This window comes from Ceratotherium simum, chromosome 27 (genome assembly GCF_057802395.1).
Source record: "Ceratotherium simum simum isolate JZ-2026a chromosome 27, ASM5780239v1, whole genome shotgun sequence".
Lineage (NCBI taxonomy): Eukaryota > Metazoa > Chordata > Mammalia > Perissodactyla > Rhinocerotidae > Ceratotherium > Ceratotherium simum.
Window position 1 is genome coordinate 40,189,573 of NC_141926.1, and position 72,089 is coordinate 40,261,661.

Here is a 72,089-nt window from a genome sequence, read left to right on the forward strand (position 1 = left end):
TGGATGAGAGTGATATTGTGATTTATAAGAAATATATATTTGGTCTTTGTCCCTGTTTCTGGCACAGAACTCCTAAAACCTTTGGAATTTCTTAAGTGATAAGAGCCATCAAGGTGTCTTAATACTCATAACAAACCCCTTTCAACCACACCTGAGTTTATGTTACTGAGGTGACTTTTGGGAAGCACCTAAGGATGGGGGCTGGTCACCAGAGGAGCCAACCACGTGATCAGAGGGCTGGAACTTTAGTTCCATCCCTCCAACCTCCGGGGAGGGGAGAGGGGCTGGAGATGGAGTTCAGTCACCACTGACCAATGATGTAATCAATCATGCCGACATAATGAAGCCTCCATAAAAACCCTAAATGACGGAGTTTGGGGAGCTGCCACATCGGCGAACTAGAACGCATCCACATGCTGCCGTGCCTGCCCCAAACTCCAAGTGGACAGAAGCTTCTGCATTCAGAAGCTTGCCCTGGGCCGGCCCCGGCCCCATGGCTTAGCGGTTGAGTGCCAGCGCTCTGCTGCTGACAGCCCGAGTTCGGATCCCGGGCGCGCACCTACGCACCGCTTCTCCGGCCATTCTGAGGCCGCGTCCCACATACAGCAACTAGAAGGATGTGCAGCTATGACATGCAGCTATCTACCGGGGCTTTGGGGGGAAAATAAATAAATAAATAAAATTTAAAGGATTAAAAAAAAAAAAAAAAACCTTGCCCCGTGTATCTCTTCTTCTGGCTGTTGATTCGCATTTTTAATATCTCTTGTAATAAACCAATCTAGTGAGTAAACAGGTTTCCTGAGCTCTGGGAGCCCATCTAATAAATTAATGGAAGCCAGAGGTGGGATTTTGGGAACCTCTGATTTATAGCAGCTCAGTCAGAAGCACAGGTAATCACCTGGACTTGCAACTGGCACCTGAAGTGAGGGCAGCCTTGTGAGACCGAACCTTGAACCTGTGGGATCTGATGCTGTCTCCAGGTAGATAGTGTCGGAATTCAGCTGAATTATAGAACACCCAGCTGGTGTCAGAGAATTGCTTGGTGTGGGAGAAAAGAACCACACATTTGAACTGGTGTCAGAATTGTAACAAGCGAATGAGCAAAGATGAAAACCATGGTAGCAATGTGGGCAACAGAAAAGGGGGCAGGAACCATATGTGTTTCTTCACTGGTACGTCCCCAGCACATAGTGTGGTATGTGTCATTAGATATATAATAAATAGTTTTCACTGTCTGAGCAATTTAGAAAAAGAGTATTGGGTCATAATGATGTGACCATAGGATATTAGTTCATTATTTCTTAAGGAGATTTAAAAAGAATAAAATTAAGACGTTTTCTCTATCCACTATGCATATGTGTCTTTTGTTGATTCAGTGAGTTTGTATGTGATGATGGTGGTTTTAAACAAGTGAATACCATTGTATTCTAGTTTATGGCTTCTGAGTGTCCTAAATCTCAGCTACATTTAACTTTTCATGCCCTTCAAATAACAGTAATAGACAAAATATGAACTGGTACAGTTGGGCCACCAACTAATCAGAATGGGTGCCAGCTAGCCTGGTGCATGCCAGCCTGCTTCCGACTATGAGAGAATCACGCTATTAGCCTGCTGAGCTGAAATTCTACATATTTCACTTTCGTCTTTATTGTAATGAACAAGCCCTGTCTTTAGCTCCTGCTGTGCACTTTCGGAGGGTCTTCCATATGGTTGCTGCTAAGTATTTTGGCATTTTCCCAACTGTTACAATTGGGTCAGTGGGGGGGATCGTGTAGGAGTAATAACACAGGAGTGACTGCAGCAGGGAGGAGCACGGTTACCCCTCACATCACAGCTTATCTCCTCTCACGCGTTCAAGCACAGCTCAGCGCCGTTCCTTACAGCAGGCCGCCCCGGCGAACCGCCTTCTCACCATGGAGTTTACTCCAGAAAAGGCCAAACTTAGGGTGCAGAGACTAGGTCTCCTCGTTGACGTTTTTTCCTGTTTCTTTACTTCTTCACCTTCCCATAATATCCAGAATAACTTGAGGAGGAGTAAGACAATTATACCTTGCAGATTACTACAGCATTCTGAGAAAGTTTTCATGAGCAGACTCAGCTAAATTTTAGCAGCAACAGCAGGATTATCGGTGGCGCTGAAAGCTTTGATATCTTATGAGGAGAAAAAGATGGGAACGGGAAGTCTGACTACCACAAATACTTAAAACTCCTTGAGATATGATTCATAAAGCCAGAGATGACTAATAAAATATTGACACTATTGGAGCGTCTTTCCTATCAGAAATCACATCTATGTAAAAAAAAAGGCTCCTATTCTTTTTATCCTGTGGAGGTGCTTAAAGCACTAATTGGGAGGAAAAAGTTCAAAGCAAAACTAAGATTCTAAATAGCGAAATAATATGTTAAACTGAGATACGAGTGTACACACACACACCCACACACAATGAAGTAAAACGATGAACTTAAGGTCTTGATCCAAAGATTGTATTTTCCATATTTATGCTTACACACACAGGATTCTTTAAATAATTCATTATGCTTTTCCTTTAACATGATATGGGGCTTTTTTTTCACATTAAACACCAATATACAGCTATGTAGTATTCTAACAGGGTCACAGTAGAGTCATGATTTTTTCTTGAGCCATTACAAGAAATCGAATTTTAAAGAAATAGAGTTGGATTCATTTAAACCGGTGTACAAATACGTGTGGATTTTTTTCACGTTTCCAGCCAAGAACATTAAATAAAGAGCGTTGCATTAAGGAAGCTGCTCCCCACTCCCTTCCCCCTCCGCCATCCCCGAGCCCAGACGAGCCCAGACGCCGGCTCCCCAGAGCCCCACGGCGGCGGTCGGGGCCCCGGGCCGCGGCGGCAGGCGGTCGCCGGGGTCCCGCAGGGGCGCGCGGGGCGGCGGGGACAGCGCCGAGCGAGGCAGGGCGGAAGAGGGCGTGCGCTCCGGGGACAAGCGCCCGGGCTCGGACCTCACAACTCCAGCCCCGCACTTAGGACAGTACCCACACTGACAGCAACCGGGGGGTCGTAAATCAACTGGTTCCGGGACCACCCACACTCGTCCTCGGTCTCCGGGGACCCCTGCTTCCAGCCTCCCCCGGGGCAAGGAGGAAAGGGCTAAACAAGGCTCACCTCCGTCACACTCAGCACGCAACCCGCACGCGGAAGCCCCCGCCTGCCCCCGCCCGCCCCGCGACCCTCTGGCAGGAAGAGCGGGCAACTGCCGAGGTGAGGGCGGCAGCGGCGGCTTCAGGCGCCGCACTGCGCAGGCGCACGCACAGCGCGCAGGCACCGCCCAGAAGTGACTTCTCCAAAAAGTGTCTTACTTCGCGGTCACCTGAGCTTCGGGCGACTCGGCTGCGGCAGGCTTCGCGGATCCCCGCCCTCCGCGGGTCCTGCCCGGACACCTCGCCTTCCTCTGCGGCCCGTCGCTCCGCCGCCCGCAGCCCTCCAGGGGCCTGCTTTTCCCTCCGGTCCTCTCCAGGTGCGGGCCGGACCGCGCCGAGCTGCCGGGCGCCGTCCCCCACCATGGCGTCCCTCTTCAAGAAGAAAACCGTGGATGGTGAGTGCCAGGCCGGGCGAGGCCCCGCTCTGCGTTCCCCGGGCGTCTCTGGGGGCTTCCGGCCGCGGTTCTCGCTGCTGTCCCTGGGGGCGGGGCTGGACCAAGTGGCCCCACAGGTGACCGCCCTCTGCGTCACTTCTCTGCTTCCCCATCTCTTCTGACGCGCCCCGCCTCAGCCTCACCTGGGCGATCTGGCTTCTTCCGTCTGACACCCCCCCCCACCCCCCCGTTTTTTCCTTCGCGAGGTCTTGAGCATTCCGAGGAGGCAGGATGCTGCTGGCCCCCGAGTGTCAGTGCCGGGCGATGTGACAGTGCCTTCTTGGTTTCGTCTGCTGGGTTTGTTGCTCCTTTAGTCTGGAGCTGTGCTACTTATAGGCATGTGTGGGGGAGGGTTACAAAATGAACTTGGGCCTGGGTGGGTCTTGCCCTCAGAACACCCCATCAGCAGAGATGTGAAACAAATGCTTCTCGACTGACTCCAGTAGACAAATAAAAGAAACCCAGGGAAAGTGCCTGCGTTTAGTTTTCATAATAGATTTTTCTCCCTTAGGATTATGTTTTGCTGTCTAAAGTAGATGTGGAATGTGTTATCTGCAAAGAAGTTTACATTTTAAATACTTGAATTATTTCAGATATTTAACTCAATGTCATCTTAAGAGGAAAAAAGTGAATGTACAGGAATATACAAATTGGTGTTTATAAGCAATGCCTCTGATGTATGTTTATATGACGTCGATTAATTTGTCTTGATATTTTCATTGACACCTCCCAGGGATCAGATTCATTCACGTTATTTAAAAATCGTGTTTCCCATTACATATTGAGTCTGGGTTGCTGCTGGTTTAACCAAAGAATCGCTTCTTTGTAAGGGTCTAACTGCCACAAAAGGAGCCGTGGTGGCTAGACAGTGATTGGTACAGGCGGGGTGCTCCTCAGTCCAGACCTGGCTAACTCCTCCATGCCCTTGTATTGACTGTTTCAATGCCAGCAAAATTATTTTGGGGAGGATAACAAAGCCATCGTCTTTGCCACTGTACCCTTCATTTCAGCACATAATGTCATTTTACCACTAATTTATCACACAGTCTAATACATTTTTGCTTACTCTGAGTGGGTGAAAAAAAGATTTTTTGATTTATTGACTTTTTATTAACCATTTACAGTACTTGGAATAACTGCCAAATTGGCTTAGGATGTAATGCAATTATGTGAAATGGGTTTTATGCGTGTTCTTTTCTGAGATTGCTGTTTAATCTTTAACATGGCACTTTATTTTTTCAGTGTTTCGGTACCAATATTGTGATTTTCAGTTATTGTTATGGTACTCTGGGGGAAAAGGTTTATTTTTTTTTTTTCAATTTTAGATAGTGAAAATTTACTGGAACAGGAGAAAAGCGTATCTTATTATGATATTACAAATTAAATTAGAAAAAATTTTAATATTAAAAGCCAAACATCCTAGCTTTAATTGCTTATTATCTGTCAACTATTTTCAGAGACATAAATATCAGTTTTATATTTTCATTGCTGCGCTTCCTGGTGCTTTTGGCAATCTGGTGACTATTGCACTTGAAGTATAGGGCAAAATAAGAAAAAGACAGTGAGGATGTGCAGTGAGAGTGTTTAACTGTATACTCATTTGCAGTTGGGTTAATTCACCCCAGAAGTTATCTTTTTTTTGCTAAATAGACTTATTTGTGAAAAAAAAGTTTTAAGGACTTTTGCTAGGAATTGTGCTACTAATTTAAAGATCTGTGAATGAAATTTCTGAATATAAGTTTGACCACCAGGTACATTTGTTATAACTATCAAACTGCATACTTGATGTTTTCTTAAATTATCATGTCAATTCAAATCACTTAATGACATCTTAATTATAGATCTATACTTTCATTATTTTGATATAGAGCTTTACTGATGTTTTTACTCTTTGTTTTATTAAAAAGAAGGTGTTTTGTTTGAAAGGTGACAGCATTCTTCTTAGCAGTAATGAGGCTATATATTATGAAATGTAATGTATTTTTATGCATTTCTACCAGATCCTTGGACTCGATTATTGATCATAAAGTCTTTTACTGTATGCTGTCTTTTTATCTGTTTCAGCAGTAATGAAATTCTGATATATAAGGGAAATATGTAACTGCTTATAGATCTGGAGAATAATTGAATCTTTTTGTCTCTTTGGATTGGCTGGAAGAGTTGCATACTATATCATTAAAGGCTGCTGCACATGTAAATTAAAAAGGGAGACAACATTACAGCACTTATTACTATTCAGAGTTATGTTTAATTCATTTTTGACACAAAAATGAGAAAGTCTCTGCAGTGTATACTTTGTTACAAAAATTAATGAGAATTGTACCTCAATGCCATAGAAGAGAAAGATTCTTTTGAATTTGAAATTACAATTGAGTACTTGGTTTTCTTTTTACTGATTTAGAAGATGCATACATATATAGGGTAATGTGTTTACCTACAGTGTTTTTTTCCTCTTAGTGGATTAATGGTGACCTGTTTATTGAAGCTAGTTATGAACTTGTAAATCAGGATGCCATGAAGACTTGTCATAAATGCACAACTAAATATGCCTGTTAAAAAGTGAAGTTCTTGGGGACCGGACCGTGGCTTAGCGGTTAAGTGCATGGGCTCCGCTACTGGCGGCCCGGGTTCGGATCGCGGGCGCACACCAACGCACCACTTGTCCAGCCATGCTGAGGCGGTGTCCCACATACAGCAACTAGCAGGATGTGCAACTATGACATACAACTATCTACTGGGGCTTTGGGGAGAAAAAGGGAAAAAAAGGAGGATTCGCAATAGATGTTAGCTCAGGGCTGATCTTCCTCGCAAAAAAAACAAAAAAAAAAAAGTGAAGTTCTTGCGGCTGGCCTAGTGGGGTGGGGGTTAAGTTCGTGTACTCCACTTCGGCGGGCTGGGGTTAGTAGGTTCAAATTTCGGGTGCAGACCTGTGCACCGCTCATCAAGCCATGTGTGGCAGTGTCCCATATACAAAATAGAGGAAGATGGGCACAGATGTTAACTCAGGGCTAATCTTCCTCAGCAAAAAGAGGAGGATTGGCAACAGATTGTTAGCTCAGAGCCAATCTTCCTCACCAGAAAAAAAAAAAGTGAAGTTCTTTAAGCACTATATAATTTTTGTCTGTTATCCTCAATATAGATACATTTGAGGTCCTACTCTAAGCCAGCATTGTGTTAGCATTTTGTATGCAGTATCTTATTTAATTCTCACAAAACCTATAAGGTAAGTGCTATTATTATACCCACTTTATAGATGACGTAATTGAGAGGCAGTGGACTGAGTAACTTGCCCAGGATCACACAGCCACTAAGTGGCAGAGCCAGGACCTCATCCTTTTGGGTATTATCATTGTTATTTTTTTCTTGTTAGAGATTCTATGCATTGGTTTAATTTTGCTGTTCTTGCTAAGTACATGAGATTCTTAACTTTTGCTAGGTACCATGTAATGTTAACCTTTTGTGTGTGAACCAGACTCATTTCTCTCAGTATTAGTGGTAGAATTTTAATTTCTAGTGGTGGTAGAACTGGAAACAACCCTCCTTTTCCTGACTCTCCCTTGACTCAGCATTTCTTAGACAGTATTATCCAGTCTCTTTTTGCTCTTCTAAACCTTTTGAAGGAGTAATGATGTCTCCTATCTCCACTTCTTTACTTCTCAGATGCTCCCCATTCTACAGCAGTTTGCTCTACATCTCATGTAATGAGATCTTGCTAAGATCATCAGTGAATTCTAGATTGTCAAATCTGATGGCAGTTTTTAGTGATCATCTCTGGGACCTATGTATTTGCATTTGATCCTGATAATAATTTCTTCCTTGAAATTCTCTTTTAGCTTCTATGACGTAACACTCTCTTAATTTTCCTCAAATTCCTCTGACCACTCTTTTTCGTTCTCCTTTCAGGTTTTTCTTTTCTTTTTTCCTTCCTCTCTCCCTCCCTCCCTCCTTTTCTTCCTTCCTTTTTTTTTATTTTAACCTACCCCTTAAATGTTAGTGTTCTTCTTGGTTCCATCTTGGGCTACCACTATTCTAACTGTACATTCTCTCCTTGCATGATCTTATCCAAACTCTTATTATGTTAGTTATAACCTGAGTGCTAATGGATCCCAAATTTGTATCTCTAGATATATTTTTCTGAGTTTCAGACCAATATATCCAAGTTTGCTGAATGTTTCCACCTAGACGTCCCAGAGTACCTCAGATTAAAGAGGTCCAAACGGAATTCATCCCCGCTCCTCTAAGTCAGTTCCTTTCCTGAGTTCTCTTCTTCCAGTCTTGGCAGTTCTTGGTTTTGCCCTGTACCTTCAGTTCGTTACCAAGTCCTGCTCCTTTTGCCCCCTAAATATTGGACACACACGATCTTCTCTGTGTGCCTTCAACTCCTTCCTCTAGTTCAGATCCCATTTATCTTGCACTTGGCTACATCTGCTTTTCTTTCCTGTAGCTTCATGGCCCTTAAGTCGTTCATCTGCATAGTTGCCTGTGTAATTGATATACCTGAAACCCAAATCTCACTATGCTACTCCTCCATGTAAACCCGTTTCTTGAATCTCTGATGCCAATAGGATCAGGTGGGAGCTCTTTAATAAGGCATCTGTGGCCCTCCTTGGTCTGGTCCTTGTCTTTCTTTCTGGCCATGTCTCTGGACATTTTACTGTGCAGCAGCACTGTTCTTGTATTCATCTGTATGTATGAAAATACCCTGACGTATTTTTGTTTATGATACCCTTATGCGTAGACTTCTCTTTTTCTCTTCCTCTAGCTAACCTGAACTATCTCAGTTTTTTTCCCTCTGTAGGAATTCTTCTTTGATGCCGCCTCAAACTATGTTAAATACCTCACTCCTTGTGTTCTTTTGTTTTTTAGCATCTGCTTCCTAACTTGCATTCGCTGGAACCAAAGTAGATCCTTGTGCACTTCCAAAATTGGGTTATGCTTATTCTGAGTTTTTCCTACATTCCATGTTTGTAAGTTGCAAAGAGTCTTCAGCATACATGAAAATATCTCTGTAGTACTTCGTAATTTAGAGACTAAATTCCAAAATAATAGTATTTACTAACCAAGAGTAGTGTTTCCAGTATTTAGAGCTTACTGTGGTCTACATATTATCACTACCCACCTTGAACCTTAGTACAAGTTGAGAGATAATTTGAGGAATGCCTCTGACAGAAGAGGAACAGAGCTTCTTAGGTTTTGCCTCATTGGGGTAGTATCCATGTATGCCAGTTGTCCAGAGTTCTGATCAGTGAGGTTTTGACTAAGTTGGGATAAATCTCCTGTTGAGAGGTCAGTTGTGAGGCCACATTTCCAATATCTTAAGAGGGATTAAAATCCACCATCTATATAAACCGAATCCCCTCCAGAAACATTTCTGCTTTTTTGCAAATACAATACAACATTCTCATGGTGCTAACTACAGTACCCAGATCTTTCCTAGGATGCCGTGTGTGTTCCCTTAGTGCTTATTATTCTGAATATTTAAAAACTCAAATTTTACTTTCTATTTGGCCCCTGCATTCTTGTCACACCGAAGAAAAATAATTGAATGTGGGATTCAGGAACTCAGTACTCTCTTCTGAGCATTTTTCTGAGCAAAAATTCTCCATACTTTTGGGACAGATATTTCTGCAGGAAAATGTCTTCCCTGCGTATTTCTCCATCCCTAGCATGACAGAAGAGACTGGTATTTCTTTTCATGCTGCCGTTTCCTGCTTTCAAGTCCATGTGTCTGTGAGTCTGTCCTTCAGAGGAGCTTTCCTTCTCACTTCCTTACTTATCTAAGCTGCAGAAAGCCCTTTGACAGTTTTCTGAACTGAAGCTGTTGATGGTGGCGCCAAAGCCTGTGTCTTTGAGGACAGAGTGAGACCAAAGATCTGCTGACACGTGGCCCATCTCAAAACCTTCCTTCAGCTCCTGAAAACACTGATATCTTAATAATAATAAATTCATTTCAATGACTTCCTCAGGGCTTGAGTGATTTTTGAGACTTTACTGGTAGGGATAAAAAAGCATTCCTTTTTACTTCCTTTTATGCTCCCATAGGGCTAGACTCTCCTATTTTCTCTTCAGTATTCCACCTCTCCCTTCCAAGCAGGTCCAGGATTTTTCACCTTCATCCTAGTTCTTAGGTTGATCCTTGGCTCCCTGAACCATATGTAGAGTGCAGCTGTTGGCATGACCTTCCACTGTCCTTTCTGTTTCCCTTCCTGTTGTTTTTTTGTTTTTGTTTTAATTTTTTCCTTACCATGTATCAAAACTGATGAATTAAGCTGATCCCATCCTCCCTGATTGCTGATATACCATTTCCAAAGCCTGAGAAACACATTTGCTTTATGTATCACATTCTCATTGCTCCTCATTGTCCTTTTCCTTCTGACCCTGAGTATGTTTGGTTCCTAGAGCTGGCATTTTCTAGGTACAGACCTTTAATGTTTCTCTTACGCCTGTGCCGTTGAGTTTGTAGCATTTCTACAGTTTTTTCTCCTGATCTACCCAAGGTGATGGTACATCCCCACATAGCCAGAACCTCTTTCTGCTTTACTGTTGGTTGGTGAGCTCCACCTCACCTGCTCTAGCTGAACTCGCAGTCGGGGTTCTTGTATTCATAGTCACGATCTGGGCTTATCTAATACCCATTATCATCCCACTCTACCAGTGCCATCATATCCTGTTTCCACCGATACCAACTGCTACAGAGCTTGCAGGTGAAATCTAAAGTGGAAGGTGGAAGCTCTCTCTCGTGTTGGGATCTTGATCCCCAAAAGCCAGTTAGTGGAGATGGTAAAGCAGGATGTGGGACCATTTTGTGCTCCTATGTGAATTCCTGTGATGGTTAGATTCAGGACAACCAATAGACAATGAAATTGCATGGAACAAAGTGGCTTTTTTTCTCTAAAGAAATATACTTAAAAGCAGAAAACATAGTATATTAGATTAAAAAGTCCCTTATGACCTTATAGTAAAGCACACAAGTACAGTAAAGCTCTCTACCAGTATATGGTGGAGTGGATGCTGTCTGTTGGACCAGCTTGAATGCTACTGAGTGGTAGGATCTGTGTGTTATGCCTCAGCGCTCCTAGGGCTGTAATAGTGAACTGCCCTGCAAGCTTGCAACAGGTCTCCTCCCTTCTCTCAAAAGATGGGCATTCTAAACAGTAGTACTCACAAATTAATAAATGTTCATATTTATAGTTGATAATTACTTTTTGCTTCTCAGAAGTGCAAATGAGCATGTATGTAATGAGTATGTAAATGAGCAGGATCTGGAAGGACAGCCATGATTCAAGTTGGGGCTTGGCCTCAAACCCCAGTAGAAGATTCTACTGAGCTGAGCTGGATCACATGGGAGGCTCTTTTTGTTTTCCTTTTATTTTTTGGCTTTCTTTTTGTTTTTTTCTGTAAGTTGATAGACCCTATTGACTGGAAACCAAAGAGAGGAGAAAGACTTTTTCTGTCTATATCTTCCTAAGTCCAAAATTTAAGTCTGTGATCTTATCACTCTGGGGCAAGCATGTATTATTTTGTTCAGTAAGAAGAGCCTAAGAGGCTTGAGACCAGCTTTTAATGCCCAAAAGGGAGCTAGCCCCGGTGCCTTCTCTTAAGCGCTGTGCTGGGTATGGGCGAGGAGAGACGGGTGGGGAGCCTCCAGACCCTTTTGACCTCACCGAAGGGTAACAGAGAGAGCATACCATAGGCACATCCATGTACCTTTGACATTTCACAGTTTGAAAGTTTCTATTACCACCTATTAGGAAATGCTTGACAACAGCCCCACGAGGTAGATGAAGTGCTGGAGTCTAAAAATTCAGGGTATGCGCTTTGCTTAGAGAAGGAGGCGGAGGAGGGACGGGGAAACAGAAGATGGACAGGAGCCAAGCTCACCGTCTCTCCTAAATGTCAGCAGTACCCTGTGCGTGTTTCTGTCATTGTCTGAACTCAGAATGGAAAAAGGGGACAGCAGAAGATTATAAAGCAAATATCTGATTATTTCGGGGCTCCGTTTTTCCATTGTAGGAAGATATTTATCAGTTCATATTTACTGTTAAGTTATCAACAGCCCTTCTTTATAACCAATAGATTTTATTATACATTTTAAAAAAATGTATTAATTATGCCTGTAAGACATATCTTTTTACGTTTCAATATATATGTTTGTACTCCCTTAGATCACTGCTATTTATCCTATATTGGGATAGTATTTGGCATGAAGTAAGCTGGGAATAGCAAATAGATAAATAAAATACGTGTATTCCTTGCTCTTAAAGAGGTTGTAATGGGAAGAAATCAGACCTACTAGGAAATAAATATAACGGAAAATAAACTGGGCCTTAAAAACATTAAAAGTGTCTCAGAAACATTCTCATGTCATTCCTTCTGAATTATCTAGAAGACCAAATCATTAAATGTGGGTTTAGTGTGGGAATTGTTTAAAAAAAAATTAAAGAGTAATTTGTTTGTTTTATGGGATATGCCTATCATCGCATATGAAAAAATATTTTACTTTCTTTTCCTACTTACCATAATATGTTTTAAAGTGTTATGACTATGCTTTAGTATGTAACAATTGATACTCTCAGTTTATAGCTTAGAACTGTTTAAATATTAATAGGTCTATTAGCAACTGTGAGGCTGTGGAATATGCAGTAGTCAATTTTCTTTATTTTTCCTCCTCTAATATACAGTGACAGTTATGGTACATATAGTTACATAAAATTAAGGAAAGTGAAGTAAAACTATTTTGATTAAATTATGTTTTGTTAAAATTTCGTGTCAGACAGCTGTATCTGTTTTCTGCTCTCCGATTCTCTGACACCACATGGCTGTCTCCAGCAGTTCAGTCATCCTGACCCTAACTGTCTGCAGTGAGCGCAGACCCCACAGGTGAAGGGCTCAGTCTCACAAGACTGTCCTCACTTCAGACGCCAGTCACAAGTCCCAGACTGTCACCAATACTTCTAACCGACCAGCTGTCAATTCAGGGGTCCCCACAACTCCCTTCTCAGGTTTGATAATTTGCTGGAACAACTCTTAGAACTCAGGAAAATGCTTTACTTCCATTAGCAGTTTATTTTGAGAATACAACTCTGGAACAGCCAAATGGAAGCAAGGTATTGGGGATGCATGGCACAGAGCTTCCATGCCCTTTCTGGGAATACTGCCTTCCCAGTTTGTCAGTTCGTTCACCAGCCTAGCAGACCTCCTAATCTCTTTGTTCAAGAGTTTTTGTAACCCAATCTTCAGCCCCACCACCCTCCCCTGAGGTCAAGGGGTGGAGCTGAAAGTTCCCACCCTCTAATCGTTTGGTCTCCCACCCTCTAAGTATTTGGTCTTTTTGGAAACCAGCCCCATCCTGAAGCTATCTAGAGGTTCCCCCTCTCTGAATCAAAAGACATTCCTGTCATTCAGGAAACCCCAAGGCTTTTAGGAGCTCTGTGCCAGGAACTCAGGACAAAGACCAAATATATATTTTTCATTATACCACCTTAGTAATGAAAAAGTGTATATTGATGGAACTCTAGATCTTATCAGTCAAGGCTTTCAGCAGTTGCTTTGCACCTGTGTCAATTATCTGGCCACAGTTTAGCTTATCAATATGGTGGCTTCTCCTTAGCTCAGTACTCTTGTAGCTTTAGAAGACCCTCATCACTATGTGAATACCACTTCATTTTATACTAGTTGAGTTTAGGGTGTTTTGGTACATAAAGGGGTTATACTCCAAAAGTTCATGTGTAATTTCATAGTTTTAAATTTAGAACATATTTTCTATTGAAGTAGTCGGTAAGTGGTGAATGGTTTCATACCAATCCGTTGGCTTTGGCAAGATAAGGAACTAAGTCCAAAGGAAGAAAATTGGGAGTGTTTGAGTGTTGATGATGTAAGGGCTGATGATTGCTTTGAAAGATAGGAAAATGAGAGCTTTGCTGTTTGTTCAGTGTGAGTCTATAGATGTCAGAGGAAAGGTATCATGTGCTGTGGACTGAATTGTGTCCCCCCAGATTCATATGTTAAAGCCTTACCCCCTAATGTGACTGTATTTGGAGATAGAGTCTTTAAAGAGGTAATTGAGGTTAAATGAGGTCACAAGAGTGTGGCCCTAATCCAGTAGGACTGGTGGCCTTGTGAGAAGAGACACCAGGGCTGGGCACACACAGAGAAAAGGCCATGTGAGGACACAGCAAGAAGGCGACTGTCTGCAAGTCAGAGAGAGACCCCAGGAGAAATCACACCTGTCAACACCTTAATCTTGCAGTTCCAGGCTCCAGAACCATGAGAGAACAAATTTCTGTTGTTTAAGCCACCCAATCTGTGGTATTTGTTATGGTAGCCCTAGCAAACTAATAAATCGTGTTATTTTGGAATAGGATCCCAATCAATGCTCCATGGAACATTAGTATCTAGGAAAGGGTTTTTTTTTTTTTTTTGTGAGGAAGATCGGCCCTGAGCTGACAATCATGCTAATCCTCCTCTTTTTGCTGAGGAAGACTGGCTCTGAGCTAACATCTACTGCCAGTCCTCCTTTTTTTTTTTTTTCCGCAAAGCCCCAGTAGATAGCTGTATGTCATAGTTGCACATCCTTCTAGTTGCTGTATGTGGGACTCGGCCTCAACATGGCCAGAGAAGCAGTGTGTTGGTGTGCGCCCAGGATCCGAACCCAGGCTGCCAGTAGCGGAGCGCGTGCGCTTAACCGCTAAGCCACGGGGCCAGCCCATAGGAAATGTTAATAGAGATGTCTTAAAAGGGATCTTTGCCTTAATAAATTTGGGAAATAATCCATAATACATTCTCCCCTTAAGGGTTGACACTGCATATTCATATATTAAACGTTCTTAGAAGCCTTGAAGCAAACAAATGTTTAATTTTTTTCCAACTTCAACATTTCTCAAGAAACATATTTGTCTATAGAACATCTCCTTCCCCTTTTTTTCTTGTTTGCCTGCAAAGCTTCACAGCATAATAAAGTAGTTAAAATCAGAGCCCTTGGAATCAGACCACCTGTATCTGAATCCTAGCACTGTTTCTCCCTTGGGCGAATACCTCACCAAGAATCAGTTCCCTTCTTTGAAAAAAGTGAGATAATATTACTTACCATTTGGGGTTGTTGTATAACACTTAGTATAGTGCCTTTTACTCAGTATAATTAGTTATTTTTATTCTGAGTAAAGTTATCTTATACACAGAAACGTCTAGAACATAAGTTGCGATGCTCTGTCACTAAAAGGATAATGGGTACTGGCTTTGTTGTTGTTTTAATTGAGGTGAAATTCACATAGCCTTAACCATTTTAAAGTGAACAGTTCAGTGGCATTTAATACATATACCATGGTGTGTAACCAACACTTCTAGTTCCAAAACATTTTTATCACCTCAAAATAAAGCCCTGTACCTACTAAGCAGTGACTCACCATTCCTCCCTCTCCCTAACCCCTGGCAACTACCAGTCTGCTTTCTGTCTTTACCTATTCTGGATATTTCGTATGAGTGTAATCATAAAATGTGACCATTTGTATCTGGCTTCTTTCAGTTAGCGTAATATTTTTGAGGTTTATCCATGTTGTAGTATATATCAGTACTTCATTTCTTTTTATAGCTGAATAATATTCCATTATATGTATATATCACAATCTGTTTATCCATTCGTCTGTTCATGGACATTTGGGTTGTTTCTTCCTTTTGGCTATTTGTAAATAGTGCTGCTATGAACATTTGTGTACATGTATTTGTTTGAGCATGTTTCAGTTCTTTTAGGTATATACCTAGGAGTGGAATTGCTGGGTCACGTGGTAATTTTATATTTAACTTTTTTTTTCTTTTGTGAGGAAGACCAACCCTGAGCCAACATCCAAAGCCAATCCTCCTCTTTTTGCTGAGGAAGATTGGCCCTGGGCCAACATCCGTGCCTCTCCTCCTCTACTTTTATATGGGACTTGAACACAGCATGGCTTGATGAGTGGTGCGTTGGTGCGTGCCTGTGACCCAAACCTGCGAACCTCAGGCTGCCGAAGTGGAGTGGGCGCTCTTAACTGCTACGCCACAGGGCCAGCCCCAATATATTTAACTTTTTGAGGAACCACCAAACTGTTATCCACGGTGGCTGAAACAATTTACATTCCTACCAGCAATAGACAAGGGTACCAGTCTCCACATCCTCACTAACACTTGTTGTTTTCCTTTTTTGTTTTTGATTACAGCCGTTCTGGTGGATGTCAAGTGATATCTCGTTTCCCTAATGACTAATAATGTTGAACATCTTTTCCATGTGTTTATTGGCCATGTGTCTATGGTCATGAGTCAACGATGGGGATACGTTCTGAGAGATGCGTTGTTAGGCGATTTTATCGTAGTGTGAACATTATAGAGTGTACTTAACACAGACCTAGATTATTATATAGCCCACTGCACCCCTAGACTATATGGTACTAATCTTATGGGACCACCATTGTATATGCAGTCCATTGTTGACCAAAATGTCGTTATGTGGCACATGACTGTATTGTCTTTGGAGAAATGTCTGTTCAAGTGCTTCACCCATTTTTTAATTTGGTTATATGTCTTCGGTTTTTGAGTTATAAGAGTTCTTTATATATTCTGGATACTAGCCTCTTATCATAAATATAATTTGCATGTATTTTCTCCCATTCTGCAGGTTGTCTTCTTCTCACTTGATAATGTCCTTTGATGCACAGTTTTTAATTTTTACAAAGTCCAATTTGTCTGTTCTGTTCTTTTCTTTAGTTGCTCGTGCTTTTAGTGTCATATCTAAGAATTCATTGCCAAATCCCAGGTCATGCAGATTTACTCTTGTGTATTCTTCTAAAAATTTTATGATTTCGCTCTTATATTTGGGTATTAATCTTTTTCGAGTTAATTTTTATAATACAGTATGAGGTACGGATCTAATTTCCTTCTTTTTCGTGTGGATATCCAGTTGTCCCAGCGCCATTTGATGAAGAGACTATTCTTTCTGTTGCTGTTGTTTTTTTAAATCACCCCTTTACTAAAAAAGGTAATCTAGCAAAGTGCTTAAGATTCAGGAGAGAGAATGTGTGGATCCAAATCGGGCATCACTGCTTACCACCTTGTGACCTTGGGCAGGTTATTGAAACTTCCCAACACTCAGTTTTCTTATAAAATAATAGAAAAATCAACTCCATAACATTATTATGAACATTATATTGTGTAATGTATGTAAAGCACCTATTTGTGTCAGATGTAAAGCACCTGACAATGAGAGATCAGTGTTGGCAAGAATTACCATTCATGTCTGTGATGTTTTGAAGAAATCACTATTTAGTAACAACTAACCCAAATTATAGTCCATCAGGCCTAGGCAGTATTAACTAGTAATTAGGCCTAGACTAGTATTAACTGTAATTCTTCAAAAGGCAGGACTGATGGATCCAAATGATTTGAGGTAAATTAGACGTTAAGATTGAATAGACGTTTAACAGTACATCAGGGCATTGTGTATGTTATTTACTCCTTAGCAATAATCTCTATTTTATGAATAAGAAACCTGAGGTTTAGAGTGTTAACTAATTTTTCCAAGATTTCACCACATCATGATCAGGTGGCAGAGGTGGAATTCGAATCCAGATCTGCTTCACTGGAAGGACTGCTGCTTCGTTCTTATGATGACTTAGTAGAGAAAAAAAGATGTAATAAACACGTAACCTGTCTTCCCTCCTGGAGTTTCATATAATACTGGAGTAAGGAGAGATGAAAAGGATTTGTGTGTGACATATATATGTGCCACATAAAACATTGTATACTATCAGTTCTCTAAGGGAATGTTTTATTGTGATTTATATATACTTTTGGCTAAACCTCAGACTATAGCATATTTGCAGTCATCTTCTGTAATTCTTTATATAATCAGTATTTATAATCCAAGTTTTAATATTTGATTAATTTTTTAGTGTATTGAACTGAAAGAAAAAATTTTAACATCTAGTAAATCAAGGTTTTTTTTTATTGAGGTCTCTGAGTCCAATATTTTAAATGATATTGAAGAAAATTTTACAATCCCTACATTTAGGTTTCTTTTGTGGTTCTCTTAGATGTAATAAAGGAACAGAATCGGGAGTTACGAGGTACACAGAGGGCTATAATCAGAGATCGAGCAGCTTTAGAGAAACAAGAAAAACAGCTGGTAAGTAGAACATTAAATCTCAGTTTAACTTTTCAAACAAATTTGGAAATTAGTGTTGGAATAATTAACTAACTAGGAAAAAGACACATGGCAGGTGCTAAGTGATTTACTGTACTAAGAAATGGCATTTAACGCTTTCCTGCATTTCCTGCTTACCTTTGTTTATTGTGTCATTCTCTGACTTTTATCAGGTTTCTGTGTATTCTGCTGATTATAAAATCAAATTATTCTTCAGTTTGTGAAAGTCATGAATACCTAGGAAGAAATATTGCTTAAAACAGAGCCACCTTCTCAGTTAACAGCAGAGATAAAATAGTCCTGGAAAACAGGAGAGTTACAAGAAAATAATTATGTTAACTCGTAGGTGTCTTATTTGATATTTTAGCAGTCGTTGTGTCTGTGATATGAATGTACCTTTTTTTTTGAATGTACTTTTTTTGATAGACTTCTCATCTTTAAATATTTTTATGCTGTGTTTTTAAATGTATGTTGCCTAAAATCTTTTAAAAAAAGCGTGATTGAGATATAATTGATATGCGATAAACTATACATATTTAAAGTGTACAGTTTGATACATTTTGACATATGTATAAGCTCACAAACCTAGATGGTATTGCCTACTACATTACTACTTTACTACAGTCAAGAAACCATTGCTACAGTCAAGATAATGAACATATCCATTATCCTGAAAAGTTTCCTCATTCCAGTTGTAATCCCTCCTACCCATCTCTCCCTGTCTTCCTCCTCCTCATTCAGGCAAACACTGAGCTGTCAATGTAGATTAATTTACATTTTCTAGATTTTTATATAAATGGAATCATATAATATGAATTCTTTTTTTATATGGCTTCTTTCACTCATCATAATTATTTGAGATTAATCAATGTTGTTACATGTATCAGTATTAATTCCTTTTTATTAATGAATGTTACTCTATTGTATGGATGTTCCACAATTTGTTTATCCATGCACTAGCCAGTGGACATTTGGGATATTTCCAGGTTTTGGTTATTTTGAATCAAGTTGCTATAAATGTTCAGTTGAAGTCTTCGTGTGAACGTGTTTTCATTCTCTTGGGTATATTCTTAGAAGTGGGATTGCTGGGTCATAGGGTAAATGTGTGTTTACTGTGTAAGAAACTACTAAACAGTTCTGCAAGATGGCTGTCTTCTGTTCTCACCAGCTGTATATGAGAGTAAAGTTGTTCCACATCCTGACCAATACTTGGAGTTGACAGTCTTTCTACTTGTTGCCATTCTAGTGGCTGTGTAGTAGATGGTCATTTTAAAATTGCATTTCCCTAATCGCTAAATCATTCAGCATCTTTTCATGTGCCTGTTTGCCACTTTCATATCTGCTTTGCCAGTGTCTATTGAAATATTTTACCCATTTTTTTATCAAGTTGTTTTCTTATTATTTGTTTGTAAGAGTTCTTTATATATTTTAGGTGCACATACTTAATTAAATGCATGTTTTGCAAATATTCTCTCCAGTTCTTGGCCTTGTCTTTTATTTTCCTAGTAGTGTCTTTTGAGGAACAGATTTTTACTTTGATCAAGTGCAGTTTATTATTTTCTTCTGTGATTAGTGCTCTTAGTGTCCCTAGAAATCTTTGCCTAACCCAAAGTCACTAATATTTTCTCTTACATTTTATTCTAGAAGTATTATAATTTTAGTTCTTACATTGAGGACTGTCAACCGTATTGAATTGTCACTACATTGCCAGTTAAGGGTAGAGGTTCACTTTTTGCCTGTGGAAATTCAGTTGTTCCAACATCATTTGTTGCTGACATTTTTCTCTCTATAAATACTGTGTCATCTTTCTGGAAAATCAGCTGTTCAGATATATATGAGCCTCCTTCTGTGCTCTCTGCTGTTCCATTGACCAACTTTGTACTTCTTTTTTTCGAAATTGTTTTGGCTATTTTTAGGTGCTTTGCATTTCCATATGAACTTTAGAATAAACTTGTCAGTCTGTACAAAAAAGATTAGATTTTGATAAGGATTACATTGACTATATAAACCAATTTGGGAAGAATTGACATCTTAACAATATTAAGTCTTAGAATCCATGAACATACTGTATCTCTTCATTTATTTAGGTCTTTAATTTTTTCTCAGCAGCATTCGTACTTATAATTATATACAGGTCCTGTACTTTTTTTTTGTCAGATTTATCCCTATTTTATATTTTGATGCTAGGTGATATTTTAAAAACCAATTTCTGGGTTTTTTTCTTGCTGGTATGTAGAAATGTGTTACATTTTTGTATATCGATCTTGAATCCTGTAACCTTCATAAACTCACTTATTCTAGTAGCCTTTTTGTAGATTGTATGAGATTTCTACATAGACAATCATGTCATCTGTAAATAAATAAAACTTTTCATCTTTCTTTCCGATCTTGATGCCTTTTTTCCCTTTTTACCTTTTTCCCTGGCTAGAATATCTAGTGTTAAATAGAAGTGGTGATAGCAGACATCCTCATCTGTTTACTGGTCTTTGGGGAAAACATTGTCTTTCACAGGTATGATATTGACTGTAGCTTTTTATAGATGCCCTTTCTCAGGTTGAGGAAGTTCCTTTTTATCTAGTTTGCTGAGACTTTTTATCAGGAATGAATTTTGTCATGTGCTTTTGTTTACATCTGTTAAGATGATGATCATGTAGTCTTTCTTCTTTAGTCTGTCAATGTAGTGAATTACATTGATTGATTTTCTAAAGTTGAATCAAGCTTTTGCTCCTGGGATAAACTCCATTGGTAATGATGTATTTTTTTGAAATATTTTTGTTTCAATATGCTGAAATTTTGTTAAGAATATTTGCGTCTGTGTTCATGAAAGAAATTGATTTGTAGTTATCTTTATTTATTTATTTATTTATTTGCTGAGGAAGATTCGCCCTGAGCTAACATCCGTTGCCAGTCTTCCTCCTTTTATGCTTGAGGAAGATTAGCCCTGAGCTAATGTCTGTGCCAATCTTCCTGTAATCTTTTGTATATGGGACACTGCTACAGCATGGCTGGTGAGTGGAGTAGGTCAGCGCCTGGGATCCGAACCCACGAACTCGGGCCGCCGAAGTGGACTGCGTGGAACTTGAACCACTTGGTCAGAGGGCAGGACCCATAGTTATCTTTTTATGTGGGGTCTTTATTTGGTTTTGACATCCAAGTAATGCTGACCTTAATTTGCAAGATTTGGCAAGTGTCCCTTACTCTTTACTGGATGGATTTATGTATTTCCTTAAATATTTGATAGGATTAATCTGTAAAGCCATTGAGAGTGAAGTTTTCTTTGTGGATAGGTTTTTAAACTACAGATTCATTAAACAAATAGGTATAAAATGGATCAAGTTATCTGTCTTTTTGAATGAGCTCTGGTAGTTAGCATCTGTGAAGTAATTTTTCCATTTCTGCTAAATTTTAAAATGTAATGACCTGTTGTTGTTCATAGTATTCCCTTATTGTCTTTTAACATCTTTAGGCTATGAAATGATGCCACCTTTTGCATTCTCAGTATTTTTAGTTTATGTGTTCTGTCTGACTTGGTTTTTTCCTTCATCTCTCTGGTTAATGGTTTATCAATTTGATCAATCTCTTGTAAAAAACCAGCTTTTGATTTCATTAATTTTCTGTATTGTTTTATTTGCTTTTCTTTTTTTCTACTTTCTCTATTTTGAAGCTTATGAGATATTCTTTTTTTTTTTTTTTTTTGGGTGTTGCCAATCCCCCTCTTTTTGCTGAGGAAAATTGGCCCTGGGCTAACGTCCGTGCCCATCTTCCTCCACTTTATATGTGGGATGCCACCACAGCATGGCTTGATAAGTGGTGCATAGGTCTGCACCTGGAATCCAAACCCATGAACCCTGGGCCACAGAAGCAGGGCGTGTGAACTTAACCACTACACCACTGGGCTGGCCCCAAGATATTCATTTTTTTAATATAAGCTTTAATGCTATAAATTTCCCTCTAAGAACTGTTTTAACCACAGGCTAGACATTTTCATATGTTGCATTTTCGTTTTATTAAGTTCAAAATATTATCTCATTTCTCCTGGGATTTTTTTATTTAACCCATCACTTATTTAGAACTATGTTGTTTTAATTTCTGCTTATTTGTGATTTTCCTTCTTTACTGATTTCTAGTTTAAGTTCATTGTAGTTAGAGAATACACTTTGTATAATTTCAGTCCTCTTATATTTGTTGATGCTTGTTTTATGCAGAATATGGTGTATTTTGGTGATTTTCTTTTTTTTCTTAGTATACACTTGTAAAGAGGGCGTATTCTGCTGTTAGTGATGGAGTTTTTTTATAAATATTGATTAGGTCAAGTTGGTGATTATGTTTTTTGTAAATCTGTATCATTATAGATTTTCTGTCTCCTTGTTCTAACAATTATAGCAGTATACTTGAAAGAGGAGTTGTTGATATCACTCATGCTATTTGTGTATTTATCTGTTTTTTCCTTTCAATTCCATCCATTGTGATTCACATATTTTGAAGCACTGTTATTAGGTGCATACACATTTAGGATTGTTTTGCCATTTTCATGTATTGATGCCTTTATTATTATGAAATGCCCCTTTTTATTTCAGGTACTATTTCTTTTCTCAAGTTTTTCTGATCTTGTGTTAGTGTAGCCACTTCAGCTTTCCAGATTTTAATAAGTATTTATATAGAATATATTTTCTATCCTTTTACTTAGCTTCGTTTCTTGAGGTAGTGTATAGTTGGGTTTATGTTCTTATCTAATCTACCTGCCTTTTATTGAAGTGTAAGATGGACCTTTTAACTTAATATAGTTGTCATGTTTTATTAGCTGTAAATCTACCACTGTGCTCTATTTTTGTTATGTCCTACCAACTCTTGGTTTGTTTTTTCCTTTTTTCTACCTACTTTGAGGTTGAGTTTTTTTATTTTCTTTTGGGCTTTATGTGAGTGCTGTTTTGTAGACTTGCTTTGTATTTGTGGATGAAGGTACTAGTTCTCTCTTTCCTGTGTAAACATGTGGAATAAATTTCCCTCTCAAATGACTCTTTTTCTCTATGACTTTGTATGACAGCCTCTTCCTCTATCATGATTGGGAGAAAAGGTATGTTATGTATGTTCGATCCATTCTTCTGAAATAAATCATTGAGGACTATCCCTCAATGATTTTATTTCCCTCTTTTTATTTCCTTTCTTAGGAATTAGAAATTAAGAAAATGGCCAAGATTGGTAATAAAGAAGCATGCAGAGTGTTAGCCAAGCAGCTGGTACATCTACGGAAACAGAAAACAAGAACTTTCGCTGTGAGTTCAAAAGTCACTTCTATGTCCACACAAACAAAAGTGATGAATTCCCAGATGAAGATGGCTGGAGCCATGTCTACCACAGCAAAAGTAAGTAGGAGCCTTTATATCCATAGGTTTATAATTTTATCCAAGATATTCAAATGTCAATATTCAAACTGGATTTAAAAGCACCTCCTGATATATATGTGGTACAGAATCTGTGTAATATTTTGTAAAATGAGTTATAATACTCATTTTAGATAATCCAGATAACTACTTCTAGATTCTTTATTGATTTGTTTTACTATAAAATTTCTTGTTTTAGGACATTTTGATTGTCCCAAGGTCACACGTAGCATCTAAATTTTTTAATATGACTTAAAACAGTGTTTACTTTATTCCCTTAAACTGTCAGAAGATTTTTGAGGCTCTTATTTCATTTAGCTATGAGTTTTGATTACTTTTGAGTAATAATTTCCTCTTGATTCTTTTTCATATCTATGTCAGAAGCACACATGAATACTGTCAGAAGGATTTACCAGTTAATTTTATTAGGAACTGTGTTTAACTTAGTCTTTATATAAAAATTATATGTTTCTACTCTAGAGTTTAAAAGACTGAGTCTTTTGATCTTTTAGTAGATAATGAGCTCCTTGATGTATATGAAGTACTGTGAGGAATAAGAAGTTTAAGACAGGCTCTGCTCTCACAGATCTTATAATTTGATTGCGGCAGGGGGTAGCTTAAGATATGTCTGAAAAGGAAACTACCCACTATACATCAGTGTGCTGAGCTTTGGTGACCTGCACAGATCTTTGAATAGAATGATCTGAAAGACTTTGCAGAAGACCCAGGTCTTAAAAATATCACTAGGTGTTAAATATAGGGAAGGAGGAGTGTGAATATGAAGAGCTAAAGGAAAAAAAGCCACAGAGCAGAGAAAGTACAAGGTATATTTTAGGAAAATGGTATATACAGTCAGTTCTCGTTATTTGCAGTAGTTGTTCTGTAAAGTTGAGAACGCTGAATTAGTGAATATTGAACCATTGCTCCTAGGGGAAATACAGGGTTAGAGTTAGGTTCCTGCGAGCCTTTGATCACAACATTTGTCAACCAGTCTATACCTAACCTTGTTTTATGTGTGTTTCTGTTGAAAGATGCCATATTTAATCAATACTGATGATTCATTAACATTGAACTCATGGTCCGCAGCACTGTAACTCGTGCCTGGACAAAGCTTATCTAACACGTGTATCTTCTCCATAAACGCATCACAGCTTTCTTGCACTTAGGAACACTAGACAACACTTCAGTACTATGCTTGGGGGACATTTTAACCAACAAAAGGCACAAAAGTGTGGCACTAAATAGACCGTGGTGGTGAACATGATGTAATCTATGCAGAAATAGAAGTATAATGATGTACACCTGAAATTTTTACAATGTTATAAACCAATGTTACTGCAATAAACAAAAAATTAAAAAAAAAAAAAAATAGACCGTGGAAAGAGCTGAGACGAGAAGTCTGAGTGTCGCCTTATTTGATCTCAGCTGGAAACGTGCATGTTGGGTGACTCAGGTTTTTTGCTGCTCTGCTCATGTCCACGAACGAGCACAAAAGCACTACGAGTATTGGTCTGAGGATACAAATAAATTTTAGCGAGTAAGCAAATTCGCAGATATGGAATCCAAAAATAATAAGGATCAACTCATTGTTTTTTAGACTACAGATGGCATGAAAATACAATTTGTCCATCTTAGGAACAATAAGAAGAGTGACACATTATGTTCTTTAACAAAATAGAGAAGGGCTGGCCCAGTGGCATAGTGGTTAAGTTTGGACGCTCCACCTCGGCGGCCTGGGGTTCGTGGGTTCGAATCTCGGGCACAGACCTACACCACTCATCAAGTCATGCTGTGGTGGCAACCCACATACAAGATAGAGGAAAGATTGGCACAGGTGTTATGTTAGCTCAGGGCTGATCTCCCTCACTAAAAAAAATAATAATAAAGTTTCAGAATAATTTTTGTTCTGTCGGTTAGCTTACTCTTGATGGATCTGAGTGAAAAATACATAGTTAAGAGCAAAAATTTTTGTTTTCCTTTTTTGTTTTACACATGGACAGAAATAAACATCTGTCTAATTTTGGGAAAGCATTGTATGTTTCGATCACACATCTGGGCTGGATAACCTTTCCATCATGTTGAGGAGGAAGACTACTCATTTTGTAATTTTCTGCAAGTAGTAGGCTAGGAAAAGATACCTAATGTGGTCCTGCCATATACAGATATCTGAATTGGAATTTTCACTTAAATTTCTTAGAAATGTGTTAATTCAGCAAGTGTTTGTTTAGATCCTATAGTTAAGAACTATAACAAGTGATAGGGATGAAGTAGAAAGCAAAACCAGGCAGGGGCTTAACCTGTCATAGGTCACAGTCTATGTAGAAAGCAACCCACTTGAGAGGGAGTTGTCTGCAGTGATTAGGAACAGAAGTTCTGGAGCCAGACTATTTGGGTTCCAATCTCACTTCCACTTAGTAGCTGTGTGACCTGTGACAAGTTATTTCACCTTGCTGTGCCTTCATTCTCCATTTGTAATATAGGGAAAATGGTAGTACCTAGCATATGAAGATCTGTCAGATTTAAATGTCATTTAACTTTAAATATTATTCTATGTAAAGTGCTTAGAACAGTATCTGGTGCATAGTGTGGTTATATAAGCAGTAACTGCTCTACTACTATCATTATCATCATTATTGTTGTTATTAGCATTATTTACAACAATAATATAAGTTGCAAGTCAAGTAATATAATTTACACCAATAAATATAAAATTTCATCTGTAGTGAGCAGGATTTAACAGGGGTACCTGTTCTAATCTGGAGTGTCAGGGACTACTTCCCTAAGAAAGTGGTATATAAATTGAAATCTGAAGTGCTGATAGTGAAAGCAAATGAAGAAGAGCATTCTAGGTGACAGACAGCATATGCAAAGGTCCTGTGTCAGGAGACAGCATGGCACATGGAAGGAAATGAAAGGTCAGTGTGGCTAGAGGGCAGTGGTGCAAAATGAGACTGGCTTCTTGAGCTTCAATTGATGTTTGGTCTCATAGGCCAATTATGGAATTTGGCTTTTAATACTAAGAACCATGGAGAGCCACTGGAGAGACAGGTACGTATGGGCTGGTGGGGAATGGGGGGAGTGTAGTGTCATACTTGAAAAGATTACTTTGGCTACAGCATTGCATACAGATTGTCTGAGAAAAGACTGTTTGCTTCATATCTTTGAAACCCATATGTTTTATAACATATACTGTCTTTTAATACTGAACTAACTCTATATAATACACATATATATTTTATATATATATAAAAAATATTTTGGCCATACTAGATAGCATTAATCTGCTTTAATGAAATAAGGTGTAAATATAAAACATAAGAGAATTCTTTTCACATATTTTTGCAATAGTCAATGTTTTGTACATTTCTTTAAACCATGGTTTAAAATGTATTAATGGATTGAGTATGTATGCTAGTATATCCTTTTTCATTTAGACATTAAATGTTTAATGAAAAATGTTGTAAAAATTAAAGTAGAATTCTTTTTCATTTAGACATTCTTGCCACATGATAGGCAAGTGTAGTTTTTTCTATTTGAATAGCAATGGATTTTATGTTGGCAATGTTTTTTATTGCATAATTTTTTGTGTACTGTTCAGATGAGGTTTTTCACACAGGCCTTTATTATATAGATGTTAAGCAGATGGTTTCCAAATGAGTATTTTATTTTTTTCTAGAATACTTAGCACCCTTATGTTTGATTATGGCAGGCTGTATATCTTTAAAAAGCCTGTCTCTATTTGATGTGTTCCCTTTGGACTTATTCCATAGTAAAATTTTCATAGTTATGTAGCTAACATGAATCTTTTCATATATTTAAAGACAATGCAGGCAGTTAACAAGAAGATGGATCCACAAAAGACATTACAAACAATGCAGAATTTCCAGAAGGAAAACATGAAAATGGAAATGACTGAGGAAATGAGTAAGTTTAATAACTTGTAATGAAATTTACAACTTTCTCATCTTTGAATTAGCCAGGTTTATTTACCAGCAGCCTCAGATCCTCATCCATGAAGGCACAAATGTTAAAGAAAGAAATGGTGCAGCAGCCTTCTAGATAGTCTATATTGTAAGTCCGTTGTGTTTTTAAATTGGCAGGGTATAAGCCTTAAAATTCTATTAACGTTTAACTGAAGGAAAAATACAAAATATGTTATGCTGTATTTCTATGCCATATTGGCCTCAGCAGTTTTACTTTGTTGATTAGTGGACCAAAACCAACTTGTGAGTAAAACGACTTGTGCTGGTATAAACTAGGGTTTCAGAGCTGTCCCGTTCTTTCATGCTGTGGAAGCTCTGTTTATGTTGAAGGCAGAGATATAATGGTGCTCTTTCATTCTTGTTTTTTTTCCCCTCCCAAAGTTATTTAATATGTAGTTTTATTCTTTTTGAATGTAAACTAATTGCATACTGCGGTGGAATATAAGAATACAAAGCAACAAAGCATATACAAAAAAATCTATCATCACACCAACAGGTTATAGTTACTGTTAATGTTGTATGTTCCTATATTTTCACATATCTTAAAATAGATCATATTACATGTGCAATTTTGAACTTTGTGCTACTTTTAAAAAACATAATAGTATAATCTAAGCATGTACTCATGACCTTAAATCTTCTCTGAAGTCTTTTTTTTTTTAATATAACATCAATATTAAATGATATCAACCCTAATTTATTGAACCGTTCTTACATTGGTCAATAAGATTGTTTTAAAATTTTCAGTATATTTGATAATCCTTTGATGAATGTTTCTATATTATCTTTGTCTACATTTCTTAAATCTCCTTAGAGTATAACTTTGACAAGGCTTTTGGTTCATACAACCAAGTTCTTCTCAGAAAGACTATACCAGTCTTTACTTCACCAGTAATGAATGAGTGAAGTAAAGTAATGAATGATGCTTTACCAGAATCGTGGTCAACACTGAATCCTTATTTACGTGATATGTCAAAACTGGCGTTGTTTTGCATAAATATTTTCTACTTGTTTTACACCTGTGTAGGGAAATGCCCATTTAGTTCTGCTTATCTGCTAGCATTTTAATTTAACAGCATTTAGTGCATAAAATAGTATCTAATTAAATGATCAGGATTACTAAAGTCATCATTGTTCTAGTATTCTATTTCAGAATATCTATTTTCCTTTTAGGATTTACTGATACTGTATGTGTATCTTTGATAGTTCAAAAAATTCTTTAGTTTTTACTTTGAAAAATGTGATTTTTTTTTAAACCTCATTAGTGAATTTTTAATGACTGAGAGAATTGTCATTTATATAACATCACAGCATGTTTATGTGGGTTCCAGTGATAGCACAGGTGTGAGCAGATTTTATCAGAGGAATTAACTTTTCCATTAAGCTCTAATGAAGAGAATCAGTAAGCTCATATATATCGGAACTGTTCTCATTTGTATTTTAGAACTTTGCAAGTGAGTCTGAAATAGTAGTTATTGGTGGCTACTCGTTTTTTCTGTAGCCTAGTAAAGTACATTAACATTAGCTTCTTCATCCAAAGATAAATTCAAGGTTTAGTGGACATATCTTTTTCTAATTAGAATTTATATTGTGCAGTGTTGCTCCAAAACTTGTTCACATTCAAGTTTTGGAAGCAAGATCTTTGAGAAATCTGTATTGTAGCTTTGATTTATTTTGTTACACTTTTTCTGAAAGCATTCTTGGTTAATCCTCCTCTGATCTGTCTCGTCTGTCTCCTCCTTTCATCTTTCCTGCAGCTGCTTCTCACTGAGGCCTTTGTAGACTCTGACCTGACTCCCCACTTCCCTTATTACCACCACCATCTGAGTATCGCAACTGCTGAATTGTTTTCCCAGAAGCTTACCTCTGAGCATGCTGATCAGGTTCCTTCAGTGGCTTCTTGCTGACTATAAAATAAAATTCCCAGATCATAAACCAAAAACAATTTTCAGATCAAGCCCCTTTATTTTGCCAGTGAGAATACTGAGGCCCAGAGAAGTAAAGTGACTTTCCCCAGAAGTTGCATAGGTGCTAAGTGGAAGAGTTGAGATTCTAATTGAAGTCTTAACATTCGCTTTATTTCTTCACAGACTCTGTTCCATTTTTTTGCTCTTAAGCTCTTTAGTATTTTCTAAATTTACTTTATACTATCGAGCTAACATAAACAATCAAACTGTCAAATCATGCTCATGCAAACCAGAGATCAAGCTTTATTAATAATGTCAAAGATACAGGCAGTTAAGATGCACATGCAAAACAAAGAGAGGGCTGGGACATCCCAAATGACTCCCCATTTTTCATCCGTGCCCCTTAAATAATAACCAAACAAGAACGTAGTCTTCCTGGTATGTGTCCCTATTGCCTTTCCCCTGTCTGTGCTCATTCTCTTTCCTCTATCTCTCTTTGGTCAAATCATATGCATCCACCTCACATGTTGGATGTAATCTCTTCCCTGTGAAGCTTTACGATCATTTATCTTTCCATTTACCACAGTCTGTTTATGAATTTTTTTCTTTTCTACTGTGTAAAACTACTGAAGGTCTTCATTTTTCTCCATGTATCCATCAGTTCTGTTTGTACTATGTGCCAAGCACTTAGTTTCAAAGATAAATAAGACACAATTCCAGGCCTTTAGAAATTCCTTCCCCACAACTCCAAAAATGATGCCTTCTATACAGAAGGCTTTCCATAAATATTTTGGGAAGAGAAGGGAGGAAGGGAGGGAAATAGCAGTAATAATCATTGCAAGGTTAAATTGGACATCATTGTTTGGACAAGTTTAATAAAATATTGAACGTTAGACTTTGTTAGAATATTCTACCTGCATCTTGAATGTAAAATAAGAAAGCTGAAAATACGGAATAAAAAGAATAAATTATCTCCCAAACATTCACCAGATATTTGATTCTTGCATATTCTTCCATGGTCTGGCTTAACAGCTACCAGCTCAGTGGATACAGTTTTTGGAATCATATTTAAAAACTTTAAGCCTGTAGCTGTGAATATCATATAGTTCTTGTTTATTAAAGATATATATTTTTAAAAAATCAGAGATGACTTGTTTGGTTATAGGATAATTTGTGTTGAAATGAAAATTATTCCAGATGTAGTGCCTCAAAAATGTATTTATCAATGAACTTCACTAACATTTGAAAGTGACTTGTGTAGTTTGTTGGTTCAACTCAGTTTGCCCTTCTGTCATATGCAAAATATATACACATAGTTGGGCCACCTTCTGAAAATGTGAATCTACCCTGAAATCTGTTTGAATGTAACTGCTTTGTTTCTCCCCTCCCCCCAAGTCAATGACACACTTGATGACATCTTTGAGGGTTCTGATGATGAAGAAGAAAGCCAAGATATTGTGAATCAAGTTCTTGATGAAATTGGAATTGAAATCTCTGGAAAGGTATGAGCGTCGTCTTTTCTCTGTTGAAAATAGTTCTACCACTTTGGTCACTTTGTGTTAAGTTGTCCTTTACTGTAAGGTGCATGTTTTTCTATTTGTTTGAAAAGTAAATTAAACCTCTTTGCAGCAATTCTTTTATGTCCCGGCCCAAATATTTAGTAATGCACGTTTTTTCTCTTTTCCCCTCTTTGACATAGATGGCCAAAGCTCCATCAGCTGCCCGAAGCTTACCATCTGCCTCGACTTCAAAGGCCACCATCTCTGATGAAGAGATCGAACGGCAGCTCAAGGCTTTAGGAGTAGATTAGACAAAAAGCCATAATATTTTTCTTACTTATAATTATTTAGTATCACCAGGCACAGTGCAAATTCCGTTTACAAAACACTTTTTATTTTGCAAAAATGAAGACCATGAGTAAACAGCTGTTTCCTAACCGATGGCTGTTTTGAATCTTTTGCCAAAGAATGACAGTGATCCAAAAATGAGAACAGTTTGGATTTCAATTAGAACTGTTTAGGAATGATGATGTGTAAAAGATTGACTTTTTTTCTGCATGGCATAGAGAAATTATATTCATTACTTAGTATAGTTTATGTTCTAAATCTTTTTACAGTGAAGACAAAAATCTTGTTAAAGCCACTAGGCAACAACTTAAAGAGACTTGTAAGAATATTAAAAGGATATCATTAATTCTGTATCTGTTGCTTGTCCTTTGTAGTGATATATGTTATGATCAGGTGGTTCAGCTGCCAAATTATTTTTAAATGATCTAAAAGAAGAGTGCTATTTAAACATCTGTCTTAAAATGACAAAGACTGTCATGAGCCTTTCTTTTTTTTTTTTTTCCTTTGGGAGAACATGCTAGTTGGTAAGTCTGTTTCCTTTCAAAATGTACTTGGCACCTGCCTTAAACAGCACAAACATATTGTGCACATCTTTGAATTATTTTAACTACAGAAAAGAATTAACATTTTAAACTAAAATTGAGGCCTCTTACAAAAATTATCCAGGCTCTTTTGTAAAGCTTATAAAAGTAAATTGAATATAATGAGCAAAAACAGACACTAAAATTAATAATATTTTGTAGTAATAAATAATATATTTTGGTCTTTCTTCCAAGAACTGAGATTTTCTCTATATGAATTATAATTTAATCTCTGTTTTAATTTTGAGCTGTATTAATGTGTATATTGAACCCATCATTCTCAGTTGAGTAACACTAATATAACAATACCTGAGACCTAAATTTTAAACTAAAAGTTACCGTTTTTTTTTTTGGTAAATAAACTACAAGTTTGTCAGAAATTACTGCTTAAATGTGTATTAATGTATTAGCATTTTTTTTTTTTTGTAGGGGAGAGAAAGATTAGCCCTGAGCTAACATCCTATGCCAATCCTCCTCTTTTTGCTGAGGAAGACTGGCTGTGGGCTAACATCCATGCCCATCTTCCTCTACTTTATATGGGATGCCGCCACAGCATGGCTTGACGAGTGGTGCATCTGTGCGTGCCCGGGATCCCAACCTGTGAACCCTGGGATGCTGAAGTGGAGTGCACGCACTTAACCGCTACACCACCAGGCAGACCCCAATGTATTAGTATTTTTTAAGGTAAAGTGGCTATGGTATTTAATATATGTATAGAAAGTGAGAAGAAATGAAGTGGCATATTAGTTAGAGATAGAATTTAGGAATAGGTTAGTTTTGATGTTGTATATATAGGTTCTAGCACATCCCACTATCAAAACCCCATAGGGAGGCCAGATAGGTGGAGCCTGGTTAATCAGGGATTACGGACATTTTGAACTAATATTGACAATGTAAATCCATTTTAGGACTAGTATACATGTGGTGTATGGATTGGTGGGAAGAAGGAAAAGTTAAACTATATAGTTTGTAATCCATAAACCATTTTATAATGTTCAAAGATGAGGTTCCATTACTGATAGTCTTAAATACACTTACCCTGAACATCAATGTTCAGAGTCAAAACATTTTCCTGGATTTTGGAATGTTAACCCAGAACTTGTTTTGATTCTTGGATGTATATAATAGTGCCAACTAACTTTATTTACTTTCTTGTTTACATGTGGGGGCCTTTGTTTTTGAAAATTATTTTGTTAAAAAAAGTCCCAATAAAGATTTATTGCTGTTAATGCTTTTTTGTTAATGTCTTTTACTCTCTTTTTGGCTTCTGCTAAAGTTAAAATTTTTATGCATATCTGGAAATTTTTCAGAAGAATGATTTTTGTTATTTTCCTGGAAGGGAAATTAGATAACTCTGCTACTTACATTTGAACAAAAATTGTCTCTTTAAAAGTTAGTAATTGGTACAGGACTGATGTTTGTGAATGGAGTAAGCCTAAGAATCAGTGGTTTCCCATGAAATTGATCTGGTAATTCTTTTCCTAGAACTTCCATGGGATAAACATTTAAAAATATTTTTTAACAGATAATTATTAGTGATTTCTTTCATTTCAGTCGAATGTGGATGCCACAGAAGACTTTGGGACCCAAAGGAAGTATTGTAGGCAAGTGGTGAGTTAGCCACGAGCAGGGGAAGAGATAAAAACTGACAAACCACGGTAGAAGAAGCCTCTCAGGTGGCCCCCCATCAACACCCACAGCGACCTGTTTGCAGCCCGACATGCACATAGCTAGTTTCTACCTGCTGTGTCCTGACCTCGCCCTTATTAGGCTTAAATCATAATAAATTTACATTGCAGTGTTGACCCCCCCTTGCAGGGGATAGAAGCCATGACAGTTCCACCAAGGACCATCTAAGGAGAAAAACTTCCCCTCCCAACGTGGAGGAGGGGACAGCAAGCTGATGGGTAGAATGCCTTCAAACCCCCGTCTTTTCCCGCTGCTCACAAATAAACCTATATAAGCCACAAGCCACCCAGACCTCACGCAGTCACTCCCCTTAAGCCTGCCAGCTCCCTCTCTTGGAGTGTACTTTGCTTTGCAAATAAATCCCTTCTTGCTTTGAACTCATCTTTGTGTGTTCCCTCACAAATTCTTTTGTGAGGCCAAACAAGACCTTGGAAAAACCGATCCCCTCTCCCGGTAACAGAAGGAATAGAGTCATTCTGATCTGGCTACATTGATAAAATGCTCTGGTGGCAGTTTTCACAATCACTATAAATTTGTAATGTTATGTTGTCCTTTGCTAAAAATAAAACTTCCTTCTGAGCCCCTAAGATTAGGAAACAGGATTCTTATACATTGAGTTTAATGAAAATACTGATTTTTTAAACTTGCTTTCCCTAACTTCCCATTTTTGGCAAAAGGATTTCTTTAACAACTGTATTCCAACAGGTTGCCAATAGAAAGAGAGCAGAAGAATAGAGCAATTTCTCTGTTACCGAAAAGGATGCAGCCTAGTGGCACATTCTGTACTGGATGTGAAAGTCACGGATGGAGGAAATTGCAGAGTATCAGAGAAGTAGAATGTGGTATGAAGATGTCACTACTAACGATAGTAACACCTGGTCTTAGAAGACATAAAATGATGGTTGGTTAGGTGATTGTGTAGCACAGACTGTACTCTGAGGAGAGTACCTGGTTAGGGCAGGGGCTAGTGGAAAGGGCTCAAGATTGTGACCCTGTAGACCAGAGCGGGGATCCTGGCAGCCTATGGGCTTTATGTGATTTGACCTGCGCAGCGATGTATATTTTATTATTTGCGTTTAAATGCCTTTAGGAGAAGCCTGTGCTCTCCCCTTGGCCATGTGTACATTCCTTACTAGCCCAATAGCCACACTCTAGTCTGATCCCTGTGGGCGGAATTTAAATAAGTACTCCTATTTCATACACTCCTATGTTAAAACAGTGTGTGTCCACGTGTGAAGTGAGACCTATGATGACTTTCTCCCTTGATGCCATTACTCTACATGAATAGGTTTTTTGCAGCTATGGAAAAACAGATCAACTCTTCAATTTGCTCTCTGTAGGAGCTGAGTCTCATAAAGCGATTTAAGACCATTCTTTTAACCTTAGTTTCTTCCAGAGACAGTTGGGTTGAATCTGCTTTAGAGGAAGCCTGAGGATTGTGAAGTCTGATTTCAGGTACCCTACTGCTGGACACCACACACACCTCTCCCCCAGTCCCCGCCATCCCCCCAGGAACTTGAAAACACACACACACCTCTCATCCCCGAACACTGAAAATATTTCTTTAACTAGACAAATCTTACCACCATTAGAGATGGAAAGGTAAATTTTGAGTAAGTTTGTCAACCACCTCTACCGGGTAAAATTGAATGTGCCAATCGGTATAAGTGACAAACAGGTCTTTCCATTTTAATGGACAACTCTACTGAATTCCTGAAGTTTTTGATCACAGAAGAGCTCACAAGACCATACGATGGATGGCTGTATGGCTCGTCAGCTTTTGACGTTTATTCCCCAAAGTATGAACATAGATACTGCACAGTAAATTACATTTGTCGTCATTTGTCGTTTGTTTAGAATTCTAATCATTAACCATTTTCTGTTTTTAAAAAGATCAATATCTATTGAGATATTATCTCAATGTAGTTAGAAAATACAGTCTCAAAACTCACTAATACAAATGAGTTAATAGTAAACCAGTGCATTTACAACTAACTTGTGAATAGCTAAATAAAGAATTGCTATATCAATATTAAGTATTGATTCAAAATAATTCCTTTTAGGGAGAAAAATTGGTTCCCAATGTTAGTTGTATCTACACTTGAAAAGAATGACCTTAATGGATGAATGTCTGACAATATTATGATCTAAACATACAGCAAGATATGTACATGCTGTTTTTGTTATATAAAGTAAGGCAGATTAAACATTCCCAGCAGATTCATATTTAAAGTGCAAAAAAGTCACTATTCTAGATTTATATTGCATTACATTTTAATTCTATTTGCAAGTTTCAAAGATGTGCATGTGTGCATTTTTATGTGTATGTGTGTGTACATCCCACCCCGCCTCTTGCAAACTAAAGAATCCCACCCCAGCTAATGTGTGTATTGAGCAGGTGAATTATCCAGAGAAGGTACTTATACATCCACAAAGCGAATAATTTGGAATTTACTCTTGAATAAGAAAAGCCATTATATGTCTAATATATTTAACACCTCCTGGTGGTTAATGTACGCCTAAGCGTGGAGGATCAGGCTGCTGAAAACTATGTTTTTTTAATGATATGTCAAAGTTTCTCTCCATCCAATTAATGGTGATTATATGTGTGCAGACGTGATCTACATAGACTGTGACCTGTATAATGCTTGGTTTTTATTAATATCATAAAAAAAGAGACTGGACAGTATAATTTATTTAGTAAGCATTCTAAGTCAATAATAAAGCTTGGTGTGATTGTTCCCATTTTTGTTATATAAAATAAGTTAGATAAACATAGCCAGCAGATTTACATTCAAAATGCAAAAAAAAAAAGTCGCTGTTTGATATTGATATCACAGTATGGTTTGCTTCTACTTGCAAGTTTCAAAGAAGTGCATTCTTATAAATTAAATATGTTCCTTGAGATACAATTCCCTGAATTGAAAAGCTCAATATATCAAACTTTTCCATTAATAATAAATCATTCCAATCAATTAAACCAAAAGTGATAGTCTTTTTTGATAGGATCCCAGATGACTTTCTGGGTTGTGATATTTTAAAAATAAATTATGTTATTAAATTAGGCACCCTTCAAGTTTGTAGCCGTTGTTAACAGCACACGCCTTCATTCATTTAACCAGGATTGTGTGCCCGGTATGAGCACTTTCCCAGACACTGGAGAAACAACAGCAGACAAACAGATATCTTCCCGGCACTTTACAGCTTATAGAAGAAGAGAAGTTTGGGCCTCAAGAATCCATAAAGCATATTTTCTATAGCTAAACATCAAAAAAGCCTCTTTTGAAACACACTTTGGGTGCTATGCCCTAAATATTGGCTTCAAAGGTGTCGCTTCTGATTAAGATCTGTTCCTAAATGCAGTAATAAAATTCGAAGGTACCTCTGGCTCTTAAGTGCAAAACTTTTAGTTCAAACAAACAGCTGATGGTAAGCAGGACACTGGTTAAGGAATTTTTTAATTGGATCTTCTGTGGTGATATTCTTTAACTATGTGACATTAGTAACTGAAATGTTAAAAAGCTAATATACAGCCTTTGAAGAAGGAAACTTTAAAAGACCCATGTGCACACTCACGTGTGTGTGTGTGGGGAGAGAGAGAGAGAATCATTGTTTTATTCGTATTAGTATCTTTGGCGTAAAATGTACCATGTGGCTTCTGAGAATAATTATTTTAAAGAAAATAATTCATCAATATAATTTAAGTTGTATTAAAGTAGAAAAGAAAAGCCTCTGCAAAAGTTATTGATATAAAATGATTTTTGAAGGCAACCAAATAACTAATTTCTATTTTTGTTGGAGAAAAGAAAAGAATGAAAAAATGAATCAATCGGCTATTACACAATAGGAAATCTTATCTGCATTCAAGGTGCTCCTTAGAAATAGTAAATAAACTCTGATTCAGACTTGTTTTCACCCGTTTTTCTCTCTGTCTTCGGTTGCAAAACCAAACTCTTACTACTTCTTTCTCCAGATTGAGTTCTTCAGCCATCCGCATGATCTCCTGAGAGGAAGGTTTATTCTGTTCTCCAAAGTGTCTCTCCAGAGCATCTTTAGCAGCAATACTGAGAGGTGGGTGGGTGGGAGGGGAAAGAAAGGGTAAGGTTATGTTTTTAGTGATGTTTTTGGCAGATCAAAATTAAGTTAGGTTGCATTTCCTAAACATTAACGTGAAAAGGAAACTTAAAGACTCTGAAAACACTTTTGAAGCTCTTCAACAAAGCGTAAAATTTGTCGAATGTGTAGATGCTCGTCTCAGGCAGGGTACTGTTTGCAGAGTCACAGCAAGAAATAAGGAGGGGAACCAGCCCATCTGTGTTTATCCACTTTGTGCCACAAGAGGGCACTGACATTCTGAGAAGGACGTGAACACTTCTGTAGGCATTGTAAATGTCCCCAGAAATCATTTAGGTTGTTCACAATAGATGAAATATTTAGTGAACAACTAACCAACCAAAACAAAACCTACGGTATTTGAGCATTTCCTCTGCGAGCCTCACGGAAATTACAAAAAAATCAGTGAACAATCTTTCTGGTTTGAAATGCAAGGAGTCGCCTTGGACTTGAAGAGACTGAAGTGCTGACGACTAGTTTTGTTCTTTTTAGTAACAGATACCGTAACGCCAGCGCAAGACTCGTATCTAACAGGACAGCAGAGACTCACTCTTCTCAGAAGTGGTTGCACAGGTTCTGTTTTATGTGGAGCAAAAGTACTCTTGAATCATAGCACATGCTTTGCAGCAAATGTTTAGAATTACTAGCTCTCCATTTCTCACTGTTATTAAATGCTGCTTTTCCACCTGTTTTTTCAATGGGCTCTAGTCACCTTACATTCATATGTCATGTTGCACCTATGCTCATTCCATCTGTAAAAGATCTGTCTCTTCCCCTAGTACCTTATAGTCGTTCTCCGTTTCCTTTTCCTTTCATTTACTCCCACTTTTTCATTGTACAAAGCTGGAATGGAGAAAAGAGGAATGATTACAAAAACAAAGTGGGTTTTTTTTTTAAAAACTATCAGATTTGGATTTCAAGTTTTCTTTATAAAACAATCTAAAATAAAATTACTGTACATTTTTGTTTCAAATTTTTGCAGTCTATGTCATTTTATATTACAAGCCCTAGATAAAAATGTTAATACAGAGATAAATATTAACTTTGCAAAGACAATTGTCTATAAATTATATCCTTACCTTACTTTTGTTGGAACGCTTGCTCTAAATGCTCTCAAACCTTACCCTTTATCAGCCTTGACATTAGTATGACTAATTTTATCACATTAAATAATTTTATCACATTAAATTGCTCATCTAGCAATTGCTTATGTTATTCAGAGGAAGACTGGTGTGTCGAATGCTCTGGTTACACACGTTAGGTTATAAGAATAATTCATGTACAATTACTACAGTAGAGCACAGAGACAGAAAGAATCTGGATGTGTTTTAACAAAATCATTTCGCCACTTCACACCTAAGCCACATTATCTAGAAGGCTTTCTTTAAACATCTTTTCTCTCTCTATCTTCTCAGTAAATTTATTTCTACACTTCTATTGGCCTTCCTTTTTTTTTAGTGTGATACAGCAAGATATCTATTTTTTATCTCAAAGAGAAAAACCAAACCAAAACCAAACCCCACCCCTCTCGCTGTAGTATCAATCCTGCCAATTGGAGCCCCCTCTTTTGGGTTGGAGCATCACGCAGCCCTCAGAACATTGCTCTGCTACCTCCCACTTGTTCCGCTTCCTCCAGCCATTTGGATAGGATTGCTTTCAGTTTGCATGCGTTTTTAAAGCTGAGCTGCAGGTTTTCAAATCGGCAGATAGTTGTCTGACTGAATTCAGAGCCGTGCACGGCCGCCAGGGCTTCCCCGACGTTGGTTTGGGTGTATCCTGTGAAAGGATGGCCAAGACCGTTAGCTGCTGCTTTCCAAGAAGCGTTCACTTTAGTCTGTCACTGCACAAATCTGCGTATCTTTCTTTGTCAGCTATTAAATACTGCTTTTAAGAACATATTTGTTGGCAATTTAAAATTATTTAGTAAGATTCAGTGTAAATTGTCCGGAACTTCAAAAAAATATTCCTTCTAGTTAATGTTATTTTTTTCTAGAAGTCAAAAGAATTCAGATAGGAACATCTGCCATTCATAACATTTAGTCAAATTGGATAGATGTCTCATAAACACATTATAAATGCTTAAAAGTTCTTGCCCTCTTTATCATTATTATTAAAAATATCTGATGATATATGCTCAAAAATCTATCATATATTAAATATAGTGCATAAAATATATGATGATATATCATAAATATTTTTATCTCAACTGTAGGAGTGAAAAATTCAACTATATTTTTGAAAGGGACCTAATAAAACTAAGAATTATGCTTACTTTCCCTAAAAACATGTTTATTATGAGACTATGATCACACATTTTATGTATACCTCTGAGCACATTCATTATATTATTTGGTAATGCTTCTATCTCCAGGCAAAAGATCCTCATCGATTGTCCTAAACATTTTTAGAGTACAAGTTGATATAAACCATCAACATAGAATTTGAAATATTCACAGCAATCTAAATAGCAAACTGAAAATGAATGTTATAACAATGCCTACTTCTGTGTTTATTGTAACTACTATTAATTCAGGGCCTAAGGCTAGATACCTGTATGCATAACATGATTACATATGATGCCTATCAATAAATATCATTACAAAATTATCTGTAGTTCACTCCAAAGTGCAGCGGTTTGAACTATCATCTTCAATCCATTAAAAAAAATACACTACTTCATGAATTTAAATCAAAGTTAATTGTCATAGTTATGTTAAAAACACCTTTCAATAGAAAGTAAGCAAAGGCTATGAACAGACAGTTCACAGAAAAGGAATTACAAATGACAGTCAAACACAGGAAAGAACACTTGCGAACTTCACTCATAAACTACCAGGAGGAACCACTTCAACCTATCTGATTTTCAAAGATCCAAAAGATTAACAGCATATTTTTCCTTCAACAACTATTTATTTACTCTGTGTACCAATCACTGTTCTTAGTGCTGAAGATATACTGTTACGCAGAAAACAAAGAGGAATAAATAAAAAACCAAACACTCCTGCCTTCACGGAGATTACATTCTGAGGGGCAGCAAAAGAGACTCATGGTGGTAGTAAAATTTGGTACAACTTCTATGCAGACCAATTTGACAACAACTATCAAAATTACAAATATACATACACTGGTTCTTTTTTTTTAGCAGGGAAAGATTCGCTGTGAGCTAACATGTGTTGCCAACCTTCCTCTTTTATTTTTTTCCTCCGCAAAGCCCCAGTGCCTGTTTGTATATGCTAGTTGTAAGTCGTTCTAGTTCTCTATGTGAGCCGCCTCGACAGCATGGCTACTGACAGATGGGTGGTGTGGATCCACGACCAGGAAGTGAAGCTGGGCCGCCGAAGCAGTGAGAGCGCCGAAGTTTAACCGCTAGGCCATCAGGGCTTGCTCCAAATGCACATACTCTTTAATCAAGCAATTTTGCTTTTAACACTTTTCGTACCCATATATTTATATAGCTGCAAAATGACATTTATGAAGTTAATCATTGTGGCATTGTTTTTAACAGCATAAGATTGGAGACCCCCTAAATTTACCATCAGTAGAGGACTGGTTAAATAAATTGTCGTATATTCATAAAATGGAATTTGACAGATCTATTTAAAATAAAAAAAAGCTCTCTAAAACCTAATACGGAAAGCTCTCCAAAATAAATAAATTAAAAAAAATCTGCATGAAAAAACACAAGTATTTGTTTATGTATGCATAAGATATCTCTGGAAGGATACACAAGAAACTAGCGACATTGATCAACAAGGTTTTTGTAGGATATTCATAACTGGACTAACTTAAGTCCACAGTGAGATGTGGAACGAGAACAGTCTTGGACTTCTGACAGAGGATAAGAGACTCAACAGTCAGAGAGTGAAGATTTGCAGACTGAGTTAGGTGCGCCAGGGCTCTTAAAAAGCACATACCGGGCCGGCCCCGTGGCTTAGCGGTTGGGTGCGTGCGCTCCACTGCTGGCGGCCCGGGTTCGGATCCCGGGCGCGCACAGACGCACCGCTTCTCTGGCCATGCTGAGGCCGCGTCCCATGTACAGCAACTAGAAGGATGTGCAACTATGACATACAACTATCTACTGGGACTTTGGGCGGAAAAAAATAAATAAATAAAATCTTAAAAAAAAACAAAAAAATAAAAAAATAAAAAGCACATACCTAGCTTAATTCTTCTCACTTTAAATTCATTGGCAAACTTTTCAAGTTCTCGGATTTCTGGAGAATCCATGTCTATCGGCTCTTCAACCAATTTACTTTTCCGCCGGAGTTCCTGCTTGAAGTCAGCGGCTGCAGGGTCCTCTGCCAGGAGAGGCTGGTGCATGGGGGGAAAGCCATGACCCAAAGTGTGGTCAGGAAACTTATAAAGACAAGGGGCTAAGCTACCTGTGAATAAACAAAGAAAAGGAAAGGGCCATTTGTAATTATCTCATTTCTATACAAGCAAGGATTTTGCCAATAGAGCCCATTTTTCAGCTACAGCCTGTCTCAATTCTTCAAGATTACCTGGCACTCAGTCTTCTGAGGTAGAAATACAGAGTAGCTTAGTATAAATGTGATTATTTATTTTCCACATTCCCTGGAGCAGCAAAAACAAAGACAATGCCAAAGGAAAGAAGCTGGAAATTGCAAATAATTACAATAGAAATAAAAAAAATTCTCTTTGAAGCGTAAATTTTCCATCATTTTTTCCGCTTAAAAGACGCTTAATGTTGGGAATCTGAGGTTCAACTCTAACCAGAATGTATGTTTTGATCTCTGTTTTCTTATTTCATTAAACAAATAATCTGTGATGTTTGTTGTAATCAAACTTAGCCCAGAGCTAAGTGCTATGCTGGAAGTTTTCTTATGATCAGGAAATAGATTTTACAATATTAAAAAATAAAACAAAACACTGTTTTATCAGTAAATACTTAATTTCAATGGGAAATAATTGTGTCTTTTTTTAATTTAACAAAGGCAGGTAAAAGAGAATTATGAGAACATAAAATACATTAATATGGTTAAATGGATTTGAGGAGTGAATAGACATTTAACAAAAGGTAACTTTAAAAGTTCTGTTAAAAAGTCATTGACAAGATTTTTTGAAAAGTATACAATATAATGGAATCATTTTTTAATAATTTTTTTTAGAAGCAAAAATAAATGGCAAAGAAGTGTTCAATTCTCAGTATGATAGGCATCACCCACAGATGATGAAGCAGAGTTGACTGAGTGGGTTAAATCATAAATCACAAAAAAGCTAAAAGATCTAATTTTTTAAAATTGCTTCCAGATTTCATTCTTTATTAGGAAAGAAGAGTCTAACTCAGTTGGGGAGCATGGATGAGAGGATGGTATATAAGCCAAATTCCCACACATTTTGCTTCTGTTTGCTTCATCAATACATTATAATTTTTATTGGTAGAGATTTCACTTCAACTGATACTAAATGACACATGTATAACCAAGACATTTTGATATAAACAAAATACTGAGTAATTAATCATTTTTCTTATGAGTATAAATAAATATTTAAACTAGAAATAAACTACTACAGATTATATGCAGTAATCATTCTTGGAAAATTGCTGAAAAAACTATCAAGAGTTTATGCTATCTATAATTTCTCCATAAATACATTCACAAATCAAAGACATGAGTAATAATATATTTTGCCAGAATATATAAATCTTACATTATATATCAATATTTAATGAGCAAAGAATAGTGTAAGTCAGCAAATTTTTGGCTTCTATTATTTATATGAGAATATGTAATTACAAAGTGTGCCCTTATCCAAAAGACTATACTATTTTTCTGAAGCAAAGTAAACACAGAAATGAAAGATTAAACAAAATAAAATAAAATAAATTTGGTAACTTCACAGCCAAAAATATATCTAAAAAGACACTACTCCTACATAGAAAAATTCATGCTACTTTTGCAAACCAAAATTACCCAGTTTTACTTTTTAAAAAGTCAATTAATCATCCCCTTTATACTTGAGTGCGTGGTATATTGACCAGACCACACAAAATTTAAAAAGAGAAATTTTATCAATTTTTAATTTATTACTAGCTTATTTTTTAAAATATTTATTTCTTTTGGTATTTATTTTTTATCTTTCTATTAATTTTAGACTTCCGCTAGTTGAAATAAAAGAAAAGACTAACGTATATAAGAAGAAAACTGATCACATTGGTTTCAGTATCTGCTTAATATTTAGCTCAAGACTTTTCTTTCACTTGTGCTTTCAGAGTTGGATCTTATAGATATGAAAAATCTTCACTTCTTTCACCATTCGAGAATATCAAATGTCACTTGATGAAATAGTGTACAAAACAGTAAAAGCAGAGAGAAAAAAGTCAGGCTGCTGTTTGATTTTGCACATTCAATGTATTTTAAGACACTTTAGATAACTCATTTAACCTCTGTCAAATTATTTTTATTTTATGTAAGTAATTTGTTGCATATCTTTCTACATGACCATACCACAAGGTCTGAATCTGTTAGCAATCTTGATCGTGATTTCCAATTTTTTTTGCCAATCATAATCATGCACTGCTAACAATCTTCTATGTGATACTTTATGCTGTGTTCATTTCACATTTGTCGTCTTCTGATCTTTATATGCACAAGTTAGGTAGGAAGGATGTGTAGTTTTTACCCACAGTTTAAAATTTAGGACATTTAAGTAAAAAGAAGTTAAGTAACTTTCCGTGGATGCCACGATGAATGAACTATGTGATGGAAACGAGAACTGAAGTCCAACCAGCACTGCAACAGACCTTGCAGAACTACCGCCTACTTAGTTTCCAGGCAGTGTGTACTCAGGTGAATTAAGTGACTTTCCTTTAAAGGCATTCCCTGCAGCTTAACCACACTTGGCTGTATTAAACAAGTGCTTTCAGACAAAAATATTATGATTAATTATTAAAATATTAGAAACATGCCATCCCTAGTTTTGGAAAATTTTAAAGGTAGTTTACACATTATAAATACTCTGGATAAATAAATATTTAGAAAATAAATTTGAACATGAGTCCATGAAAAGTATACAGAAAATACCATATTCAAAGGTTTGGCATCCAGAGAAAAAAGGACAACACGACGTGTGATGCGTTTTCATCTTTCACTAAGTGCGAGCATCCGGTTACTGGCGGGGATAGTTTCCCTGGAACTACCCTTAGACAGAAATTGATCACGACAGTCATGGGCACAGCCAAGCAAGCCGCAGTTTCCGTCACAGGATCCTGATTTAGGGGAGAGTGAGGAGTGATTGGCATGGTGTATATGGCAAGATATTTTTTAAATTTTTCTAAAGCCTGCATTATTGAAAAAGGCAAAAGATAAAAGATGTGGTGAGCATGTGCAGCAGAGATCTCATAAAAAATTTCCAAAACACTGATAAAGCAAAATTGTCTACAGATCTAGACAGGCACACACCTAAGAAGCTTGGAAGAGTTGGCACATTCTTTACTGCCCAAAGCGTATTTTCACATGGCAGAATAATCACTACAGCCTTTCTGAATTGCTCTGTGTGTGTTTCTGTGTGGCAGAGCGGGAGAACAGAGGGAATCTTTTAAAGCAGGCAGTGGGGAGGCGGAGGTCGGGCTTGCCTCGCAGGGCCCTGGCTCAGTGTACCATGGTGTGGGGCAAACTGCTCTCTGCAGTATGTAGCTCTGCCAGGTGCTAACTGACAATATCTCTGAGGTTACTGGCTTGACGGCTTAAAAGAACAGGGAAGAAGAGGACACGGTAAAATACACCACCTTGCTGTAGACGTGCACGGGAATATGTTTTTGAGTACTTCCCTTTATTTTCCATTTTTCCCCCCCTCTGCATGACAATGTGAAGCAAATCATAAATTTGAATCGTGATCTTTTCTCTTTTGTGTATTGGTAAATCCTACCCATGTACAACAGAGGTCCTCTGCCTGGTGTTGTAAATTAAGTTTATTTGGAACACAGCCATGCCCACTGTGTGTACATATTGCCTGTGGCTGCTTTCCTGCGACCATGACTGAGGGGAGTAGTTGAGACAGAGACAACAAAATTTAGGGAAAATATATCCTGTTACTGCTACCGAAAGGCCTTTCATGATCCAGAGGCAAAAGATTGTCAGAATTACTCCTTCCCTCAAAGTTAACAAAACTAGAACAAATTAGAGAAAAAGAATAAATAAAGAAAAGAAAGAGAAAAGAAGACAACTTAAGAATGAAGAGATGGACTCCAAAGTTGGCCACGTCTCTGTGTCAACTGTCAGACTGACTTCTGGAGCCTTTTGCGTCAGCCCAAGTGGAGAGGGCATTTTCAGCCGTAATAATCCTTTCTCTTTTTATCCACTTTTCCTAAAAGAGAATGGACCTTCTTCTTCTTGGTTAACTCACAAACATCAGCTATTTTGCTTTCTTCTTAAAATTAATTTTTGAACAATGACTCTTACCCCACGTCTTGGGTGGCATCATGTCGTCTAACCTTGCTGGGTTCAGCAATCATTACCATGTAGCTGATTTGCTCAGTTGCCACGTGACGGTGGAAGGGTGGACAGACCATTGAGCTTGTTCCTAACTTTCACCCCACTTTAGAAACTGGAGGACAAAAATAATCTCAGATATCCAGGAATCAGAGTTTTGAAGGGTTTCTGTTGTTATTTTGTTTTGTTTTGTGTTTATCTAGAAGAGATTTTGAATGGCATTTATAATTCCCTGTTTCCTGTTACCCATACTGTAGGCTGTTGAATTATCTAAATTCTCAGGAGTGAAGGGACAGAAGTAATTTAGCTGCAGGTGTAAGTAACAAGATCAAGGAGGAAGCCAGGTTGAGTTGGTACAAATCTGCCACGACTTTGAGAGTTGTAGTACCCACCACAACCTGGGGATGAAGAGACTGAAACTCAGACATGTTAAGTGACTTGAATAAAGTTCGTAGTTAGTCGTGCTGTGGCTAATTCATTGCTCCCAATTAGTCATTCTCTTTAGTATGCCCACACCTGGACTCGGAGGCACAGTGGACTCATCCGAGGATTAAAGCCCTCCTTACCAACCTTATCAAAATATTAGCTGTAGCTCTTCCCTTCCAGTGGGTTTTTAATTTAATGAAATGCTCAAACTAAATGTAAGCATCCGAGTATGGGTAATATAATAACCCATTAAAATAAAGCAATTTCACATCATTTGAAATATAGTTCTTTGTGTCACTTCTCTTTCCTATGGCAATGGAAGTGAACCTGTGACAATGAACCTTTGTTGTTGATGATAAGATACTTCCGTAAATTGCATGGAAGTGGCTGATTTGATGAACGTCTTGAGATGTCTCAAAAAATTCAAATGACATTGCCAAGTTTCTCTTGTGTATTTTATACCTTTGCTCTCTTATTTCTGAATTCATCTGTTTTATAACTCAATTTGTATAGCTTCTCTGGGGATGAAGGCAGGAGAATTCAGAGTCTCTGAGATTTAATCTGCCATGATGCAAATGCTAATACTGAATATATGTCAAAATGGTGACATTCTGACAAAGTGTAAAGCATATCACATTTTAATGATATCCCTCTCAAAAATATTCAAATATAATCTCTATGTTTGCCATGGTGAGTTTTTCTTTCAGTGACAAGATAAATTTAATTTAGTTTTAAGATGACAGTAATACCTCCAAATCTTAGGATAACCATTTTGTTCCTGATGTCACCAACCCATGCTTGGAATCTTTTTAAAGGGCTTTTCCAGGGGTCTCTCCTTTTTAACTGTGATGAGGAAGAGGGTTTGCTGAGTGCCCACCAAGGGAAGCACAACCTAAGCTGCCAATGGACTCTCTGTGTGAACCTGGGCCTTTTCACTCCAGTCCTGGAAAGTGGAAGGCCGTAAGAATTCTCAGGCCAGCTGCGAACTCACTAGGCCACAGCTGCTGGCCTTGATCTGGTGGGGAGGGAGGTGGTACCGAAAACCATTTTAGAGTATTTGGTGTGTGGCTGATTTTATCTTTGTGCTAACCTCAATCCATGGCTGCCTCTTGCTGGGTTGAGAGGGCACCTAAAGTTGCACCTGGGTTCGTGGGAATCACTGTGAATGAAGAGCAAGGCCTCTCCTCTGAGAGAGAGCAGCACATGGCCCTGCAATTGTCATTTCTTGTTCCATAGTCAAAACGTTGTGGGGACCACGGAAAGCATTCTGCCTGCACCTCTGGTGGCTAAATGCACATCGTTTTACTCTTTTATAATGAAAGTAGTTCATCATCAATGGGGGCTGTTCTCATTAACCATGAGTACTGATTAACTACTAATTGTATGAATTATAAATGATCAGTTTTCAAAGGGGAAGAAAAAATATGGCTTTCCTTGTTTCTTAATTATTAAAAAGAGACATTAGTATTTACAGGTGGTCATTAAGAACACCAGTCTTCATTTTACCATAAAGGTGAGGATACTAGTTTATGCAGAATGCTGCTTGATAGAATGTAAGAGAAGCTAATTTGTTCTGGAATATTTTATTTTAAAGTTTTATTTAGTCTTAAACTGAAAAAATTTGCGAAATTAAAGGTTGGTGAACTAAATTCTTTGTTCAATTTTATTTCAAATTTATAGGCATATATCCATGTTTGTTTTATTACTTACTCTGGATGATAACAAAACAAAGAAAAGATTGCACTAATATGTGATTCCTTTATCCGTAGTTTCTCTCTCATTTCACACAAGCATGCACACACGCGTGCACACACACACACACATACACTCTTATGTTCTCACTGAGCCTTAGTAGTATATCGTCATCCATAATATTTTTCTCCCTGCTGCAGTAATATGTATAAAAGATCAAAGAATATCTAGAAAAAATCTGTGCACAACAAAATTGTGCACTTTATTAAACCATTAAAATATTTTCTCTGGCCATATCCTAAAATCAAGCCATAAGTTTTGTGATGAGTGGATGGCTCAGGTCAGATTTTCCTCTTAAGAAACGTGCTATTGATGCCTTCATACAAAAGTAAATAAATAAGTAGTTAGTCTTGATTTTGTGATGCTTTACTTAGCCAAAGGAGAAACAGATGTAACTTCACCTATTTCAATCACATTTAAGACTCAGAGGCAGCTCAGAGAGGGCTGTCAAAGCCTCAAACAACCATTGCTAAAGCTACTGCAAACCACTCTTAGCCTTCGATGACTTATATATCTATATGGACCAAATGTCCAGAAGAAATATTGTGATGAGAGGGATGTTCTATAAATCCGTGCTGTCTGCTTTGGTAGCCACATGAGCACTTAAAATGTGGCCAGTACAACTGAGAAACTGAATTTTAAATTTGACTTTATTTTAGTTAATTTACATTTAAATTTAAATAGCCACATGAGGCTAGTGGCTACCATACTTATACTGGAGACAAGCCCACCCATAGCATCACCAAGTGACAATCGACAGTTTGACAGTAGGGAATTAGAACAAAAATCATACAAAGCAAACACCAGAGTTGACAAGCACAGCAGCTCAGGGCTGTGTAGAATAGGGGCAATCAGGTATAATTATCATGGTCTCTGAAGGCATCACAGATCAGGGAACATTTCAACAAGCGGTGGTTTTACCAGCAATTTCCAAGGTTAAGAGATTAGAATTTCATGATGCGCTCTGGTCAAGATTCGCTCAGAACCAGGAAATCCATCTAAGTGTCCCCAAGTCAATCTCATATGTAAAGACAATTTTTCTTACCTGCCATCACTCCATAGGTTGATGACTGGTTTCCATAGTGACAGGAAGGAACAGAATAATGAAGTCCCGTTGCTGTGTTTCCCAATGTTGTCACCGAGAAATATGTGCGCAAATATTTAGGAGTTTGGATCAAAGACAAAATAGACGGGACTGGTAAGAAAATGTATGAGGATTCAAGACACATTCGTTTCATTTCAAGAATATACATTTATGCAATTCTTAGTTATATGCCAATAATTTTTTCTCATTTAGGGGAAATTCTCTGATGAGTAGGTTGAAACTAGGGGTCAAAGTTATCTCAAGTAATGAGATTATAAATCATCAAGAGAATTAAAGCTTTCATTAATTATCCTTTGCTCTGTGAAGGGGTGACTGACCAGTCTGGACCTTGGCTAACTGAAATTTGCTGACTTATTGTAGGTTCCACCCAATATAGATATTGCAACAAACCTGCTAGAAAATAATCTCTTAAAATTCTTGTATAACATGGTATTATAGAATGGCCTTTCTCTGGAAGAATGAATACAGAAATCTACTCTCTAACAGTCTTTACTTTTGTTTATTTTCCTAACAAATTTCTTCCATCAAAGAGGAAATGGCAGAGCAACTAGCCTCCTATTGGATACAATCATAAAAATTCCACTAAATTCAGGGGTTTATAAAAAATTTATGACAATGTATTTATGTTGATTTTGAAACTATGAGGTTGCAGGTTTTCTGAATGCACACAACCGCTTCAACAATTCTAATGATAAAACGGGTCAAAAAATAAGTTCATTGAGTATTGAGAGATATTGTCTATAAGGATTGAATCTAGAATATAAACATAAGCTCATTCTTAAATAGTTATATGCCTCATGGAATCAACGTGTATTTTGAAAGTAAATCTGAATTACTAAACTTTTATCAAGCTTTAAATATGACTCAGCAAGTTGACTAAGAGCATGGACTACTGACAGTAAAATCACCAGCCAATGTTTCCTTATGTATTTTATTTTCTCATTTTTCCTTCATATCCTGAATATAGTGGTGGATTTTTATAAATATAACATAATTACATCTTCTTGAATAAATACAAAAGATGTAAAGTGTAGAATTAGGATCCTTTGAAAATATCGAGATATAATCTAGTGATTAAAGACAAAGTCTCTTCAGAATTATCTCTAACTATAGATCAATCTTTAATATTTAAAAATATCTGCATAAGTTTTTATGTAACAACTGATATGTAGGAAGAACTGAAGTTATTTTACAGTAGAATGATAAAAATCTTACTACGCATTCTAAATTAAACAAATAAACTTAAAACACATTTAATACCCAAGAGCTCTTCTCATTATAACCAATATTTCTAATTCCTTACTTAGAACATTAGATGAATATGATTATAGTTTGATGGAAAAATTATAAAATCAATGCTATTATCATTTAAAATACAGTTAGATCATTTTTATGGTTATGATTTTTTTTACTTCCAAGGTTTACTATTTTTTGTTTCTCTGATTTGGGAAAGTTGTATAAAGCATAGGCTAGTTTACTAAATACATTGTTAATTTATTTTTAAATAAATAAATAGGATTTTGAGCCTAAACTTGCTAAATCATTACCTCAATTCTAAATTTTATTTTCATTCTGGCCAGATACTGTTCTCACACAGTAGATTAAACAAATAACGTATTATTCTCCCCATCCCCAATCTGTAGAAAGATCTTTTATTAAAAATATACAGTTAGCTAAGTGGTAATTGTTTAAATTTATTTATAGCACATCTTTCTGGTAAAAATACTTTATTATATTTTCCAAAAAAATGTGTTTGAGGATTTTTTTTTTACCTTTTTAATTAAATTATAAGAATCTTTGGTAGATGAAAAAAAATCTTTACATTAATGATTTTGCCAAAGATTAGTGCCAAACTTACATATATGTTTGGAAACTGCTTAATTATAATAAAAGATAAAGCTCAAATCCTTTAAATCAGAATATAAATGTATCAACTCAAATTTTGTTTTTTAAATGTACAAAATTTAGTTTATATTTAGATTGCTTTTAAAACAAGTGGAAAGTGAATGAGTATATTGCTATTTAATGAAAGAAATTTACTCAATGAAAGACTTTGTCCATTTATAAATCTACTTTAAAACACTATTTGTTACTGCATAAAGAACGGATGTATTAACAAATATACTTATTTGATTGATTGTGTTTAAGACAAAATATTTAAATTCCCAAGTTTAGTTTTTATTTAAGAAAGTTACGTAAGAAAATGTTAAAACTTGGTCAGAGGTTGAAGTCTCTCCAGAACTCAATCTTGAGAAAATTTAACTCAGTTCATGGGCTCTAAATGTTACATGCTGTTTCCAGCTTTGATTTTTGAGTTTTGAATTATGCTAAAAAGGTAAGTTTATTTAAATTATTTAATTAGTTTACTCTTTGAAATACATTATTGTTGGTACTGGGAATCATTTAGTTGTGTTTACGATGAGGTATATGGCTGTTTTTAGACATAGTAGCAAATGTAATCTAAATACCAAATAAATTTTTAAGATAAAGAAGAAATACCTTTTAAACATTAAATTATTTTAGACTCTTTAGTTTTATTCCTTATCCATACACATTTCCATTAAAATGATTTTCAGATTAAAAATAGCCAAACTCACTGTTTACTTACATAGAAAATAGATCTTTATAATAAAACCAACAATAATTTACTACACTTACTAATATTTCTTGAAAAATTTCTTCGGCATTTTGGCTCTTGTAATATCCTTAATATTTAACTCAAAACAAATTAAAACGAAGGAAAAAATAAAAGAAGCAAAGTGATTGTAAACTAACAAGATTCAAAGCATCCATTCTGAACTCTGGAGGCCCAGCGGCACGTGGACCGCGGCTGGAGTCAGTACCTGTGGACATCACGTTGGTGGCGTGGTTGGAGACAGGGAGGCACTCGGCCGCACTGTGATGCATGATCAGAGGCAGAGTTGCAGAAGACTCGGAATTCAGAGGCATAAAGGTATCAGCCGAAGTAAAAGGTTGGCAACTCATTCCCACAAGAGAGTAGAAAAATGAGGAGAACCGCTGCTCCCCAAAACAGAGTGTTATTCTATTATCGTCTCAAAGGGCAGTTTCAAATCTCTCTCCTGCATATATACATCAGGAAGGCTCTGAAGCCCAGGAGGGCGCGTGCTGGTGTTTATATTGCAGGGAAATCCCTTTATACATGTTAATCATCTGTTCCCAGGGGTATTGCTGTATCAGTCTGAACCCTCTTTCTTCTCCTCCAAATGTAATTCCTGCCCAAGAGGGAAGCTGGTTCTTAGGTATAGACTGAAGGGAAGGGAGAAATCTGAAACTTTATTTGGCAACTTCAGTAAATCAGACCTTTTAGGAAGGAATCAAGAACTTCAAAAAAAGTGTTCCTCAAAGAAATAATGCTACAATGAATGGAGAAATACTAGGTGTCTTTTTGCTGCTAACACAATGGCAAATTTATATATATGAGATTTTTTTCTTTTTTTAGATAACATTAAATTTGCAAAATAATGTAAAACAAGAGAAGTACTCACTACATAATCTCAAGAAATTATGAATTTTTAAGTTTAAATTGAAAGAAGCATAGAAGACTAAATGTGAGAATGAATGATACCAACTACTGATTCACTCTCAATAGTGCAATTTTGAAAAACTATGAGAACAAATTTAATTTTTACCATATAAATGGAAAATGGAAAAGGTTACATAAAATTGTAGTAATCTGTAGAGAAGATGAACACGAGTGATAGTATCTTTCCCTTGATTTTGATTTACTCGTCAAGAATGAACATCATCAGCTCTTACTAGATGTTGACACTGTTGTAGGCACTTTCTACAGTTACGTCAGCAAATCTCACAACATCTCTGTGAGTTATGTACCATCCTCACTAAACTTGACTGTGCCAGAGCCTCTGATCTTAGCCATTCGGCTCCAGAGCCTGCACTGAATGCAAAGTTCCCACACAAAATATATTGACAATACATGAGAATGAAAAAATAACATACTACAAACAATTGATTCAAAGATAAATATCAATACCATAATTTTACAATGGTCATGATTTCTACATATAAATGAATGAATGCAATGCTGTCTTCAGGATGTGTACTACCGGTAATATATCAAACAGAAATAACCAGACAACCATACAATTACTGACATAAACAAAGGCCATGCTTCATTAGATTTTTTGAAATTTTATGTTATAGAATGTTTCAAAATAACTTGGAATTGGTTACTTTGTGCTAAATTTAATGTTAATATTGATGAGAATACATTTTCAAAAACTTGAATGCTTTGCTAGTAATCAGTTGATATTTTGTAGAAAAAGAGATTATAAGGTTGCCCATCCACATCACTAGATATCGCCTGAAAAATATTTATTCTGAAAATGATATATTTTCCATTCTGAATTCTATATCTTTGAAGCTCTTTTAGTCTTCTTTAATGAGAGAAGAAGGTTACATTAATCAAAAGTATTTATTTCACTCTTGCAAAATTCTGGTAATTTTCAGACTTCACATATACAAAAAAGTGGCTTTTCACTGTGTTTATAAAGAGAATTTGCTAAGAAAATTAGATAAAAAATTTATTGGGCATTGAATGTTTAAAAAATTAAGCTAAGCGATATTTAGAGAGAATAGCACTTGAAAACTGCCCCTAATAATTTTGCTATTGTTATTTAGAGTCACTGGAATATGTTGGTCAAGTGTATCAACCAGATAATAGATCACGGGGAGAGCTGAAAACTCACCTCGAACAACAGCAACAAACTTTCCCCATAGTTTGCCACACTATGTAAAATTCTAAAATTGCAATCTTAGGCATGATTTCCTTAACAACGGTTTTAAAATTTTTAACTATTTATGCTGTGAAATGCAAACTAAAATGGTACAGTTAAAATTGTGTAAAGCCAGGAAATACATGTTCCCATTTTATATAGTCTTCTCATTTAGTACTATAAACTATTAATTTATCAGTTTTTAAAACCAGCTTTCTGTAAACAGTTTTGATTTTGCATAATATTGAATTGTATAGATCTATTACAATTTAACCATTTCTTTATTTTTTGGTGTTTTTATTGCTTTGTGCTTTTCAGTTTTATAAATAACAATTTAATTAACATTTTTGTCCAAAATTTTTTTTTTACACAATGCATTTTTACAATTTATCTGTAGGATTGTTTTGAATATCTCCCCTTAGGATAGATTCTGAGAAATGGGATTACTGAGTTAGCCTTATGAGAGTTTTAAAGTTCTTTAAACCTTCCCAGATTGCTTTAGGTCAACAGCAAAACTGAGCAGAAAGTACTGAGGTTCCTGTATACATCCTGCCCCACCCCAACCACATGCGCAATCCTCCCCACTGTCAACATCCTGCACCCGAGTGGTACATTTGTTACGACTGATGAGCCTCCGTTGATACATCATTATCACCCAAAGTCCACAGTTTATATTAGAGTTCACTCTTGTACCTTCTATAGGTTTTGACAAATATCTAATGACATATACATCATTGTGTCATACAGAATAGTTTCACTGCCTAAAAATCCTCTGTGCTCTACCTATTCCTTCTTTCCTCCCTCCTAACCCCTGGCACCGCTGATCTTTTTACCGTCCTCATAGTGTTGCCTTTTCCAGAATGTCATATAGTTGGAGTCTTACAGTATGTAGCCTTTTCAGATTGGCTTCTTTCACTTAGTAATACGTATTTAAGTTTCCTCTGTATGTTTTCCTGGCTTGATAGCTCCTTCTCTGAATAATATTCCATGTCTGGATATACCACTGTTTATTTATTCATTCACCTACTGAAGGACGTCTTCTTATTTCCAAGTTTTGACAATTATCAATAAGGTTGCTATAAATATCCATGTGCAGCGTTTTGTGTAGACATAAGTTTTCAGCTCCTTGGGGCAAACACCAAGGAGCATCGTTGCTGGATTGTATGGTAAGAGTGTGTTGAGTTTTGTAAGAAACTGCCAAACTGTCTTCCAAAGTGGCTGTATCGTTTTGTATTCCACCAGCAATGAATGAGAGTTCTTATTGCTCTGCGCCCTCATCAGCACTTGGTGTTGTCGGTATTTTGGATTTTAGCCATTCTAGTATGTGTGCAGTGGTATGTTATTATTGTTTTAAGTTGAGAATTATTTATTTATTTATTATTTTTAATTAATTAATTAATTATTATTAATTTGAGAATTATTATTAATTTAATCAGAGAATACTCTAATAGCATATGATGTTGAGCATCTTTTCAAATGCTTATTTTCCATCTGTATATCTTCTTTAGTGAGGTGTTTGTTCAGATCATTTGCCCTTAAATTGGGTTGTTAGTTTTCTGATGGTTGAGTTTTAAGAGTACTTTGTATACTTTGGATAACAATCCATTATCAGATACATCTTTTGCAAATATTTTCTTCCAGTCTGTGGATTGTCTTGCAAACTGCTTTTTCAAATAATTTGTCATGTTACGATTTGGTTTCAAATATCAGAAACAGTTGAGCAAACAATAGTCGCTTATTATTAGGAGACACAGAGGTTTCTTGGAACTCACAGAATGGAAGGAATTCAGGCCACAGAGAGAGACTGATTAGGAAATGGAAAGCCACTTGCCCGTCTCTCTGACTCTCCTGTCTCTTTTCCTCTGTGTCTCTCACTTTCTCACTCGCTACAACACAGCCAGGTTGATTCTCCACCCCCAGATCATGCCCTAAGCCTTTAGCCAGACAAAGATTGCCCAGCTGTGTCTCAGTCTACATTTATAGAGAAACGTTTTGATCGGCCATGGCTTTTGTTGTGTTCCAGAAGCACAACGTGGTTCCCGTCTCCACACTTGTGAACGGGTCGCTTTGCACTGGAAGTGTTCCGGCATTTGTAGACGAAGAGGGAAAGACTGCTATCTGGGAAGACACCCTTAAGATGTGACTGACTCTGTTCCACCATTTCACAGTAGCGCCAGGAGAGTAAAACTGACATTTTTGTTGCATTCTCAATGTTACTACAGTCATACATCAGTTAACCACAGGGACATGTTCTGAGAAATGCATTGTTGGGTGATTTCTTCATTGTGTGAACATCATAGAGTGCACTTACACAGACCTACGTGGTATAGCCTACTACACACCTAGGCTGTGTGGTACTAATCTTATGAGACCACCATTGTATATGTGGTCGGTTGTTGACCGAACTGTCGTTATGCGGTGTATGACTATAATAAAATTTAAGTACATAGGTTCTATTAGTATGTTAAAACAATGGCATTTTATTAATTTAATTTGCATTTTTGATTGTTGATATGCTGACTATCTTTTCCTATTTATATTAACTATTTGTATTTATTGTTTGTTAAGTAACGATACTATATTTTTCCCTTTTATTTAAGATCCTTCAGTTTTATTATCAATTTGTATGTGTTTCTAAAATATATTAAGAATATTAATTTTCAGTGTTTTATGATTAAAATTTTCCTAATTTCTTGTTTGTCTTTTAAATTTATATTGGACATTGACATACATAATATTTTATGCCTGAGCTAAATATGTTAATCTTTTCCTTTGTGCATTTCTTAATGATTTTAAGTTTTAAAATTCTCTCTTATCCAGAGGTTTGGTTTTTGTTTTTGTTATTTTGGAGGCTTGAAAATATCCTCTTGACACTTTAAGCTGCCACATGCATTATGTTTATAGTTGCTTAAATACTAAAGAAAATTGTAGCAAAATTTGAAAACTGATAAATACGAAGAAAAGTCCACTTCAAACTAAGGTAATAAAAAAATATAGCAGAAATCTTGATCAGGCAAATTTGTTAGTCTGGTTCATTCACTGTACCTCCTCTTCAGTTAAACAAAGGATTAATTTTTTTAAATACACTGAGTTTTGACAGAATGATCACAGTTTTTTCTTTTTTTTTTTTTTTCTGAGAAAGATTCACCCTGAACTAATATCTGTTGCCAATCTTCCTCTTTTTTTTTGCTTGAGGAAGATTATCCCTGAGCTAACATCTGTGCCAATCTTCCTCTATTTTGTATGTGAGTTGTCACCACAGCATGGCTGACAAGTGGTAGGTCCATGCCCAGGATCCAAACCTGAGAACCTGGGCTGCCAAAGTAGATCATGCCAAACTTAACCACTATGCCACGGGGCCAGCCTCTAGATTGATCACATTTTGAAGAAAATATATAAACCCAGAAAAAGATGTTATTATACGATTAAGAAATAATACTCAAATCTATTTATCTTCAGGTAAGAGAATTAAAAGCTTTTTTCTTTTTCACATTTGTGTTTTCTAATTTTTCTATATTTTTGCATGAGATGAGAAATACAGTAATAGTTCAGCATGTGGATAGATTATGGAGCCAAATTAGGTGGGCTTGGCCTCAAGCTTTACCACTTACCAGCTGTGTGATGATTGGCAAGTGACCTCACCTTACAGTGTCTCAGTTTATCTTTCCTGTGAAATGGAGATAATACCAATCCTCACTTAGAGGATTAGTATTCATATATTTAGAAGAATGCCTGACATGTAATAAGCTCTCAATAAATGTTAACAGTTATTAATAAGTGAATTTTTATAATAAATGTTTATGCTTAGTAAGTCCACGTGCTTTATGGGTTTTATTTCATTCAATCCTCACATTAATCCAGTGAGGTAGGAACCATTTTACAGATTGGGAAACTGAGGCTTAGAGACTTACCAAGAGCCATAGCCATACAGTAAGTAGTGGAGCTGGTACAGGAATCCAAGCCATTCATTTAAAGCCTGAACAAGCCACATAACACTGCCTTTTATTGTATAAAGACATATTGAATTGAGATTTATCTAACTCTAGTGCCATAGCTCTAGGTATGTATTCCTATGTATAGATTTTTTGTTTGTCACGTGGCTTCAGGGAGAAAACATGGAAAGAAGCTAATTCTTTAAAAGACCTAGTGTTCTCATCTTTTCAGCATCTGGATCTCTATGTAAACCTGTATTAGTACCCAGGCATGTTACATGAATAATATAGATATTATTTCTTGTGGGGCAATGGATCGGCACTGCTGAATAATTTAACCCTATTCAATAACGTGTTCAGTTGATGTTAATAATTCTTTCTTTACCAACTTGCAATTCAGATCACTTCAAACTGATTAGAATTTGTGAATATATTTATATTACATATAATATATATTATATATATAATATATACAGAGAGAGAAAAGGAATTAAGATGGGGGCTTCCCATCAGGATATGAAAATGAATCTAAATTAATTTATTCAGTTAGTCTAAGTGGCAATAAAATATAGTATTCCCACAACTCATAACTTTTGAAAGATGATAAATTTTACTAAAAGCAGTTTTTTAAGAAAAAGATTATATAGCCATATGGCTTGAAAAGGAACTCTCTCACATTGGAAGCAGACATTATTTAAAGCACACATCAGTCACACATGTCATTTTGGCTCTTTATTGTGAAAGCAGCAATGAATGTGTACATTATGCAGTTCTTTCTTGCTTAAATTCTTTCGAATCCACAAATCAAGGTTCTTTATTGCCCAAGGAAGAGGTAACGTCAATGGCTTGCAAGCTTGCTGAAGATGAATGCTCCCCTAATGCTGTCTAAAGGGTAAACTTGTTACTTATGGAAAATAAACGTCAAGGTGAGACATTGACTTAGTAATGACGCTCGCCCATAAGGGCCATATGCCCGTTGTACTACAGTTCATGGGTAGATTTATCATTTGTCTCACTCCCTTAAATAGAATAAGTCTTGTCTAAACAATGGGCTGCTGCACCTGAATTAATTTAGTTGGAAAGCCTCTCAGCTCCGAGTTTTATTAGACAGCATTAATACACGATACATAGAGGTTCATTTTGGAGTGTATAAATCTTTCACCAGAGATGTTTTCTATTTGAGCTTAAATTAGAAGTTATATTTTTATTCCTTATACTCATGATGTAAAAAAAAAATATGATTAGCTCCTTAGTAGTCTTATTGGGTGACACAAGGATATCATATGGTGTAACAAGAAATAAATACAGAACACAGCAAATTAGTTGATATTGTGCCGAGTGAGTCTGCCCCCTTTTTTCATTTAGGCATCTCTGAAGATGAAAGAAGCAGAATGCTGTCCTTAGTTACTGCACCGAGATTATTTAATTATAATCATCTGGCTATGGCTTAGTTCATGACACAGGATAATCTAATGTAGGGCTTGTAGGAGACAGACAAGGTGAAGAGGGGTGCAGAATGGGAGAAAGGAAGGTGTTCCATTTCCTCTGATGGAGATCAAAGGCTATGTTGGATGATTTGGGATTGCCTCAGTGTGTTGTGTTGATTTCAAGGGAGGCTGGAACACGTCAACTAAAAAATTCAGCCATTTCTGTGTAAGTCACAATGTGTGCTAAAAAATTTCATAAAAGTGAAGGTAAGCAAGACTTATTACAGATTACAATGAAGAATTGGAAGGCTGTCAGAAAACAGATTCATACTCCATTCTGCTTTAAGACTAGCCATCCTAAAATGTTATCTATACTATTTACAGCCTCTCTGCTTATCCTTTGTTTTTACTACCATGTTTAAAAGTATAATTTATGCTGTTTTCATATTTCCTACTTATGCAGAAATGTCATGAGCAGATGAAGTGTTTTTAAATTTCTGTGTGATCATTTGAGGGAGAGAAGATCTAATCTAAACTTTCATAAATCTATACTATTCTGCATCAGATGTGGCTAACTCTTTCTCAATTAATGATTCAAAAGGGAAAAAAAATGAATGGCTTGGTAGATGTGGAAGAACTAAGCGGCAGCATAACTAAATGTGTTGAAAAGTCCCAGTGACTGGGGGCTATGATTTAAGAACAGTGCTGAGAGTTGTTCTTGGCATGGCGGTACACAGTACTGTTTAGTGCCCGATTACTAGAAAAGAACATTCGTTTTCTAAATAAGACATTTCTTTCTAATTTGAATTCAGATTCAATCATTGTGTTTTGAACATCTACTCTGTGAACAATTTGTGCTAAGTGCTTATGTTATTCTGTCATATGTTATTTAAGTGGATGTAATTTTAATGATCTCCAAGTGATTTTATGCTAATCTCTGTGCTATATTTTCCTAACATTGTTGGATATATGGATTATTAAATATAAATTTATTGATATTTCTTTGGCTGAAAATACTTCTTTTATGTTTCTTATAGTGTTACTATCACAGAAATATTCAAATATTCTCACTTGTACTTTGAAAATCTCAATCTCTCCACATAAATTTTAATCAAGTACTGGAATTCTTTCAGAGTAGTAATTGAACAAGTCTGTGGAGGTAAACTCAAGTTTAATTCTTTATTCAGGTATAGAATATGTTTGTCTCTGCAGGGGAATTGGAGAGAACAGATTAAGACAATTTATAGAATCCCTCCTCATGTCATGAACAATAGCAATGATCCATATATGTGTGTTGTGTGTGTATACATAGACATATTTTATGAATAATTAGCTGTCTAGATCTTAAGTCTCTGAATAAAGACAAGTGTAATTATATTACTCTTGACAGGAGCCTAGAAGTTTAATAAGAAAGATTGAAGCGTTCAATAAAGGGTAAATAAAATGAGAATTTCTCTCACTGAGACCCTGGCCTTGCACTAGACTGATTCTGCAAATGAAAACCACTCTGTCGTACACTGAAGAAAGGAACTATCTTTGAGGATAAAGCTGTTCTTCCCACGGTTCTCAGAGAACAGGTAAAGTGTAAACAAAGTGTTTTGACAGAATTTTTAAAAACTAGATTAGCTACATTCTGAATTTTAAAGGATGATAAATAACCAATCTCAGTGAAACAATGAAGTGATCTGGAAATGTTTATGACAATAAAGTTGAACACATAAAATAAATGAAACCAATGACACTGATATTTTTAGGATATTATGAATAAAAGAAAATAAAAGTGAGTTTTAATGGAGTCATCTAATGAAATATAAAATTGAATCTAACCATCTAATTACTTCATTCTATGAAATAAAAATCCATTATATATTAGATTGAATATGATCATTATATTTCTAATAAAAAATTGAATCAGTGATTCAGAAGTCATGAATAATGAATGATTAAAATATTGATCATATTTGGAAAATGTAAAAAACATCGGACAATTATTTTGCAAAATACATTTCCCTTTAATAAACACACATATTGACTGAAACATAGTGAAATAAACATGTTTCTTACTTATCTTACTTTAACTCTACATATTTTCCAAGAGATCAAATATATTGGAGAGGGTGAGGAGAAAAGAGAAGGAGAAGGAAAGGAAGAGAGAGTCAGGGGAAGGGAGATGAGCACTGGAGAGGATTAATTATATACCGTGTGTTTCAAAGACCCATTGAGAATCTCGTGGAATGGTAGGTAGGAACAGGCACACGGCTCATATACAGCAGGGAAGCTGGTCATGTTTCACACATGATGTATATAAAAGAAAAATATACCACATCACATGATTCAATTCATTATGATAGATAGTAAGCGCAATGTAAAATACTACAAAGAATTTTGTCTTCTTAAATTATTCTTCTTAGTATCTCCTCTACTTAGTCTGGAGAGAAAATTCAGAGAGATAAGAAGGATGAAAATAGGAACAGAACAAGTTCCTAGAATTAGTCAGTTACGCAAGTTTGTAAAGCTAACTACAGAATTCCAGTTTAAAAATGATTAGTAATGAGAACAAAAGTTCTTCAGAGTTCACGGGGGCTTTGTAATATTTTAATTGCTTCTTTTATATTGAAGAACAAAGTACAAATCATAATGGTATTGAGAAACGATGACCTAATAGAGATTAACATGTAAGCACCCAGAAAATCCATTTCATTTTTATTCATACCTGAACTTTGGACACATACTTGTGTTTAATGAATATTGGTGCATCAGGCAGAAAAACATCATCTGTTCAAACACAGTCGGTAGTTTAAGGTTTCATTTTTCTATCAAACATCTTGCAAGCCAAGTGATTTCATCAGCATATTCAAATCAATGCACAGCACCTGTAAAAGGTCACTTGTAACACTTTGAAACATAAGACAGAGAAGGCAAGATTTTAACCTAAAAACATTATAATAGGACTGTTTTCTAACAAAATAGGTTTTAATATTTCACATTTACAATAATTTTTCCAATTCTACAAATAATTTTAAAGTCATTTATACAAGTATCAATGTGAGAATTTCATTTTTGATAAAGGCGGCTTTAAGAATCAGTAGGAAGAGAAAGTGTTATTTAATAAATGGTCTTGTGACACTTGGCTTAGTTTTGAAAAACATATTAGAATAAGAGCTTCACTTCTGAGCATATATCACATAAGTACACATGAATTACAGTGTCTATTATTTAAAAAATGCAGCCTTGCAAGTAGAATTTATAGGTGATTATCTAATCTCATGGTGGAAATTAACTTTTAAAGAAAAATAAAAGGATTCCTTTAGGAAAAGACATGCAGATTTGGCTATATATACATACAAAAAAGGTCTATATATCAAAATCCCTGTAAATACACTAATTTCAATACTTTCAGTTCTAGAAAAATGGCACTCATATAACCAAGAAACTTTGCCACTAATAGAAATGTTACATAAAATAAAATATATATATATATATATATATACAAAACTGAGCTCACAAAAAGAAAAAGAAAGGAAGAAAAAAAGGAAAGAAGAAAGGAAGGGAGGGAGGAATGGAGGGAGGGAGGGAGGGAGAGAAGGAGAGAGAGAGAAGAAAAGAAGAAAGAAAAAGGAATGGAGGGAGGGAGGGAAAGAGGGAGAGAGAGAGAGAGAAAGAAAGAAAGAACCTCAGATAATAGAAACAAACAGAGTAAATACATCAGTGAATCTATACCAGACCTGGGTAAAGTGAAAGTTTGGCTTAGTAATAGTCAGGACCTTGGGTTTAGTGGCCACACATTATATATATACTCACTTTATTTATATATATGATATTCAACAGAAGATGTAGCTACCCAAAGGAATATTGAGGTTCAATTAAAGAAGAAAATAAAGACATTGGGCAGGAAAAATCAAGAGTTATCCAATACAAAACTAGATTACTCAGTAGTTGAGTGAAAGGGACATCAGGAACTGGAGGCTGAAACTCAGACTGTTTTTTAAAGAAGTTTGGAGTAGAGAAAAGCAAAGAAATTGAGTGGTAGTTGGTGTAGGTAGGGAATACTCAAAAGAAACAGACCTTACAGAGATAGCTCTGGATGGGAGCCTCTGAATCTTTTGGTTCCTGTTTATCTTTCTTACCTCTCTACTCTCACCACGAGGACCCGGCTCCATCCTATGCCTTTTGAAGGCATCGTGATCTATGAGACACCTCCCCCTACATCCAGGAAGGGCAACAGTATGTTTGACTTTGGGCATGGAGCATGTAAAAGGCAAAGCAAGTTCTCTCAAAAACAACAATCACCTGTCAGAGCATAACTTCAATGAGTATTTATTCTAAAAGACCTCCCTCCCTCCCACCAGCCACAGGTGAGGTTGGGAAAAAACAATTGGGGTGAAAGAGTCTGAGACCTTGGCCCTATCCATGTTTAAACACCAGGGAGTTTATAAAAAACTTCTTCCCACCAGCTATGCTTTAAAATGAAGAATCATGTAGGGCATAATTTCTTCCCATGAGGCTCTATCAAACAATTTCAAAACGTGAATTTCCATTCATAAATTCAGCTGTACAAGAAATACTATATTTGCTAGTTTCTTTAAGTCCTGTCCTTTTTATCTCAAGGATCCCATCTCATAAGGATGGTGGGAAATTGAACTTGAGACATTCTTGCAGATACCCAACGCCACTCTTTGTCAGGGTCTTGAATTCCTGAAGGTCTGATTATCTGGTTGCAGTAGTTATTGCTTAGAAACCTTTTGTTCTGACCTACACGGTCACTTCAAGCCATCATTGTTACATTTCTGCCATGCTTGAGACCCAGAAATCTTGGTGCAGAGCTCTGGGGGTGGATTGATCCTCCTCCAGCACTTGTGTCCATCCTTTCTGAGGACCTAGGGTCCTCCCAGGGAGTTGTCTGCAAGTTCCCTCTTTTCCGAGTACCAGCACCACTCTATTCTATCAGCCTGAAGAGTTTGGAGGCTCGCATCTCCCTTTCCTCAAGTCTTTAGACTCTTGGAAACAATCCAGACACCCTTGACACAAAAGTCATGGAAGCACTTGAAGAGATGGAAAGAAAAGATGGAGAAAGAAAAGAGAAAATGCAAGGAGAAAAGGTAAATTAACATCTCCAAAAAGTATTTTGCCCTAAATTCTAAGACTTTTTAAAAGAAGATTGCTAAAAGAAAACATTGTTTAAGTTGAAGTCATTATGAAAATTATTTACAGAGAGCTTGAGGCTGGAATCCAGCCTTGAAGCATGAGTAGTGATTGAACTGGAGGAAAGGCATTTTAGGCTGGCAGAACTAGAAGACCAAATTAGAAAAGCTGCCGAGGGTGTTAGAGGAAATGCAGTGAGCTATTGGGACAGCTTTCCTTCCCACCTGTCTTCATGGCCCCGAGGGCAATATCCTAATTACTCTACCATTTTCAAATATTGACTCTAAAAACCCCCGAATCTAACTTTATCCACATAAATAAGTAAATAAATAATCTGGGATGGGAAGGAGAGTTGGAGCTTGTTGAATAAATTTAAAAAAAACCTAAAAAGTATATCACTGTCATATGATCTTTTGAAAATCTCGTCTAGAATTGTGGTTTTTACTACATTTTCTTAATTACACCTTTGAGATAAGTAAGAATCATGTCTATTTCCACCTACTCCCTGGCCTCATCCACCACATTTAGAGGAGCTAGATCCTGGCGTAAGAAGGTCTGTTGGTTTTAAATGGTCATTTGCAAGGCTGTATTGTTCCATTTACTGAAAGCTTCGCTTGGAAAAAGAACATTTACACCTTCTTCAATTAATATTTAGTATTAGAATTGAAAAGATTATATTTGAAAATGAAATGAATAATTTCATAGGAAGTTTAAAAAAAATCAAACAATCCTTTTGGCTAGAAATAAATCATGCTTCTTATGAAGATGCAATAAATTAAAATGCTTTATGAAAATACAAATAAAGGAGACACATTAATTAAAAAATAGAAGTAACCAAGGGCTGGCCCATTGGTGTAGTGGTTTGTGCCCTCCGCTTTGGCAGCCCGGGGTTCGCAGGTTCAGATCCCAGGCGTAGACCCACGCACCACTCATCAAGCCATGCTGTGGAGGCATCCCATACACAAAATAGAGGAAGATGGGCACAGATGTTAGCTCAGCAACAATCTTCCTCACCAAAAAAAGGAAGATTGACAATGGACGTTAGCTCATGGCCAAGCTTCCTTGCAAAATAAAAGAAGTAACCAAACTAGATGTAACAAAGGAGAAGCAAACCTTTGTAACAATGTTGCATATTTTCTCTTCCAATGAACTTGATACACAATTTATTAAATTACACAATGCATTTTTGGTAATTAGGATGGGAGATATCAGTCTTAGTTTACAGGTGAAGAAATCAAGGTTCAAAAAGTTATTTTAATCAGTGGCAAAAATAGAATGAGCAAATAGTCATGGTGCACTGAGCAGTTTCATTCCTGACGGTGTGTCAATAACAGGACTTGTCCTACACGAGGCTGATTAATAGCTGCTTACGTGCTATCACCCACATACCTTTCTTACTCCCTGACAATTATCTCCACTGACATGTCCTCGACCATAACCACTGGTTATCCCTTTAGTAAAATAGTCCCTTCTCTTATGATCAAGGTGACCATATAATTTATCATCCAAATATGGATAGTCTTTGGAAGGAAAGTGGGTACGATTAAAAATTATCTTGGGTGACCGGTGTGAACTGGCTAAAGTGGGATGTAGAGCTGTATCTGGTGCATCTCCAGCACAGTTGAGGGAATGCAATTATCACCTATCACAACCACGACCTGTAAGGTTTATATGGTAGAGAACAGAACTCCAAGTGGACTTATTGGGCATATACTGACATGGAATTCAGGACTGGGTGGTGGGAATACATAGTTTGGGCATCCTGGTGGGACAGCTTGTGACTGAGAGACTAAGAACACAGGCAGAGCACGGAGGAGGACAACAACATTCACCTTCTGAAGCTGAGTGGGAACAACACAAAAGCCATCCATCCATTATCCTGACATGCCTGCAGTACCTTAGGGATGGAGGGTTTTTTAACACATTATTTAAAAATATTGATCAAAAAGAGCATATATGTTTCTTCCTTTTATTAACTAGATTGAAATAGCTATGCAAAATTTTACTGAATTTAGTATTTCAGCCCTAATTTAAAACCTACAGTCAATTTTTAATTATAGCCTATTTTATTTGCCTGGTACTTTTAGGGTTTCACACATCCTTAATGAAGGCCTCCCCTACAACACAAGTCTCCTATCTCCTAGCCAGGTATACTTTCCGTAACGGGATGCATATACATAGTTTATTAAAAACTAAGGTTAAATATTATTATTATCAAAGGAAGATAATGGGCAAAGAAACTAAAACTTTATAGTTATTTTTTTACAACCCTAGATTTATATATGTTTATATATGCATGTGTATGGCTGTAAAATATATGTCTATATATATACATCTTGTGTATATGTACATATATAATTGATGCAAAACCCCAACATAATACTTTGCACATTGGTTTCCTTCTTCGCCGTGCAGGATTAAAGAGTCAGGCTCTTGGTCAAAGCATAATATCTAACATTGGTGGGAGCAATAGCAATGTTTTAACCATAGGCTCTTTCTCTGGCAGTGAGAAAAGGTATTTTTAACTCCTCCCATTCTGGTCTCCTATTTCACAGGCTCTTCATTTCCCAAATGGCATTTGCCCATGTAAGAAAGGAAAGACCAAGACTGAAGACATTAAGACATGAGGAAAACAGCCACTACGGAAAACTGTGTGGAGGCTCCTCAAAAAGTTAAAAATAGAACTACCACATGATCCTGCAGCTCCGCTTCTGGGTATTTATCCAAAGAAAATGAAAACACTATCTGAAAAGATATCTGCACCCCCATGTTGCAGCATTATTTACAATAGCCAAGATGTGGAAACAAAATAAGAGTTCATCAACGAATGAATGGATAAAGAAGATGAGTTGTATACATATTATATATATATATATGATGGAATATTATTCAGCTCTAAAAAAAGAATGAAGTCTTGCCATTTGGAACAACACAGATAGACCTTGAGGGCATTATGCTAAATACAATAAGACAGAGAAAGACAAATACCATATGATCTCACTTATATGTGGAATCTAAAAGAAAAAAAAAAACCAAGCTCACAGACACAGAGAACAGATTGGTGGTTGCCAGAGGCGGGGGTGGGGAGCAGGCAAAATAGATGAAGGAGGTCAAAAGGTACAAACTTCCATTGGTGAAAGGAATGTCACAGGGTAACGTAATGTAGTGTAATCTACAGCACAGGGACTATAGTTAATAATACTGTGTTGCATATTTGAAAGTTCCTAAGAGAGTAAATCTTAAAAGTCCTCATCACAAGAAAAAAAAATTTTGTAACTATGTATGGGCATGAGTGTTAACTAGACTTACCATGGTGATCATTTCACAATATATACAAATATCAAATCATTATATTGTACACATGAAACTAATATAATGTTATATGTCAATTATACCTCAATTAAAAAAACAATAGGAAATGTGTTTAATTAGCCAAATAAATATAATTTGGTTAATAATTTCTGTCAATATATATTATATCATCCTTATTTAATAGCATGGGCACTTCTCCAATGTCTTTAAAAAGTCTAATAAAGATATTTTAAATGTCTACATAATATTTCATCATGTATAATATTGTTTTTGTTAATGTTAACTTATTATTGAATATTTAGGACAATTTCAATATTTGGCTAATTACACATAATGATCTAATGAAAATTTTTGTATATAAGTATTTGCTAACATCTGTGATTACTTCTTTAGACTAGACTACTAAAAATGAATTGTTACAATAATAAAAATGAATTGTTCAAAAGATAGGAAAAATTTAAGAGTTGAAACACATATTGCCAAATTACATTCTATAAAGGATTTTTAAATTTATACTCTTACTAGCTATTTAGGAGTGTGAAGGTCTCAACATACCCTTGAAGTATGGAACAATATATAGATAGAAAGAATGTGGTATCTGATTACTGCTTTTTAATGTGATTCTTTTTCATTACTAGTGAGGATGTTTATTGATTATTTATTTGTTATTGGTGGTTCACTTTTTCGGCCTTTCAACTATTTAATTCTTTTCTTTGACCTGTCTTAATTTTTGACCTGAGGAGGAAGAATACCAAACCACTTGTTGATATTATTATATATGCAATTTCAGCAGCCCGCCCTCTCTAGTGATGCAAATATAATTGACTAATTTTGAAGGCTGATATTCAGGAAGGAAATATTAAAAATTATTGACAGGTATAATCATGCTAACATTGCTTAAGAACATTAAAGCCAGAAGGGACTTTTGAAATTATCTAGACCTCTGAAGATTCAGCAAATGACTTAGATGATAAGCTCCTAGTTCTGGAAAGCTTTTCAGAAGCGTCTTCTAAGCTAGTCCCACAGTTCCTTTTATAAAAAGGATCCATAGACGTTAATTGGCATGTCCATTGATACGCAACTATTTGGTGGCAGTATAAGAGTCATGAAGGAACGAAGAGCAAGGGAAAAGAAATATTGGGTGGGTGAGGGTCCAGGGGCCATGGAGAGAGAGTTGATAGTTTGCTGTCTGTTTCTGGCTGTCTTGGTTGTGGGCAGTATCAGAAATATTCTCTTACACGTTTTCTAGCAATAAATCTGTCTGACAATCTGGGCATGCTGATAAAATCTCGCCGTATTTGCGTCTCACTTAGAGACTTTGCACTGGTAGACCCTGAGGTGTGCACTTATCTGGAGTGTTAGTTGAATTAAGCCGTCATGAAAACGCAGAGCAAGGATTAGGGAATTCCATCTGTGCAGTGTAGGAATTAGAAGTTCTTATTTAGAAAGTGAATCAAACTTATATATTTCTCAGGTGTTTGGTCTAACTGAATATTCCCAGTCTCTACTGTCCCAATAAGAAAAAATATAGATTAGAAAAAGAACAAGGTATATGTATTATAATTCATCTCACCACCAGTTCAGTTCCTTTATTTGAATAATTCATCTTTTAAAGTTTCTAGTTTTTAACCTTGTTAAAAACATATTCCTGTTTCTTTCCACCATGGTGTCTTTCACAATGGTCATTACATTTCAGAGCATTTACTCCTCTTTACTTTTCACTTCTGTCCAAACCAGTCTGTTAAACAACAAGCAAATAAAGATTCATTCTTCAAGGGAAATAATTTCATTTTAATAAAAGTTTAACAGCTTTTTGAAAATTGCCTATCCCCTCCCTTATGACTGTAACATTTTGTTCTTGCATTCAGAGGTTTTAGAAAAGTAATAGAGAAAAAATGGTAACAAAGAGAAATTAATTCCATTAGCTACTGTGATGGTTACTTTTCTATGTTAAGTTGGCTAGGTTGTAGTACCCAGCGATTTAATCAAACACTGATCTTGATGTTGCTGTGAGATATTTTGTAGATGTGGTTAACATCCACAATCAGTTGACTTCAAGAAAAGGAGATCACTCTCAATGACATGATGGGCCTAATCCAAACAGTTGAAGGCTTTAAGAGCAAAAACGGAGATTCACAGAGAAGAAATTCTGCCTCAAGACTACAACATCAACTCCTGCCTGAGTTTCCAATAGGCCGGATGACCTACAGATTTCAGACTTCTAGCCCCCACAATCACGTAAGCCAATTCAGTTAAATATATGCACGTGCGCGCACACACACCCACACACCCACCCACCCACACACACACACACACACACATTCTATGATTCTATGAGTTCCGTTTCTCCGGAGAACACTGACTGATACAGCTATTAATCACCATTAGTGTTCAAGATTATTGGCTAGCTGAATTATTCTTACCATTTTTAAAAACAATGCCTTGCTTCATGTAATGTCCCTAACCAGAACTGGAAGATGTAAAATGCACAGAAAATACACAACCCAGGGGCCGGCCCCATGGGTTAGCGGTTAAGTGTGCGCTCCGCTACTGGTGGCCTGGGTTCAGATCCCGGGCACGCACCGAAGCACCGCTTGTCCGGCCATGTTGAAGCGGCATCCCACATACAGCAACTAGAAGGATGTGCAACTATGACATACAACTATCTACTGGGGCTTTGGAGAGAAAAAGGGAAAAAAGGAGGAGGATTGGCAATAAATGTTAGCTCAGGGCTGGTCTTCCTCAGCAAAAAGAGGAGGATTAGCATGGATGTTAGCTCAGGGCTGATCTTCCTCACAAAAAAAAAAAAAACAAAAAGAAAACACACAACCCATGAGATTATACCAGAATGTTCCAGATTTCAGGATTTAAAAGAGTTTAAAGTAGATTTTAAAGTAAAATTATAACTAAAATTAACCAGATATAAATATAAAACTGAAGGTACTAGCTGCATATATTAGATAAATCACAAATTGTATTGTATGGAAGATAAGAAAGAATTCTCCATGATCTGTCCATAAATGGTTTCGAAGTTCATATACTAACATGGATAGGGACATATTCCAGTTGATCAGATAAGTGATTATTTCTGTGCTATCAATATTCTACGTAGTATCACAGTCCGGAAAACTGAAAATTTTAAAGTGGAACAAGGCAATAAGTAAATTCATGATGACATAGCTGAAGCCAAAATATTACTGTGAGAAAGATTTGAAGTAAAAGCACCAGGCCGCCAATGTTACCATGACACCCTGCAACCTGACCCTACAAATACGTGCCTAGAAAGTTAGTACTTACTCCTTTTTCATAATCTATGATTCAGGTCATCTACACCTTTACTTGAAACGTTTTGCAATTTCCTTTCAAATTGCAACTATTGCCAAAACATTGCCATATGTCAAATGTAACCCAGGAAATGTCAAATTTGTGGATACAGTAGATGTCAGAAGAGAATAAATATATTTATAGAATGCATAGTTATTGTCCGAGGGAAGAATTGATTAACATGGTCACATTTCTGCATCTTGTAAATTATTATATCTAGATACTTTTTAAAAATAACTATTAATAAGAAAATTGCTTAAATACTCCCTCTCATGGTAAAATTAACAATTTTTTATATTCTTTTTTTTTAATTTTATTTATTTATTTATTTATTTTTTCCCTCAAAGCACCAGCAGATAGTTGTATGTCATAGTTGCATATCCTTCTAGTTGCTGTATGTGGGACTCGGCCTCAGCATGGCGGGAGAAGTGGCGTGTTGGTGCGCACCCGGGATCCGAACCCGGGTTGCCAGCAACAGAGCGTGCGCGCTTAACTACTAAGCCACAGGGCCGGCCCAATTTTTTCTATTCTTAACATGCATGTCTACCCAGGTGGACTGGTGTTTGTTTTAAGCAACAAACACCTTAATTTAAACACTTGAGAAAACACTTCAATCATTTCCAAATTGAGAGCTGTTTACCAAAATGTCATAAGCTGCCTTTAACTTGGATATAGTCTGTATTTACCTATAATCTCAATAGCAAATAATGTAACTAGGTGTTACACCTTTATATATCAAGTTGGTATCCAGAATAGCAAATTATACCAGCACTGATCTCAGCTTAGGTAGGCAAATGGACCAGCACTTGAGTCTTTGCATTTCCTAGCACAGGATCTTCACAACTCGGAAAATACGTATTCCAAGGTCCCGAGTTTTGGCATTTGGCCATCAGGACATGCACTGGACATTCACACTCACCACTACTGTAGGCGCTCTTGCACTCACACATATCACAGTGTCCTCTTTCCATCTTTGAATTAGTCTATGCCCACTAGTTAGTCACAATAAGCACTAACAACACACAAGCAGAAAACTTGTCACCATCTTCTTATGGTAAATAATCTTCTATCAAAAAAAGAGGCACTTTTCACTAAATTAGTATTCATTTTTCTAAATCTCATTTTGCTAGCATTTGATAATCCACACATCTTCAAAGTTATCTAACTTACTCTTAGAGA

General features: G+C 36.5%; 2 protein-coding genes across 3 annotated transcripts; one reads left to right on the top strand and one right to left on the bottom strand.

The window, feature by feature from the left end:
- Positions 1-3,355: 3,355 nt before the first annotated feature.
- Positions 3,356-32,710, top strand: CHMP2B (charged multivesicular body protein 2B). The gene is made up of 6 exons (XM_004440074.3): positions 3,356-3,576; positions 17,673-17,764; positions 22,951-23,145; positions 26,985-27,087; positions 30,449-30,555; positions 30,753-32,710. The coding sequence occupies exons 1-6, from the start codon at positions 3,543-3,545 to the stop codon at positions 30,861-30,863; spliced, it is 642 nt and encodes a 213-aa protein (XP_004440131.1). The 5' UTR covers positions 3,356-3,542; the 3' UTR covers positions 30,864-32,710.
- Positions 32,711-37,023: 4,313 nt separating this feature from the next.
- On the bottom strand, positions 37,024-52,004 carry POU1F1 (POU class 1 homeobox 1). Of its 2 annotated transcripts, none has more exons than XM_004440073.3 (6): positions 51,863-52,004; positions 48,960-49,031; positions 41,441-41,665; positions 38,895-39,059; positions 38,066-38,126; positions 37,024-37,234 (listed from the first exon to the last, which is right to left on the bottom strand). In XM_004440073.3, the coding sequence occupies exons 1-6, from the start codon at positions 52,002-52,004 to the stop codon at positions 37,024-37,026; spliced, it is 876 nt and encodes a 291-aa protein (XP_004440130.1). The 2 variants fall into 2 exon arrangements, with proteins under 2 accessions (XP_004440130.1, XP_087274336.1); XM_087418210.1 differs by having other exon boundaries at positions 48,960-49,109.
- Positions 52,005-72,089: the final 20,085 nt, after the last annotated feature.

Coding starts and splice junctions, on each gene's coding strand:
- CHMP2B (XM_004440074.3), top strand. CDS start 3,543: ATGGCGTCCCTCTTCAAGAAGAAAACCGTGGATG. Junction 3,577..17,672: donor CAAGAAGAAAACCGTGGATG/GTGAGTGCCAGG, acceptor TGGTTCTCTTAG/ATGTAATAAAGGAACAGAAT. Junction 17,765..22,950: donor AGAAACAAGAAAAACAGCTG/GTAAGTAGAACA, acceptor TTCCTTTCTTAG/GAATTAGAAATTAAGAAAAT.
- POU1F1 (XM_087418210.1), bottom strand. CDS start 52,004: ATGAGTTGCCAACCTTTTACTTCGGCTGATACCTTTATGCCTCTGAAT. Junction 41,666..48,959: donor AACCTATGGAGTGATGGCAG/GTAAGAAAAATT, acceptor GTTTATTCACAG/GTAGCTTAGCCCCTTGTCTT. Junction 39,060..41,440: donor AGTGAGAAGAATTAAGCTAG/GTATGTGCTTTT, acceptor ATCCTTTCACAG/GATACACCCAAACCAACGTC.